Here is a 70262-nt window from a genome sequence, read left to right as displayed (position 1 = left end):
CTTCCTGGGCCGTATGGTACACACCGTGGCATACCTGGGGAAACTGCGGGCGCCCACCCGCTCCCTGGCCTACACCCTGGCCCAGCTCCCCTGCGCCTCCATGGCCCTGCAGATTGTCTGGGAGGCAGCCCGCCACCTGTGACCAGCCGTGGACGCCACCTCGGCCGCCAGACCGCTGGCCACGAGCCAGCGGGGCTGAACCTGGGGGACCGATGGCCCTTTGAGATTGTGACAGGCCCTGGGGCTGGGTTCCTGGCAACTGGCTGAGCACGTGATCTTGGGCCCAGGGGGCCTGTGTGTGTTTCCCCGTGTGTCCCTTGGATTCCTGGGTGAAGCGGCTGATTTGGAACTGTTTAGAGACGGACCGTCACGATTGATAGAAAATTCTTCCACTGTAAAAAACTCTCTCCCTCCCTCCCTCCCTCCTCCTCCCCAATGCTGGGAAAAGCAAACAGAGACTCAGTTCTGGTTTTGGAACCTAACGACCTTCTGAATCCAGGGATGTAATAAATGAGGACTTCTCACCTCCACTGCAGAGATTCTGGTTCAGCTGGTCGAGAGGGGAGCCTGGGCATCTGCATTTTTGGAAAGCTCCCTTGAGAGTCCCAGTGATGGTGGGGTCTGGGCACCATTGCCAGTTCTCTCTCCCAAAGGGCCCAGGACAGGCAGGGTGTGAATTTCCCTCAGGATGGGAGTTGAGTGGTTGGGGGTGGGGCAAAGAGTCGGACACGACTGATCTGATCTGATCTGTGTGCCTTCGTGCCGCGCTGACACTTCCCTGTGTTCCGGCCACATTCCTTGGCTGTACGTTTCTCTCCTTGGCATAGGTGCTGATTGGGAGGGCCCACCAGGAAGGCTGGCCTTCTCTTCCTGAGGCTTTAGTTGCTCCAAAGCGCTGTCAATCAAGAATGATGGGCTTTGAAGGACCAACGTCTAGAAGAAATGTTCTGGCTCCTTCCGTATTTGTGAGGTTTGAAAACCACTGATGTGCCCCTGGACTTTTGGTCTAAGACTGTGTGGGTTCAGTCATTGAAGTGTCTGACCAGCTCAGCTCCTTGGCTGCTGCTTCCTGGCCGTCCACTGCTGTCCAGGCTGGCCAAGGATCTGGCTCCCTGGACACTTTTGTGGGTTTGTGTCTGGGGCAAACACACAAACACGCCCAGACTAGGGCGTTACACCACGAAGAATGCAAGCAGACTCCTGGGAGACACCCTCTCCACCTCCTGCCACGGGCAAGGAGGAGGGTCACTCAGCCAGCATTTTGGCAGAGGAGGAAACCAAAGCTCAGAGTGGACTCCCTGCAGTGTGGGATCAGCTCTGAACCCAGCTTGTGTCTGGCTCCCAAATCGGCTCTAACCATTGCACCCTCCAGCCTCACTTTCCACAACCACCCCCACCCCCACTCCCAGCACTGCTCCTTTCTTTTAGGATCTGGGGACGCCCCCTCTCACCACCCTGCAGCCCCTGAACTTCTGCCCCGGAGGCTTGCCTAGTAGGGTGCGGCAGGGAGGCGGGCCTCCCTGGGGATCCCAGGCCTCACAAGAATTCTGAGTTAGGCCCGCTTCCGGCCGCGCTGGGAGCTGCCAGTGGGTAACACTGCCCCTTGGTGGTGAGATGAGCCTCTTCAGGAAAAGGGAAAAAGTGAAAGTCGCTCAGTGGAGTCCGACTCTTGCCACCCCATGGACTATACAGTCCATGGAATTCTCTAGGCCAGAATACTGGAGTGGGTAGCCTATCCCTTCTCCAGCGGATCTTCCCGACCCAGGAATCGAACCGGGGGTCTCCTGCATTGCAGGCAGATCCTTTACCAACTGAGCTATCAGGGAAGCCCCCAAATATTTATATTATTATTATTATTATTATCAGCTGCGTGGCGTCTTCGTTAAAGTGCATGGGCTTAGCTGTACCACAGCATGTGGGATCTTAGGTCCCGACTAGGGATTAAACCTGTGTTCCCTGCATTGAAAGCATGGAATCTGAATCACTGGACCGTCCCTTCAAGGGCTGCCACTGTACATCTGGGAAACAGGAAGGCACGGTCCCATATGCAGTGCCTGCTGTCTGCTAAGCAGGGGCTGGGAGTGGTGTTCATAACTTTTTTTTCCCACTTGAAGCTTAAACGCATCCCAGGAGGGAGGTATTTCTGCTTTTTGATGAGGAAAGCCTCTGAAAGGAACCGCGACTTGTCCAGCATCCCTGATCTGGGGTAGAACAGAGGCGTGGACCCGGTGTGTGCGCTTGTATTGTTATATTTTCCCTTCTGGGGAAAGGGGCTGAGAAGGCAAAGTACCCAGATGAGGCCCGAGGGAGGAGGGCATCCGACACTCACGAGGAGCGTGTGACCCTGGAAATAGGTGAGGGGGGCTGCCCCTCGGAGCTGCGGGGGCTGCAGCCCCTCGTGGCCTGGCCCCTCAGTCACTGAGCCGCGACAGTGGGGCTGAGGGGACAGCAGGACATCAGACAGTGACAACTCCGAGCGCTCAGTGCCCTAGTGGGGGGCTGAGCAGTGGGAGCCCCAGGAGGGCCTCTAATCCCTGCTGGGGAGGGGCTTCCTGGAGGAGGTGGCAACTCACCTGTGATGGGGGTAAGTCAGGCTGGGGTTTTTTTTTTTGGGGGTGGGGGGGGGGGGTTGTCCAATCAGGCGGAGGAGATTGAGATACAAAGACGGGCAGAGCTCAGCCCTCTGAGGTCAGTGTCTGGGAAGTGGAGAGGAGGTGTGGAAGGGAGGGTGGGAGGGAAGGGAGGATGATGGGGTTTTGATAAACAGTAGGGCTTGGAGGGGAGGAGCTGTGGATGAGGAGGGGAAGGAGGTTAAAGGCGTGAGCGGCAGCGGGGCTCCTTCGAAGCTTTGGAGCCTTGTTGTGGGGTTCCGGGTCAAGCTGGGGACAGGCCGGCGTGGGCTTGGGGATCTGGGTTTGTGTCCTAAGAGGGTCTCGGAGAAGGCGTATAGAGAGAGAGGGCAGTGAAATGAGGTTGACAGCTGGGCAGTGGCCCTTGATCCCCAGCTGGCACAAATGGTGCCCTACCGCTCCTCCAGGAGCTGGGGTGGGGGGGCCAGAAAAGAGGCGCATGCAGCCCAGCAGCATGGAGGGGCCGCCCCAGGGTGCTGTCCAGGGGCAGCTGGCAGGAGCCAGGTGATTTTTCCAGAACAGACCCAACCCTCCAGGACTGGGGAAGGGCTGCGGGCAACCTCCCGACAGCAGCTGCCCCTGTGCCCGCACACCCAAGTGCACGAAAGCCTGTGTCCATCTCCTGGGCAGCAGCGGGTGAGACAGGTGAAGCAGGTGGGGGTCTGCTGACCAGTGCTCAGCCCCACCCCCACCCTGCCCCAGGCCATTCTGGGCACCAGCGCCAGTTGCCCTCAGGCCCCACCTGAGTTCCTCTGACTTCCCTCTCACCCTCCCGTACTCCACCTGCATGTGAGACCCCCACCTTCCTCCTGACCCTGGGAGGGGGGCGGGGCTGGTGGAGCAAAGCAGAAGCCTTGAGGAAGGTGGGGCTGTGTGGAGCCTGGGGGCTCTGGAACCACGGCCCAGGGTGCAGGCAAGGACTTTAGGGCACAGTCCGCGCCTGGAGAAACAGGGCTGCCCCTGGTTGGGGCTTGGTGTCTGGGGGGGAATCCTCTCTTCGACTCTGAATCAGGTGAAGGCCCCGAGCAGGGCCAGGATGTCACACAGACCCCAGGATCACAGGGCCCTTGGGCTGCGAGTTGAGGCCGTTGCCTCAAAATGTTGCCAATATGGTTTAATGTGGTAGAACCTTTCCCCCACCCCCCAGTCCCAGGACACACCCATTCTGAGAAAGCCCACGCCAGGTAATGGCTGGTGGGCCCCAACTGGACTCCCCAGTCTTCTAGGAGGCCCCTTGGGGGAACCGCTGGGGCTCCCTCATTTAATGGATTTCGTGGCTCTAGCCTTCAAGAGTATGTGGTATTTGATACGTGGTACTCTAGTCAAGGCTATGGTTTTTCCAGAGGTCATGTATGGATGTGAGAGTTGGACTGTGAAGAAAGCTGAGCGCTGAAGAATTGATGCTTCTGAACTGTGGTGTTGGAGAAGACTCTTGAGAGTCCCTTGGACTGCAAGGAGATCCAACCAGTCCATTCTGAAGGAGATCAGCCCTGGGTGTTCATTGGAAGGACTGATGCTAAAGCTGAAACTCCAGTACTTTGGCCACTTCGTGCGAAGAGTTGACTCATTGGAAAAGACCCTGATGCTGGGAGAGATCGGGGGCAGGAGGAGAAGGGGACGACAGAGGATGAGATGGCTGGATGGCATCACTGACTCGATGGACATGAGTCTGAGTGAACTCCGGGAGTTGGTGATGGACAGGGAGGCCTGGGGTGCTGCAATTCATGGGGTCACAAAGAGTCGGACATGACTGAGCGACTGAACTGAACCCTGGTATGTGAGGGACTTGGAGGAACAGGCCAGGATGAGAGGACAAAGGGGCTGGTTTTCAGCCCTGGAGGCAGGAACAGACCCTGGGGTCCCCCTTGGGAGGTGGAGCCCAATCCCCACAGCATTAAGGGCTCCCGGGACTTCTGTGCGTGTCCCAGGAGGCCACTGGCTTCTGGGGCCAGAAGCTTGTGTGTGCCTCTGATGGCTTCTTCCCACTCAGAGGGGGCTGGCAAGCCCCCGCAGCACCTTCCTCCTTCCCTGTCCACCTCTCCCTCTAGAATGTGCACTTTGGGGGAACATAAATTTGGATCTGCGTCGTTCCCTGTGCGCCTGTGTCCCCAGTTTTTGTAAGAGCACCTGGCTTCTAGGGCGTGTCTGTTAATGAATGATGTGTAAAATGAATGTGTGTGTGTGTGTGTGTGTACACACAGTATAGACACAGGGATTCAGAACTGGCTTTATCCCAGATGGAATTCCACAACAGAAACATGTGGATTGAGGGTGTTTGGCACAGGAGAGATGTCATCGATGTGTCACAGATGTGATGACATCTGTGCTCAGGGGCTCAAAACCTGAACCTTTGGTCATCGTTTGAGATTTTCCTTAATAATACATCTGCACTTCCTCCCAGGGCTTTCGATGGTCCATACCATGAATTTTAACAGCTCCCTGGCCTTCCATCATCCCGGATACCCTCATCATTTATTTATCTGCCCTTATTGTTGGATAATTGATTTTCTAAGCTGCATCAGCATAAGCAGTGCTTTCGTGGGCACCTTCGAACATAAATCTCTGGGCCAATCTATTGTTTTCAGGTATGTCACTAGAAGTAAAATTACTGGGCCAAAAGGCATGCCTGTTTTTAAGGCGTGTATATATCGTTCTCCAAAAAGATGGTTCCAATTTGAATAGGGTTCTAAAAAGAGTTTTGTCAGTTTTTAGTACCCAAGTAGGGAAATGCACAAGTGTGCATAGAGACCACCCACAATCCACCTCCCTGAGAAAACAACGGTTCACGCTATGACTTTCCAGATTTTTAAACTATGCTTATTAAATAAACATACAAACTGTATGTAAAATATGTAATATGCATATATTTTATGCATATTAAACACATAATATTTATACTTTATATATTACCTCCCTTTCCCGGAGATCCTGCTGCGGCCACCCAAGAGACAGTGGTTGCTCCTCTTGATCTCTGTGCCCACCAAGAAGATGTTGAGTGGCTTCATTTTTTTAAAGTTTGAATTATGAAAATAATAAGGCTGTCCTTTCCATTTTCTGAATATAAAATTACAACATTGGATTATTCTGTTTCATACTACACACATCTCCCCAGACATGCGGATGGGCGTGCCGTCTAGAGTTTAACTTGCTTTTTAAAAAAAAAATTATTTATTTTTGGCTGTGCTGGGTCTTCATTGCTGGGTGGACTTTTCTCTAGTTGTGGCAAGCGAGAGTCACTCTCCAGTTGGAGTGAATGGGCTTCTCGTTGCAGTGGCTTCTCTCGTTGCGGAGCCCGAGTCTAGGGCACTCGGGCTCAGCAGTTGTGGGCCCCCGGCTCTGGAGCGCAGGCTCAGTGGTTGTGGCACATGGGCTTGGTTGCTCTGCAGCATGTGGGATCTTCCCCGACCAGGGGTCAAACCTGTGTCTCCTGCATTGGCTGGTGGACTCTCCACCACTGAGCCTCCAGGGAAGTCCCTTAACTTGCTTTTTTAAAAAAAAATTGCACTATATTGTAACCCTCCAGGGAATACATTTTCACTGGAGGAGGAGGACTGGGTGGGCAGGATGTTGCTGCAGGGGGAGTGTGGGAGGAGGGGGGCACTGTGGGGAGAAGGGCTGAGTTGTCGGGATTGTCTGAAGAATCTGGAGTAGGAACAAGAGGGGTTTAAGGCTGGACATGGAGAGTAGGGCTGGATGCCAGGACCTCAACACCTGATCTGGGTAATGGGACCTTGTTGGGAGGGTCCTGGGGGGCCCCAGGAGGCTTTAGGCAGGAGAGGGACATGCTCAAGGCTGTCTTTTAGGGCAGTTAATCTGTCAGTTTATGCAGAATGGCTCAGAAGGTGCTAAGATGGCAGATAATTTGAGCAGAGGCTTCAGGTCTGTGTCCTGGGTCTGGGGTCCTTTGGGTGTGCCACGGGTAGAGAGAGAAGCTGAGCTCAAGTGGACTTCCAGACTCTGTCTCCATCTGCTTTAGCTTTTGATGTTGGGTAACGAGTTGTCACAAACACAGCAGCTGAAAACAACATCCAGAGACTTCCCTGGAGTTCTAGTGGTTAGGATTCTGCTCCCAGTGCAGGGGGCACAGGTTCAATCCCTGGTCTCCTGGTTGGGGAACTGAGATCCCACAAGCTGTGTGGCACAGCAAAAAGAAAAAAAGAAAAAAAAAAAAAAGAAAGCAACAGCCATTTATGATCTTACAGTTTCTATAGGTCAGGAGCCTGGGCACAGCTTAACTGGGTCATCTGCTCAGGGTCTCACAGGCTGCAGTCAAGGAGTCCCCAGCTGAGGTCTCATCTGGAGTTCAGTGTCCTCTTCTGAGCTCGTTCAGATGTCAGCAGGATTGGTTTCTTGTTTGTTTCTCAAGGCTAGAGGGAGCCTCCCTCTCTGCTCTGAATCTCTTCTTCCAGGGAAGACCTGAACTGTCTTTTAAAGGGCTTACCTGATTAAGCCAAGCCCACCCAGGACAATCTCTCTTTTGATCAAAGTCAACTGAGTAGGGACCTTAATCACATAAAGTCAGAGATTCTACCCCTACCCAAGGAGAGGGCATGACAAAAAGTGTGTCTGCCTGCGGTGGGAATCATGGGGCCATCCTAGAATTATGCCATCCACACTACTTTTTCAAGGGCACCTTCTGAGTTCAAGGTGCCCACTCCTGACCCCTCATATCCCAAGTTCAATCCATTGCCACTTCTAAGATGTGAGCTAAATGTTAAGAAGCTCTCAATACACTCTTCCCAGCACTTTCAATAGAGAAGGGAATTCTTGATAATCACAAGCTTCAAGACCTGGAGGACTCCCAGTGGGCTAACAGGAGTGGTGTAGCTTCAGATGGGGGCTACTCATCAATAGTTGCTGAAAAGACAAGTCCATCTCTGAACTGAAGCACCATGAAAGGGACACAAAAGGGAAGAAAGCACTTTTTTCCTCCTACTTCAAAGAGCTACTTATATAGCTGGGACGATCACATTGGTCTGCTTGTTTTGTTTCCCTGTGAGGTTATTAATCTCATTACAGAAAACATGGAGATAAGTGGATTGTGAGCCATTATAAAGTATTTACATTCCGGTTTGGGTCTTCCTAGACTTTTTACATTGCATGTTCGAAAATGTATGACAAACATCTTGGCACACGTTGCTACCCCCTCCCCTCCTCGCGCCCCCTCCCCCTTATTTTGGATTACTTTTTGAAGTAGGGCTTAGAGAAGGAATTACTGGGTCAAAGTATGCAAGCGTTTTTGAGGCTGTTGGTACATTTTCCAAAATGCTTGTGTTGATGTTTATACAGGGGCCCCGGCTGGTGATCTGGGACTTGCCTGTTACTTTATCTTCGGGTCAGGAGCCTGGGCCAGCTCTGGCGATCTGTGTGGGAGAGAGCCCTGCTTCTCCCAGCTCTGTGTCTGGCAGAACAGACACAGCGCTCCCCACAGCGCCCTCCAGGGGCCAGCGGCAAAAGTGCAGAAGCGGGGGTGGGGGAGGGGGTGGGGTACCGTGTTGCTTGGGTACAGGCACCGCCCCGCCCCAGCTGTGCCCACGAAGTGTGTGCTTGGAAGGGGCAAAGGGGAGAGCCAGACTCTCTGGGCAGGGAAAGCCAATTTTACTGCAGAACGGGGAGTATGTTGACTTTCTCAAACTCCACCCCTCGCTCTGTATTTTTCCACCAAAAACACCGAAGCACTTGATGGAAGGTAACCGTGCCAACAACCCTGTGAGGTGGCTTCTGTCGTCACCCCCCATTTTACAGAGGGGGAAACTGAGGCCTGGAGAGGTGCCTCGCCTAAGGGAAAACTCCGGTCTTTATTTCTCAGGTTTTGGGTTTGGCAAGAAGAGCCAGAGACTGCCTTTCCTTCCGTCTCTCCCTCTTTCTCTCAAGTTCCCTTCTTTCAAACAGAAACAGAAGCCCAGGCACGCCATGCCCTGTCCCAAGCCTGCTTGGCCAGATGGGCAAAGGGGAGGCGGAGGGAGGAGGATTCCAAAGTCTCCCAGCCTGGGACGGGGGCCTCGGGTACCTTATCCTCATGGAAAAATTATATCCCTGGATGGTGCCCAGGGGGCTGCCCACGCAAGCCCTGTAATTAGGGCCACAATAGCGACAGCAATGTTGGAGTGCATTTTCTTTCACAAGGAGGGCCCCGTGCTCCCTCCCTCAGCTCCCCAGAGCTGCATGTGTAAACGATTAAGCCGGTTTGTTTTTTCTAGAGTGCTGGGGAGGAAGTGACATTGACATCCTTGCGGCCTGAGGGCAGGGCCAGCACCTCTGTGGGAACCAGGCCCACGCCTCTCTCTGAACCTGGTCTCGGGACCTGCCTTTCCAGGCCCTAGCGGGAGCCCCCCACCCAGTGGGGGTCCATCTCTGCTGCAGGCAGCCCCAACCTGGCAACGCTTCACGGCCGCTCCCTTTGGACTGAAAATAGAAAGACCAGACGTGCCTCTGTCTGAACTCCGGAGCGCTGCCCGGGACCTGGGCAGGCTCATCCACTTGCTCATGGCCAGTCCAGTGCTTCTGGGAGGAACGAGGCCACTTTTCCTGGCTGTCCATGAGGGCACAGCTCTGGACCCTGTGCGCTGGCCCTTGGCTGGTGCAAATGCCCAGGGCGGGGGCAGGGGGTGGGGGTGCAGTAAGCTGCTTGTGAGGAGACCTCACTCAGACTAGGATGGCCCCAGTGCTCGTCGGATGGAAGGGCACCGACGAGCCCTTCAGTGGCCAGCAGGTGGCAGAAGAAGGCAGCTGGCTTCTTCCCGCCACCTCTACCAGGTGAGTCCTGCTTCCAGGGGCTCTTCCTCCTGGACACATCCATGTGTTTAAACCACATCCTGGCCCCCTGGCCTCCCCCTAGTCCAACAGCTAGTCATCAGCCTCTGTCTCTGCTGGGTCCAGGACGCCTCCTGAATTTCCCACTCTGTCCTCATCTGGTCCAGGCTGCTGCCCTCCTGCGTGGACAGCCTCTGCAGGGGTGTCTCTGCCTCCACACAGAGTCCAAGGTGGGGAGGGGGGGGTCCCTCTACCAAGCAACCCCCCTCCATGATGCCTCACTGCCAGGATCCACACTTCAGATCTGGCCACACAAACCCACGTAAACTGGTCCCTGCTTCTGTCCATCTTCATCCTGCATGAGATCCAGACCCAGAACTGTCCCCCTCTGGCCCAAAGAGACAGCTTCTGGCCTACCGCAGGGCCTTTACATATGCTGTTCCCCTAGCCAGAAACACTGTTCTCCCTCCCCTCTTCATCTTTCCAGGACACCTCCTCCAGGAAGCCTGCCTGGATGCCTTAGACGAGACTTGGGGCTCCCTGTGATTGAGATGGCCTCTGTAGCTAGAGACCCCATGTCAGTTCTCTGCTTTCTGCTCAGGGCCCTGCACATATCAAGAGTTTTACAATATTTGTTCAGTGAATGAATGGCAAATGGAGACCCAGAAATCACTTGCCTAAGGCAGAGGCCAAACTGAGCAAGAAGACACAGCTCTGACTGTCCCCCCTCACCCCCCATCCCTGTCCCCCATCACACACATATGATCAGGGCACTGGTCTCTACTTGTTCTGGCCCCTGTAGTCAGCTGGGCAGAGCCAGCTGCAGACATCAGCAGAATGGCCCTCCCCATGCCTTCAGCTGGAGCCAGTGCCTCCCTCCGTTTATTGGTGCCCCCTACCAACTGACCAGAGCCTGAACCTGCCATCACAGGTACACGGCGATGGTCCCGGGGGCCGTTGGCACATCTGAAGAGGGTGACACCCACCCCACAGGAACTGTGTTTTCATGGTGCAATTCCCAGTGGAAGATGGGGAAGAGTCTCTGGGGGTGACTTGGGAGATGGGGAAGGTCCTCACCTCACTCGGGGACGGTCACACCTCGTAAAACAAAAACAGAGACCGTTTCTTATGTTAGGATTGCCACGTGGCTTTGACCTGTTCAGGGTCACCTAGAAGATGCAGCCTGTGGCGAGGATGCTGGCCCTTTGGAGGTGTTTTGATACCATATGGGCAGGGAAGACTGGAGGAGTGGGGTCCATCCATGGAGTCCAGTGGTGTGATGAGAGGCTGAGCACCTCTGGGCCGTCTAGGGGTCGGGAAGTGTGTTCTTTGTTTTTCTATTTTTGGCCATGTCACATGGCTTGGTAGGATCTAGTTCCCCAATCAGGGACTGAACCTGGGAGACAGCAGTGAAAGCACTTAGTTCTAACCACTGGCGGGCATGCATGCTAAGTCGCTTCAGTCGTGTCCTACTCTTAGAACAGTGGAGTGGGTTGCTATGCCCGCTTCCAGGGGACCTTCCCCACCCAGGGATCGAACCCATGTCTCTTATGTCTCTTGCATTGCCAGGTGGGAACCTACCACTAGAGCCACCTGGGAAGCTCTAACCCCTGGACCCCCAGGGAATTCCCCTGGGAAGTGTTGTGTCTCACTTCCTGGGGGCTGGTTGCAGAAATGATCTCTTAACCTCTCTGGAGGCTATGCCCATCAGGAGGGGTGGCCTGGGGCCAGGTGGAAAGGGCTGGCTTCAGACCACTCCCCTCACTGCACAATTTTCTGCAGACTCCTGAGTGGCTGGTGGCACACAGGTCCTCTGTCACCCCCAGTGACCATCTGCAAAAGGGCAGGCTGGAGAACTTGGAAGAAGGGCTCTGGTGGTCTTGACTGTTAGACCACCAGAACCACTCTGTCCTGTAAGCCCACCTGGGGCCCCCTCTCTGCACCCCCACTGTCTGAGCCATTCGCCCAGGCCCCTCCACAGCCAAAGGCCCAGGGGCACCCACACCTCCTGCGTGTCCAGCAGCAAGGGCTTTAATTGCAGCCCCTGCCCCCAACACCTGTGCTTCCCCTGCCATAGGGTAGGGGAGACACCCCCTGCCCAGAGAGGGCTGGGATCCTGCCCAGAGTCACACAGCAGGGTTTCTCCCAAACACCTGGGTGTCAGGGGCTCCGGGGAAGGTCTCTGTCCTCCAACCCCACTCCCCGCCCCTGGGGTCTGCACGGTGATAAAGGACTTTTTCAGAACGAGGGACACAGACGAGGGCAGCTGGCCCCCCAGAACAGCCCCTCATTGGTTTGCTGTCCTGTCCGCAACCCCCCCACAACCTTTGGGGGCTTAAACAATTTCTTCTTTTTTTATTTCTTACAGACAACAGCTTTTTGGCTTTCATACACCAAGTAAGTGAGGTCCTCGGTGAGCTGCTATTCCACCTTCTGGCCCAACCCCTCCAAGGATCAGGGGCCGAAGTCTCCAGCGGCCGTGGATGAGGGGCTGAGCCAGGCTCCAGGCATCTCAGCAGCCTCTTGGGCCCAGGAGTCTGGGCTGCAGAGAAGGGCCAGCCAGGAGAGCCCACCCAGCCTGTCCTGGAGACAGGGGGCAGGAGAAGGTCACTTTCCTGCGTGTCTGCCCTCTTTTCTGTTGTCGTTAGACCAGGGAGGCACTGGGATCCTGGCGGAGCCGGCTGTCAGTTCACGGTGGGCACCTGGCTGTGATGCAGGCTGAACTCCTTGGCCTTGAGACGGAGACTGGCGATACTGTTGGCCATGCTGACCCCCGGGGTCGCGGGGCCTGAGCCTCCAGGGCTGTAGGGCGGCACCGTGCTGGGGGCGACAGAAGACACAAGGACATGTCGGTGCTGCCCGGAGCTGACCACCCTGGCTGTCCATCCAAGGACCCCAGCCTCTGGTCCTCCTGCCTCCCCTCCTCAGCTCGCAGGCAGCCTTCCCCTGGGGCTGGAGGTGACCTGCGGCCGCAAGATTTAGGGCAGAGGCAGAAGGGCCCACGGTCGGCACTGGGACCTGGAGCCGCCCCTGCAGGTTTGGGGTCATTCCTCGCTGGACCAGGAACTTCCTGCATCCTGTTCACCCCCCAGCGCCCACCGGGTGCCTAACACACAGCAGGGTGGGGGTGGGATGAACGCACACCTGTATGGAAGGACACCTCCTGATGGTTCTCCTGCCCCAGGTAAGGAGAGGGCAGGGAGGGGGTGGGAGGGCTGTGGGTCTAGCGTGGACATTTCCAGGACTCAGATCCCACAAGCTGACCCACTGGATCTCCTGATACCAGGGCTCCCACAGAGCTGCTCACACAGCCTAAGGGGTGGACAGCACCCCTGGGAGCTGTGGGGTGCAAAACCCCAACTCCCCAGCACCCCCTCCCTCTCCCGCCCTGCCCTGCCACCTTTTCCTGGCTTTGACCAGGACAAAACTGCCCTAGCCCTCGCCTCCAGGTCCCAGCCAGGTCCCCAGGACTGGGAACCATCCTCGGGGGCCCTCCCGGCCTCCCTCCAGGATGACCGACAAGAGGTGCGGAGGTGCTCGCGCCAGCCTAGAAAGCTGCAGGTTTTCTTTCTTTTTTATTAAAAAAAAAATTTATTTAGTCATTTATTTGGCTGCGCTGGGTCTTTGTTGTGGCATGTGGGCTCTTTTAGTTGTGGCTGTTAAAGTTCTGCTGAAGATCTAGTTCCCTGATCTAGATCCCTGTGGGATCTAGTTCCCTGACCAGGGATGGAACCCAGGCCCCCGGGATTGAGAGTGCAGAGACTTAGCCACTGGACCACCAGGGACGTCCCAGAAATTGGCAGCTGTTCAGCTCTCTCAGGGTGACAGGGGTTCTCCACTCCCTACTCTCATCTTCTTGCCAGTCCACACATTTACAAATATACGTGCGTGCACGCACGCGCACACACAAACATACACACACACATTCTTACAACCTCCCCCATGCACACAGTCACACGCCTGCCCACACACCCCCAGTCCACGGAGGGCCTGGGCCCCTTTCACAGTTCTCTCCAGAGCCTCGAAGGAATCTGGATCCTAAAACACCCCATGGGGGTCTCCAGACTGCTGCCCGCCCGCCAACCCTGACCGGAAGCAGTTCCCACTCTTACCTGTAGGGGGACGAGGCTGTCCAGGAGAGATAGTCCGGGCTCAGGGTGGTGGGCCGGGGAGCCACCGGCTGCTCGATGGCGGCCTCCTGACTGTAGGACTTGAGCAGCGAGGCCGAGCGGTTGGCCAGCATGGCCCGCTCGTTTCTGCGGAACTTGGCCCGGCGGTTCTGAAACCAGACCTGGGGGTGGGAAGGAGCCATGAGTGGGCTGCCAGGGGGACCCAAGTCCTTTTGGACCCACTGTGTACCTGCTCTGTCACCCACCCTACACTGGCGGCTTCATTTCCCTGAGCCTCAGTTTTCTCATCTGTAAAATGGGGGTGATATAGTGCCTGCCGCTGGGTCAGTGTGTGTTGGAGACTGTGCCAGTGGAGGAATGAAGGCATGAACCGATGAACATTTAGCTGCTGGAAGGTTGTAATGAAGAGAGCTGTACGCTGGGCACTCTGCTCAGAGCTGGCACGGAGAAAGCCCTGGACACTTTAAAACGACTTTTATTTATCAAAACCCTCTGTGCCAGACACTGAGCTAAGCCACAAAAATAATTCTTTTCTCATAAGAAGGCTATAAAATAGACCCACGCGATCCTCATTTTACAGGGAAGCCACCCTGTGGGCTTCCCTTATAGCTCATCTGCCTGCAGTGCAGGAGACCCCAGTTGGTTTTGATTCCTGGGTCGGGAAAATCCCCTGGAGAAGGAAATGGAAACCCACTCCAGTACTCTTGCCTGGAGAATCCCATGGACAGAGGAGCCTGGTGGGCTGCAGTGCATGTAGTCGCAAGAGTCAGACACGAGTTAGCGACTACACCACCACCACCACCTATGGCACAGAGGGGTTAAGTAACTTGCTGAAGCTCACACAGCTGGCCAGTGGCAGGGCTTGGATCGGACCCTCAGCCCTCCTGGCCTCAGACGCCCCCGCACACCTTGGCAATTCCTTAACCCTGAGTGCATGGTGGCTGTACACGCTCCTGCGAGGAGCCCACGGACTCGCAGCGCTCACCTGGACGCGCGCCTCGCTGAGGTTGACCCGCCGGGCCAGCTCCTCCCGCACGAAGGCGTCGGGGTAGTGCGTGCGCTCGAACACGCGCTCCAGAGCCTGCAGCTGGCTGCTGTTGAACGTGGTGCGGTTTCGCCGCTGCTTCTTCTTCCGCTTGGCGGCGCTGCTGCGCCCGGGGCTGGGACACTCACCTGCAGAGGGACCCAAGGGTCAGCTCAAGGCCAGGCCGGGCCGCCCCTGCGCCCGCAGGCGCCCACATGGTCACGACTCAGGCAACGTGCGCTGAGCGCTTTAACCTGTGTCTTCCCACTGCGGGTGGATGGTCCAGCCCTGAGATTAGGACCCTTTAATTCACTCCTTTGTTAATTTCTTTATCCATCCATCCATTTATTCTACAACACACTTACTGAGCACACGACGTGGCAGGCACAGGGCTAGGGCCCTGGGGATATAAAGGTGAACCAGAGCAGCCAGGTCCCCCTCCTGGGGAGCCAGGGGACAGGCACCTGCTGCCATGAGGAACAACAGACCTGATCAGGGAGGGCCAGAGGCATCTACGTGTCCTCAGAAGCTGGCTCAAACTCTGGGGTATGGTCAACCGCCATGGGTATTTGTTGTTGAATTACATTAATATATAAAAAGGCACAGTGAAAGTCACAGTTCTGAGGGTCCACTGCATGCAGGTAGGCTTTTTAACACCCACAGACCATTGGATGTTCACAAAAACCCAGGCAGGTGCTATTCACCTCCTCATGCCCCATCTACGGAGGAGGGGGGAGTTCAGTTACTGTTTCCACATTTCAATTTTACCCAGGGGTTAAACTGCTGACCCTTCATCCTGAAGGGCCCAGCTCACTGCTCACTCCTCCAGGAAGCCCTCCCTGATCTCCTGAGTGCACACGGAATGCTCTCTCCTCCATTGCATTCACTGGACACTTAGAACCAACCCTGTCTGGTTCAGTACTTGCTTATGTATCTTATTTTCTTATTAAAAATGTGTATGTTATGGATAAGCAACAAGGTTCTACTATATAGCACAGGGAACAATATTCAATATCCTATAATTAAGCATAATGGGAAAAGAATATGAAGAAGAATGTATACAGGTATAACTGAATCACCTTGCTGTACACCAGAAATTAACACATTGTAAATCAACTATACTTGAAAAAAAAAAAAGGATACTTCATCAAATTAAAGAATCTGGAGATTTCATGTTAAAAAAAGTATATTCTAATAACCAAGTAACATCAGTGTCACAGTAAAAGATTCAGACAACACAGAAAAGGACAAAGGAAAAGTAATGACGCCCTTCTCTTGACTCTACTCCCCAAGCTTTACAAAATTACAGATGTGCATTTAAAATAACTTACAAGCATGACTCTACAAATGACCCTACTTCACCCCTTTTCATGACTGAGTAATATCCCATTGTGTTCATGTGCATCTTCTTTCTCCATTCGTCATTGAGCATTTAGGTTCTTTCCATGTCCTGGCCATTGTAAATAGTGCTGCAATGAATATTAGGGTACACATGTCACAGAACGAAATAGGGTCATTTGTAGAGACGTGGGTGGACCTAGAGTCAGTCAGATAGGCTGTATAAGTCAGAAAGAGAAAAACAAATATATATTAATGCATATATGTGGAATCTAGAAAAGTGTTACAGATGAACATATTTCCAGGGCAGGAAGGAAGGCTGGGAGGGACGGGGAGATCAGGACGGACACATGTAGACTGTGCTGTGCTGTGTTTCGTTGCCCAGTCGTGTCCGACCCTTTGCGACCCCGTGGACTGTAGCTCACCAGGCTCCTCTGTTCCTGGGGATTCTCCAGGCAAGAATACTGGAGTGGGTTACCACGCTGTCCTCCAGGGGCCACTGCTGCTAAGTCACTTCAGTCGTATCTGACTCTGTGCGACCCCATAGACGGCAGCCCACCAGGCTCACCCATCCCTGGGATTCTCCAGGCAAGAATACTGGAGTGGGTTGCCATTTCCTTCTCCAATGCATGAAAGTGAAAAGTGAAAGTGAAGTCGCTCAGTCGTGTCTGACTCTTAGCGACCCCAGGGACTGCAGCCTACCAAGATCCTCTGTCCATGGGATTTTCCAAGCGAGAGTACTGGAGTGGGGTGCCATTGCCATCTCCGCATATATACACTACCATGCATAAAATAGATATCTAGTGGGAACCTGCTATAAAGCACAGGAAACTCAGCTCGGTGCTCTGTGGTGACCTAGAGGGGTGGAATAGGGGGTGGCTGGGGAGGAGGAGGTCCAAGAGGGAGGGGATATATGTATACTTATAGCTGATTCACTTCATTGTACAGCAGAAACTAATACAATTTTGCAAAGCAATTATACTCCAACAAAGTAAAATTTAAAAAGCTTACAAGTATGAGATCACGCTGAACACACTGGTGCTGCAACGTTCCTCTTCCTATTTACTATACTCCTGAGACCGCTCCAACCCGGGCCAGCAAACCAGCCTTCTTTATTTGCATCATATGAACTGATCTGTATTTTCCCTTTTATTCCCTTCTTCCCTGGTGGCTCAGCTGGTAAAGAATCTGCCTGCAATGCAGGAGACGTGGAGTCAATCCCTGGGTTGGGAAGATCCCCTGGAGAAGAGAACAGCTACCCACTCCAGTATTCTGGCCTGCAGAATCCCATGGACTATTTCATGGGATCGCAAAGAACCAAAACAGTTGTCACAGGAACAGTAACCATCACCTGTTGTCGCAGTAACAGATTCAAACAACACAGAAAGGGACAAAAAGTTTCCGACTCTGCTCCCCAAGCTTTACAAAATTACGTGTGATTTAAAAATAATTTATAAGCATGACTCTACAAATGACCCTATTTCATTCCTTTTAGTGGTTGACTTTGAGCGACTTTACCACGTTCCCTGTCCCACCTTCCACCTGTCAGAACCATTGTAAAATTCGTCTTTGCTTTATCCTTTCCACACTGCTTTTTGCAGTTTTTTTTCTTGTATTTTCTCCTGCTCTTCTATTGGAAGCTAGCAGACTGTGGACTGCTGTGCCCCTCTCTTTGATCCCACTGAGCAACACATCCCAGGGATTTTGCCACCCAGTACAGACAGCCCTGCATGTGGCTCTGTGCCACTCAGTTGTGCAAATGTACTAGGTTTTTAAAAATATTTATTTATTTATTTGGCTCTGCGGAATCTTTCCATTGTGGCACGAGGGATCTAGTTTCCTGACCGAGAATCGAACCCAGGCCCCCTCTGCATCAGGAGGGCAGAGTCTTCGCCACTCGACCACCAGGGAAATCCCTAAACTGTGGTTTATTTAACTAGAACCAGAGCCCTATCGATTGGCAGGTGGTGTGTTTCCCATCTTTTGCAACTCAGAAGAATACCACAGTGAATAACCTCATGCTAACATGATATTCTATTTTTTCCAGTGAATATTTGGGACAGATTCCTAGAATTGGGATTGTTGGGCCAATGAGTAAAAAGCTAGCTAGAGCCAAGGACCCCCTCCAGGGTTCCCAGCAGCAGTGGATGGGAAGGCCAGTTCTGCTCCCAGCTGGGTCAGCAGAGGGTGTGGATAACCTTTTGGATTTGGGGACACACCCTGTATTTTTGCTTCCCCAGTTACACATTCCCTTTATGTTGCTGCTCAATTGCTCATTCATGTCCGATTCTGCGACCCCATGGACTGCAGCACGCCAGGCTTCACCATCTCCAGGAGCTTGCTCAAATTCACGTCCATCAAGTCCGTGATGCCATCCAACCATCTGGCCCTCTGTCGTCCCCTTCTCCTCCTGCCCTCAATCTTTCTCACCATCAGGGTCTTTTCCAATGAGTCAGCTTTTCGCATCATGTGGCCGAGGTACTGGAACTTCAGCTTCAGTATCGGTCCCTCCAGTGAATATTCAGGATTGATTGCCTTTAGGATTGACTGGTTTGATCACATCCTACACTCTTCACACGATGCTGAGTTGCTCAGCTGAGCATCTAGAACATTCCAGGCCCGGCCACAGATACCATTCAATCCTGGCTTTTGAACGCTCCCACGTTCGCAGAGTTTACTGACTCTTGAGCCACCAGCTGATTGGATTGGAGGGCAAACTGTTCCATGAGTCCAGTAATGGTTGCATGGGTCGGAGGTGGGGGCAGGGGAGTCGTCAAGCAGGAATCAGGCAGGGTTTCCCGGGAAAAGATGGCCTTACTGGGTTTGGACCGGTGGTTCTCAATTGAGGGCAATTTAGCCTCCAGGGGACATCTGGCAATGTCTGGAGACAATTTTGAAGGTCAGGACTGAGAGGCGGATGGAGCTCCTGGGACGGAGGTAGAGACCAGGGCTGCTGCTAAGTATGCTTCAGTGCCCAGAACAGACCCTGGATCAGGGAATTCTTTGGCTCACCGTGTGCACAGCGCTGAGGGACAGAGGCCCTGGTTTGGAGGGAGGACCAGGAATTGAAGTCCAGTACTTTCCCCTTTGGAAAGTACTAAAAACACAGGACACATGTGGGAATGGGGTAGGCGGTGGCAGGGAACACGGAGCGAGCTGGCTTCGACTCCTGGACCCGCTTCAATCTTCACTCCTCACCCCTTTCCTCCAAGAAAAGGTGAAGATGGATGAGAATGTCTGGTGGCTGTGAATGTCTCTCCACCCCCGCCCCTCACCCCCTCAAGCAGGAAGAAACCTTACACCGAAATATCGAGGGTCGAGCGCTGAAAACCTGTGTGATCAAGACCCCAGAGAGTGGATGGAAGCTTCTGGAACACCAGCCATCGCGAGCCGATTTCCGCCCCCCCGCCTTTAGGCAATGCTGCTTGGGCACAAACCCAACGCAGGAGGCCTTTCAGCCAAAAAAGGAGACTTTTTCGGGAAATTTCTGAGCAATTCAAAACGGAGGGTGTTGAAATGAAAACCATTTTGCAGCCTTGGCCCCTGCCAAGGGGGTGCCGGAAGAAACAACTCTGCTCTTTGGCTAAACTGCTGGAGCCTTGGAGCCGAAACTCTCAGGCAAGGGATTTACACCCCCAGCTCCAGCAACCCGACTCTCACACCCCTCACCCCAGCTGGGCTGGAGTCACTTCTCTCCGTCAGGGCAGCTGTGATGGAATGCGCTCAACCAAAGTGGGTCTGGGCACGAACAGCGTCCAGTGTTGCACACACTCCCATCCACTGGATCCCAGCATCTGCCCTACGAGGTGTTATCCCATTTCACACCCTGGGAAACTGAGGCTCTGAAAGGTTGACCCAAGATCACGCAGCTGGGACGTGCCTGTGGGGAGACTCAGGCAGCCTGGAGTATGAGTTTGTCTCTGCTGGGTCGTCTTCCCTCATTCTGCTGGTTCCCAGGGAAGGTGATGCCAGGTGTGGGGCGGGGCAGCGGGGGATCACACTCTCAGTCCCAGCTCTGGGAGACCTCATGGATCGTGTCATCTCACTGCTGTGTAAATGTCCCCAAGACTCCATCCTTGGGGGGACATCCTTGAGGGGGGAAGACCTCACCTCTGGGAGTCCTGCAGGACCGTGGCTTGCCCAGGGTCACACAAAGTTCCTGCAGAAGCTGAGTTTAACTGAATGCCAAGAGCACAGTCATTGCTCCATAAATGCTCGCTGCATTTAACATTTTTTTTGGGCTGTGCTGCACGACATGTGGGATCTTCATTCTCAGACCAGGTATCGAACCTGCGCCCCCTGCATTGGAAGCGCAGAGTCTTAATCGCTGGGCCTCCAGGGAAGTTCCTGCCCTTAACATTCTTGACTGTATGCAACCCGCTTCCACCCCCTACCCCCCAAAAAAAACAAGGATCTTTCTTCTTCAGCCCAGCCCCTAGCAGAAAGCTGCTTCCAGTCCCAACTGCGGGCAGAGGCTGAGAAGAGGCCATTGAGGATGTGGAAGATTTAGGAGGTGTCTTGGAGGTGACCCAGGACTTGAACCCACAGCTTTGGCCTCAGCCAGGGCTCACTCTCAGGCTGCACTTTGCTTCCCAGTGGATGCGCCGGATGTTCGTTACCACGAGTTCCTGAATCGCCCCCTGAGAAGTGGATGTGGTGGGCGTGTGTCCTCTGGGGGTTCCACGCTTGAGCTTCAAGCATTTGGAAAATAAATAAATACTCTTGAAGCCTCGGGCCAGCGAGCACTGGGGCCAGGTCTGTCCCAAAAAGGCTGTGCCCAAAGTTTCCTTTTGTTCAGTAAAAGTTCTGGGATTGAAAATAAAGCCTGAAACCACCTCCATTTACCTGGGCTCTTTAGGGGCTACCGTGAGGGGCTGAGTCCGGGGAAAGATAAACGGACTCAGATAGCAGAGGCAGCCACGCTCTCGCTCTTACTACATTACAGTGAGAAAAAGTGACTGCTGCCCTGTTCTCTGCCATTAAATTATTTCACACATACCATTTACTTGGCTGACTTCAGGCCAAAGACATTTAAAAACTCTGCTCTCGGCCAAATGATCAAGTGTTCCTGGCTCCTTCCCCTGCACCCATGGTTTTTCTTATTCCATTTAATTTAAGGGTCTAAATAGTCTGGAGGGAATTAACTGCAAATTCTTCCTAAGACAAATAAACCCGGCCTCTTCGTTTCTGCCTTCCTCAAGCTGTTGAGAGACACTCTCTGTTTGTTTTTGCTTCAAATAGTCAGTTTGTGCCTGACCCTGGGGCCACGGCGAGCTCCAACCCAAATAAATAACTTTTATTAATTAGCATTTATTCCGACCGAATAAGCGGTCTCCCCCACCCCAAATGTGATCTCTGCCAACACGTTCACAAAAATAAACAACGGGTCCCCAGGACCTCGATGTGGATTTAACAAATTAACACTGGGCCTTGGTCAAAGGAGTTTTGAGGCTGCAGAAATACTTACAGCCAGAAGAGGCTGGGGAAGGAAGTGGAGGTGGGGGGGTGCATGGAGGCTGTGCCCCCTAACACCCAGGTTTCTTGGGAGAGAGCTGGGTTCCTTTGAAAGACCCCCTAGGAGTGGGGCTCAGACAGGAATTCTGGAATCTGTAGGCTTATGTGCCTTCCAGGCAGCATCCCTGACTCCAGGGCCAGCAGGAGAGCCTTGGGAGAGAATCACGCCTCATCAGATAAGAAGTAACAGGGAGCAGAGGTGGTTAAGGAGGCCCGGGTCCTGGTTTAGGGCCGCAGGTTGGCGCTGGCTTATCAGCACAGTGGCCACAGGCGAAGCCTTTATTCCACCCCAGCCTCAGGAATCCCCCTGAGAAATGGAGGTAACATGAACCACTTCACTGAACCCTCATGAGTATCCGACCTGGGTGCTCTTAGCCTGATTTTTACAGAAGGGGAAACTGAGGCACGGGGTTAAACAACCTGTCAAAGCCACATGGCCAGTAAAGGCTGGGGCAGGGACTTAAATCTGAACATTGGTCCAGAGCCCAGGCTTCTTACCACCTTGGCATAGGCAGCCGGCCCAATGAGTACCCCCAGGTCCTCTTGTAGAGGGATCCTGGGAGGGGGGGGAGTCTGTCCAGGGGCTTAGCGTGAATGGTCAGCCAAGAAGAGGGGGCTGAAGGCAACCGGAGCATCTCTAAAGCTGGGGTCTGTGCTGGAGTCCCCGGCACACAGGCCAGGGGTAGCTGGGAGGGGCATGTAGGGCAGGGTAGCTTTGAGAAGGGCCAGGGGGGTGCCAGCTTATGATGCCTGAGAGGGCAGAGCCAGGGTCGGGCCTGGCACTGTATGCAGCACTCATATTGGAAGGAAGAAAGGAAGGATGGGCAGGAGGGAGGAGAAGAAGCGTGGACCCTGGAGCCCTCTGGAGAAGGGCACCTGGGCTTCCGGGGGCTTCCCCAGGAGGCCAGCCCCACCCCACCCCCAGAATCTCAAGCAAGGAGCCAAGAGCCACTTTCACGCTTGGACCGGTCAGCCTCTGTCCAGGACACGCAGGGACCAAAGCTAAGGCACAAATGGGAGCAGGTGGTGAGATCACTGAGGCGAACTTTCCAGCATCACTCCCTGGAGGCCCCCAGCAACCTCGAGAGTTGGGGGGGGATGTCACTGCTTCACAGAGAAGACGGAAGGGGGGCCCAGAGAGGGGCTGGGACCTACCCAGGGTCACATAGCAAGTGAGGGCTTTCCCTCTGCAAATCCCAGACCCATTCTTTTTCTTACTACACCCCTGGTAGCTGCTTGGCAGAGAGAAGGGAGGGAGGAGGTAGCCCCAGTTCCCAGCCCAGCCCTGGGCAAACTGACCATGAACTTGACAGAGGTATGGGGCCATCCTCTTGAGAGCTTTCTGGTTCTATCTACTGGATGGGACCCCCAGGTCCCCCAGGTGGGCAGCGCCAGGACAGGGCGCCTCAGTGGTTTCAGAGATGTTGTCCCAGGTTAGTGGTCTCCCGGAGGCCAGCATTTACATTGGACAGGCACATCCTCTCCCTTGTGGACTCCTGCCCATTCCGTACCTGGACTTGCCACTTCTCTCTGCCTCCCTGCTCACCTTCAGTTCTCAGCAGAATGCCGCCTCCTCCAGGAAGCCATCCCAGACACACACACAGCCCCCCATCACAGCTCTGTCACGCTGTAGGGTAAATGTAGGGTCGTTTGTCTGGCAGGGACTGGAACTTAACTGTTTTCTGACTCCCTGGGACCCATCACAGGGCCTGGTCCAAGGTAGGAAGTGTTAATCGCTCAGTTGTGTGACTTTTTGTGACCCCCGTCGACTGTAGCCCCCCAGGCTACTCTGTCCACGGAATTCTCCAGTCAAGAATACTAGAGTGGGTAGCCATTTCCTTCTCCAGAGGATCTTGCTGACCCAGGGATTGAACCTGGGTCTCTCGCATTGCAGATTTTTTACCGTCTGAGCCAGCAGGGAAGTCCAAGGCAAACTCTGCACAAATATTTGTTGAGTGTTAAGTGAATGAATGAATGAATGAAGAGATAAACGAATGAATGAGGAGGCACTGAAAATGTGTGGGAAAACTTCAGAGTCTGCTCCTGTCCTGGGCTGTCTCCAGGGTCCAGGATCCTCCTCGCGGAGCTACAGAGGCCTGGCCAGGGCTGAGTCATGACAGCACGTGTCACAGGGCAGGGGGCAGGGGCTTGGGGCGGTGGGCTGGGGAGTCAGCCACCAACAACCACTGCCCAGCCACCCCTCCGAGGATGTTTCATCTCAATAATTCTGAACAAAAACCCAAGCAGCTGATCCACTTTTATACCTACCAGTCTGGAGAAGGAGAAAGTATCACAGGAAGGAAGGTGAGGAAGGAAGACACACTGGCACCCAAGAGGGCAGAGAGGTGCCCTGGAGACCTATCCATGTCCCCATGGCCTCACAGGCCTCAGACAGCATATAAGAAGCCAGGGGTCATGGGCCACCCCCGTCCAGGACTGCTGCACCCCTAGGCCTTCCCAGCCTGCACAGTAACCAGTGTGTCTACGAGGAGGGCTCAGCCAGGCTTGGGCTGACCCTGGAGGAGGCTGGGGAGGCCCGCATGTCCTCCTGAAACATCAGCAGAGTTCTGGAGGCAGGTGCAATGCATCTGGGTCTCCCTAGAGTCTAGAACCTCTTCTGCACAGGCACTCAGGACATGGCATGCTGCACACACTTCCATCAGGCCACTGGATGCCCCAAGAAGCCCTAGTGGCAGGGCCGGTGTGCCGGGGGAACTTGCCTTACTGGACAGCATGAACTTCTGTCACCTCAGGCCCTTTGCACATGCTGTTCCCTCTGTCTGGAGCCCTGCACCCCTTTTGCCTGGCGAATGCATCCCTGCCTTTAATCTCAGACTAGATGCCCTGTCGTTGGGGTCTTTTTCAGCCCCCAGACCAGACACATCTCCTTGGTACAGGCTTCTGGGCCCTCTCTCTCTCCTGCACATCTGTAATTAAGTCATTCTTCCTTTGGTTACCTGCTTCATGCCTGTCTCTTTCATTTCATTGTAAGCTCTAGGAAGACAGGGGGTGGTTTGCCTTGTCACTGCTGTATCTCCAGCACCAGGCAAGTAGTTTGGTTTCAGAAATATTTCTGAATGATTATATAAATGAGGGAAGGACTCGTTCCAAAAAAGGATAAGAAGTGTCAAGTTCCAAAGCCACTTCCCTTCACCCTCAAAAGGGTCAGACAATGGTTTCTTAGATATGACACCAAAAGCACAAGGAATTAAAGGACAAGAGAGAAATCAGACCTCTTCAAATCAAAAATTTTGTGAACATCATCAAGAGTTAAAAGGCAACTCACAGGATAGGAAAATTACTTACAAGTCATATATTTGGCAAGAGACCTATATTTAGAAGATGTTAAAAACTCTTGTAACTCAACAACAAAAAGACAAACAATTCAATTTAAAAATGAGCAAATAGGGACTTCCCTGGTGGTCCAGTGGCTAAGACTTCACGCTCCCAATTCAGGGGGCCCAGGCTCCACCCCCGGCCAAGGAACTAGATCCCACACGCTGCAACCAAGAGTCCTCATGCCACACCTAAGACCTGGTGCAGCCAAAAAAATACAGAAATATTTTACAAAAATAAATAAAAATGAACTAATGATCTGAATAGCCATTTCTTCAAGTAAGATATACAAATGACCAATAAGCACATGAAAACCTGCTCAACATCATTAACCATCAGGGAAACAGATGGAGAAGCAAAGCAAAATTCACAATGAGATAGCACTTCATGCCCACTAGGACGGCTAGAATCAAAAGACACAGTAACAAGGGGTGGCAAGAAGGCAGTGAAATCAGAACTTCCAGCCACTGCTGATAGGAATGCAAAGTGATGCAGTCGCTGTGGAAAACAGCCTGGCAGTTCCTCAAAATGTTAAAAATAGAGTTAGCATATGACCCAGTGATTCCACTCTCAGTTATATACGCAAGAGAAATGAAAACATATGTCCACACAAAAACTTGGATATGAATGAATGTTCATAGCAGTATTACTCATTATAGCCCCAAAAGTGGGAACAACCCCAAATGCCCATCAACTGACGTGTACACCAATATCAATACAATGGAATGTTATTCGACTGTCAAAAGGGATGAAGCACTGACCCATGCCACAAACGAATAACCGTTGAAAACATTCTCTGTGTGCGCTCAGTAGCTCATCATGTCCCACTCTTTGCAAACCCATGGACTGTAGCCCGCCAGGCTCCTCTCTCCATGGGATTTTCCAGGCAAGAATACTGGAGCAGGTTGCCATTTCCTACTCCAGGGGATCTTCTTGACCCAGGGATCGAACTTGTATCTCTTGCATCTCCTGTATTGGCAGGTGGATTCTTTACCACTAGCCCCATTATGTTGAATGGAAGAAGATGGTGACATTGACAGAAAGGCATATAATGTAAGATTCCACTCATATGAACTGCTCCAAATAGGCAAATCTATAGAGACAGGAAGTAGATTAGTGTTTGCCAGGGTGTTGGGGGAGGCTGGTGGAGATGGGGATTGGGGTGGGGTGAGAACTAAAGTGTGCAGGGTTGCTTGCTGGGTGATGAAAATGTTCTCAATCGATTGTGGTGATGGCTGCACAACTGAATAGATTAAAAATCACTGGATTGTATGCTTTAAATGGGTGAGTTGTATGGTATGTGAATTATGTTTCAAAAAGTTGTTCAACAAGAACACAGAAAAAGGGAAGGAGGCAGAGAGAAATACTGGGATTGGCTGAGGATAGCAAGGAAAGAAGACCCCTGTATGCTTGGGGGGTGGGGAGCCAGGGAAGAAAAGTGACAGCAAGTGGGGCGGGGGCTCAATCCTGCCTGGGAAGCCCCAAAGCCACGGGTCAGAAATGCTTAGAGAGATGGCAGCCACAAGCTGGGGTTCTCCGGATAGAATGTCTTTGTGTGGGGGCTGCTGGAGGCAGACAGGTGGGACCAAAACATCTTCAGAGTCCCAGGGCACTTTGACAAATGGGATCACTGGACCCAAGTGGGGAGAAGGGATGAAGCTACCAGACAGAGAGCATTTGCATCCTATTCTCAGGCACAGAGAAGGGTGGGAGGTCAGAAGCCAGACATAGCTGGCAATCTCAAAGGCTCTGGGTCCCCAGAGCTTCCCCTGGTGTCCCTAAAACCTCTGGGTCTGGGGCCTGATCACCTCCCATCGCAGGGCCCCAGGAACCAGAAATTCACATCTGTGGTCAGCCCAGCCTTCTCTGCTTTCGAGATCCCCAAACAGAGCTCCATAAATTGGGGGCACACAGTTGGAATGGGGGTGCATAGGGGATTGAGGGTTAGGGAGTCCATCACGAGGAAGAGCAGCCCTTTGCTCAAAATTTGATCTGAGAAGGAGGTTAGCGTCTGTTCCGTCTGGTTTTAATCTAAGGTTGGTGGCTAAATGCCAGATTTATTGTAAAACCTACATTTTAATAAGGGGCTGGTATCTGGAGGAAAGCTCATTAACCATTTCCAGACCAGGGTGAGGTTGCTGCTCGGGGCTCAGTGTGGGGTTTTCTCTCCCAGCTCTAGTTCCCGGGCCTCTTGAAGCCCAGGGCCAGCACCTGCTGGGAGTCAGGGCGAAGGCTGGGGGCCAGGCGCAGAGGCAGTCCGACTCTGTGTAACTTGATTCCGAAACAAAGCTGCAAACAGTTCTGGGATCTCAAGTCTGTAACGTTTGTCTTCTCAGGACTCAGACTTGAAGGAACCTTACAGATTATCTGTCAAAGTCCCTCACGTTGCCCATGGGGAAACTGAGGCACATGGCGGGGGGCACGGTGACTTAGCCAAAGGGCTTTCAGCAAGGCGGTAACACCCCAAGTCCTGTCCACTGATGTCCACCCCTGAGGATATGCATTTTCCTCCTTGCTCCTCTCTGCTTCTGGGTTCCCTGGGGAGCGGGTGCAGATGCGCATCCTTGACCCAGCAACAGGGCGTGGTTGGCAGGGGGCGGGGCAAACCAGCAGCCCCGCCAGAGAGCCAATGGCTACCTCCGCCGCCGAGCACTGGAGACGGAGGAAAACATAACCCTGTGGGTTCTTAGTCAAGAGAGCTCCCCTCTTGGGTGCTCCGTCTCACCATCTGTGCAGTGGGACAGGAAGAGATATACCTCCCTCTCAAGGTGGCACAGAGAACGTGGAATAGTCCAGGGCTTTCCCGAGAACATGCTCAATGCAGTGGGCTACACACATGCCCACCACCTTCACTAGTACTTTTTCAAAATGAAACCGAGACCCTGACTCACTGGTTCTTCCCCTAGGTCAATCATGAACCCTTGGAGGAATCGAAGGAATTCTATGGACCCTTCCCTGCTGGCTCAGATGGTAAAGAATCTGCCTGCAATGCAGATTCAATCCCTGGGTTGGGAAGATCCTCTGGAGAAGGGAATGGCTACCCACTCCAGTATTCGTGCCTGGAGGACTTCATGGACAGATGAGCCTGGCGGGGTACAGTCCATGGGGTCGCAAAGAGTCAGACATGATTGAGCGACTAACACTTCCACTTTCCCCAGAAAAACACAGGTGCACACAGAAGTTTTGCACATACGTGTGGGGAGGGGGCATGGTTCATAGACTTTCTGAATTGTGTTCACAGACCCTACGCTAAAGAGTCGGCTTGAGGACTTCGCTGGTGGCGCAGTGGGTAAGATTCTGCCTGCCAATGCAGGGGGCACGAGTTTGATCCCTCGTCTAGGAAGATCCCACATGCCTCAGGGCAACTAAGTCACAACTGCTGAGCCCACATGCTCTAGAGCCTGTACTCCACGAGAGAAGCCACCGCAACGAGCAAGCCAAGAGCAACAATGAGGAGTAGCCCCTTCTTGCCTCAACTAGTTGCGTGTTGTGTGTTAGTCACCCAGTCGTGTCTGACTCTTTGTGACCCTATGGACTGTAGCCCACCAGACTCCTCTGTCCGTGGAATTCTCCAGGCAAGCATACTGGAGTGGATAGCCATTCCTGTCTCCAGGAGATCTTCCCCACCCAGGGATGGAACCTGGGTCTCCCACATTGCGGGCAGATTACCGTCTGAGCCACCAGGGAAGTCCAACTAGAGAAAGCCCGCATAGCAATGCAGAACCAGGGCAACCAAAAATAATAAGTTAATTAATTTAAAACATTAAAAAAAAATAAAGTCAGCTTAATGGAAAATCAGCTTCTGTGCTCTAGAAGGGAGAAGGCAATGGCAACCCTCTCCAGTCCTCTTGCCTGGAAAATCCCATGGGCGGAGGAGCCTGGTAGGCTGCAGTCCATGGGGTCGCTAAGAGATGGACACAACTGAGCGACTTCACTTTCACTTTTCACTTTCATGCATTGGAGAAGGCAATGGCAACCCACTCCAGTGGTCTTGCCTGGAGAATCCCAGGGACAGGGGAGCCTGGTGGGCTGCCGTCTTTGGGGTCGCATAGAGTCGGGCACGACTGAAGCGACTTAGCAGCAGCAGCAGCAGTGCTCTAGAAGAAACTGACCCTTTGTCCCTGTTTCACCTTGGGGTCCCCTGCACAGACCACCACCCCCCCAACAGAGATAGCAGCTGAGACAAAGGCAGTGCCCATCTGCCCCTCTTCCAAGGTTGGCGGGACCTCCTCTGACCCCAGCTCTGGGGCAATGTTGTACTCCCAGAGAGGCTGACCTTTAAAGCATCGCTGCAGGTTTTTATGACCCATCTGTGAGTTCCAGGCATGCTGGAAAATGTGAGTTTGAGGCTCGGCTCAGAGAAGCTCCAGGCTGTCTCGAGTGTTTCTGCTGGTGGCGAGGACAGGGCCGCCTCTCCCCTCCACTTTCTTTTTTGGCTTCCACTTACTGAACTTTTATTGTGTGCCTGGCACTGTGTTACAAAGCCCTGCCTTCGCCAGTGCAGACGGCGCTGTTAGTAAGCCTTGTTCTCCATCACAGACGTGAGGGTCAGGCGGGAGAGGTAGCCGACCCAGGTCACACAGCCAAGCAGTGATGAAGCGGAGGCTTACGTCTGGTCTGTTTGTCCCCAGAGGGGCTGGCACCTGGCAGTGGAAGCTGCCCTCATAGCCATTTCCAGACCAGGCTGAAGTTGCTGCCCAGGACCCAGTGTGGGTTTCTTCTGCCACTTAAGAGCTCCCAGCCTCTTGAAGCTTGCAACCTGCTGGGAGTCACAGCGAGGGGGCCGGGTGCAGAGACCACTCCAATTTCCTGTGGCTTAGCTCTACTCGAGCAAATCTGTGTGTTCTGCCCACACCCACACACCAGGCTCATGGGCCCTGGTGCCCTCAGAGCTGATGACCCTGCTATGCGTCCTGGCTCCCACCAGCCTCATCGGCAAGGTGGACTCAGAGCCTGAGGACAGGGCCATCTGTGACATCCTTTCTTTTTTTTTAAAAAAATATTTATTTGGCTACGCTGAGTCTTAGCTGCAGCATGTGGGATCTGGTTCTCCGACCAGGGATTGAACCCAGGCCCCCTGCATTGGGATTGTGGGGTCTTAGCCACTGGGCCACCAGGGAAGTCCCTGTGACATCTGTAACTGGTCCTAGTCACACCCTGGGATGACAGTCAACACCGACTCTGGAAATTTCTCTATGGTAGTGAGCCATAGTCCCTCTCTCTGTGGGTCCCCGAGTTTACGCTTCGAGCGAGGGACAGCGCACCTGACCCTTCCTCAGGGCCACCTTGCTAACATTTGAAGGCAGCTTTTCCAAAGCCTCCGCCATGATGCTTGGAGGCTGCCCTGCCCCCTGTCCACCCTGGTGGCCCCCAGGGGAGGGGCTGATACCAGATCTTCCAGATTTCTCATGAAGTGTCCACTGACGTTCCGCTTCGAGACTCCCTGGGAAGCTCATTAAAAAGGGACATTCCCATCCATCCCCAGGGAAGTCCCAAGTTACCCTTTTCCTGTTGCTTCTGTTTTCCCATCTAGAAAAATGGAGATAATGTATTCCAATAAGGCTTCCTGGCACTAGGGGTAAAGAATCCGCCTGCCAATACAGAAGATGCAAGAGATGTGGGTTCAACCCTTGGGTCAGGAAAATCCCCTGGAGTGAGGAAATACCCCACTCCGGTATTCTGGCCTGGAAAATTCTACCGGCAGAGGAGTCTGGCAGGCTATGGTCCAGGGGCCTGCAAAGAATTGGACACAACTGAACACATATCCCTAACAAGAGTTTTTGTGGGGATTAAAAGAGTTACCATATGTAAAGTTCTTAAGACAGTGTCTGGGACATAGTAAGTGCTGAATCACATTAACCATTGGTGTATTTATTTGGAGTCAGCTGGGTCTAGGTTTGATTCCCAGACTTGCCATATGTTAGCCATGCCACCTGCTGGCAAATTCCTTAGCCTCTCCAAACCTCATGTTTGCATCTGTCAAGTGGAGACTTTCAGAGGATTAGGGGTGGGAGCCCTAAGTCTTGCTCCTAAACAACAGCATGTCGGACACTTACTTTCCTCCCAAGAGCTAGTGCCCTCCCACTGGGAGGCTGCCCTGAATGCGCCTGAGGAGTCTTTATCATCAGCGCCTGGCACATAGTAGGTGTTCAATAAATATGGAGCAAACACATGTCTGATCTAATGAACGGAACTTGGGTCCCAATGGGGAGGTAGTCCCAGTTCTCTGTCCACCCAAACACTTGATGACTTCTGTGCACTGTAGATCGGGTAAACCGTGTCAGGCTTCCTGACTCCCCCGACCCTCCTATGTGTGTGCACGCCCAGTTGTGTCCAACTCTTTTTCGACCCCATGGACTGTAGCCCCCCAGGCTCCTCTGTCCTCGGGATTTTTCAGGCAACAATACTGGAGTGGGTTGCCATTTCCTTCTCCAGGGGATCTTCCTGACCCCAGGGATTGAGCCCCCATCTCCCGTGTGTCCTGCATTGGCAGGTGGATTTTTTTTTTTTTTTAACCACTGAGACCCTCCTATCTGCAGAAACAAATTTATTTATTTTAATTTTTTTTTACGTTTTGGCCACACTGCATAGCATGTGGGATCTTCGTTCCCCAACCAGGGATTGAACCTGCTCCCCCTTTGCAGTGGAAGCACAGTATCTTAACTGCCAGAGAAGTCCCACTTTTTTTTTTTTTTTTTAATTAAGGGCCAGAATATGTGCCAGAGAAATCCCCTCCCAAAGAGAAAGCTTAAGTATGGCGCTCAAGGCCAGAGGACCATGGGCATCATCTGCCTGTAGGAGAGGCAGTAAAGAGGTGCTTGGGTTGGAGCCCCATCTGCTGAGCCTGCTTGGACGGGAAGGGGTGGCTGGACTGGACTGAAGGGGCCGGGGGCTGGTGATTCCAATCCCCTCTCCAACTGGGGCCACCACCCTCCCTCTCCCTTGGGCCCCCAAATGCAGAGGAGACTTGATCTCAGTCCCAAAGTTTCCAAAGCCCAGCAGCCTGGATTGGGATCCCAACTCTTACACTTCACAGCCCTGTGACCTTGAGCTTGTCGCTGTGCATCTCTGGGCCTGTTTCCTCCTGAAGAGGGCACATGCTGGTTCCCACAGCAATGTGACAAATGGCCAGAGAGCTCTGACTGCCCGGGGCTCTGCCTGCTCCACCCTGAGCCCCTGGGGACCACGCAGGCGAGTCCTCTTTCAGTGTTTTAATGTTAAGGGGACTGACACCCCCTTCCCCCAACTCAGCATCCTAGCTCCTCACTTCCAGAACAAGGAAGCCTGGCATGGCTGGGAAAACCCAGTCTTTCCACATATCTTCAAAGGTTTTCTATGAGACACTCTTCTAGGAAGCACGGGGGGTGGGGGTGTAAACCGAGGGGACCGCCACCCCCCCGCCCCCAGCCAAAGGCCCTGCGTGAGGCCCCCTCCTCTGCGGCAAGGCTGGGCTGGCCCAGCCTGACAGCACCGCCCTGCCCTTTTGCCTTCTCTCTGCTCTCCATTCCGCCTCCATCTAGCGGTACCAAACCATCTCCCCGCTGCCTCCATGTTCCTAACCTCCCCTGCTGGGAACGGTCGCTGCGGGTGGGTGGGGGGCCTGGGAGCCCAAGCACCGACAACTGGGAGCTCTGATGGCTCAGCTCTGTGGCTCACTTCACAGGACCCCCGAGAAGGCCCGGAGGGCACAGCAGAGCACCCCGAGGCTGCGGCGGCCTGGGGGTGGGGCAAGCGGCTGACCAGCCACCGGGCCAAACTGGGAGAGGCCTCAGTGAAATCCTTGTATTTCACAACCCTCACCCGCCCCGTGGGTTAAGAGCCCCCCGTCCAAATCCATGCGTCAAAAAGCCTCCAATCCCTACATTTCCTTTGCCCTATTTCCTGCCCGCCTCCCCCTATTTTGGCATTTCTCGGCACGGCCCAAACTCCTCGTCTTAGGGGAAGCTCTGACTCAGAACTTTAAAAAAATCTTACGCACAAACTTAAGAAAACAAACTTCGGGAGGGGGGCGAGGCGGGAAGAGTCCCCTGGCCCTCGTAGGGGGCGTGGAAGGGCTGGGCCTTCCGAGTGGGAGCCTTCCCTCGGGGGACCCCACCCGCGGGAGCCCAGCATCCCGGGGCCACTGGCCCATCCGGGCGGGGCGCTGGCCGGCAGGCGGGGACCGGGGTGGGGCAGGGTGGGGAGGGAAGGTCGCTTTTCCGCCCCCGCGGGTCTGGGGTCGGCCCCTGAACCCAGGGGGTGCCCGCCCGGGCGCGCCCGCCGCCGCCCGTCCCTCCCCGCCATGTGCGCGCCAGCCCGTGCGTGCGAGCCCGCCGCGCCGGTGGCGGCCAGAGCGGCGCCGGGGCACATCTGGTTCCAGGCGAGCCCCTGGCGCCTGCCTCGCCGCAGACCCGCGGCCCAGACACACAGACGTTAATAGATCGGCGCGCCCAGCCCCGCGCGGCCCGCGCCCGCCGCCGCCAAGCCGCTCAGCGCGAGAGCGAGGCGGCCGCCCGCGCGGGAGGGTGGGCGCGGTCGGAGGGGTGGGCGCGCGGCGGGCGCGGCCGGGGGCGGGGGGCGCAGCGCCCACCCTCCCTTCCCCCTTCCGGCAGCCTGTCTTCCCCGCTGCTCCGACGCCTCCGTCCCCACCCACCCTTCCCCCAGCCTCCGCTGGGTCCCGCGTCGGAGCTAGCATTGGCCTTCCCCATCCTGGGAAAACAAATTCAGTTAGCAACAGAGGTAGTTCCTGCTTGTCCGGGGGCGTGTCGCGGGCTCCGGGGTGGACCGGGCCCGGCATATCTCCTCATAATAATCTTATGCGACAGGTACGCTGCTACCAACGCCGCTTCCCATTTCACAGGCCGGGAAACTGAGGCTCAGAGGTCACTGGCCCAAGATCACGCAGGGAGAAGGCAATCGCAGAGCTGGACTGTTGGACTCCAGCCCCCAGGCAGATCCACATCCCTGGGACCGGAGGTCTCCCGAAGTTGGCAGCAACACGTGCCTTCATCTGGGGCGCCCCTCCCCTGCCTTTCTCGGGTGAGAAGAGGTTCTCACCCGCATCCCTGGTCCCTTATCTGACAGGTCCTCTGACCCAAGCACCTGGGGGCAGTGAGGCTCCCAGGGGACTCCCAGGAATTCGGGTGGCTGCTTATTCCCCATCGCACCGCACATCAAACCCTGCACTTGGAGGGCACACTCCAAGGCCTCACTTGCTAAGAGAACTGCTCAGTTGTAGAAGCTCCTTTAAAAAAAAAAAAAAAATCATTCATGGTTATAAGAGGTGTTCTGCTTCTAAAGGGGGCTATGATCTTTACAAACAGTCCCCCTAACAGTCCCCTCAGGGTTATAGGTCTGAGTGGGCTAAAGTGGGTGGGTGAGTGGAGGTGGGTTTTTGTCTTTCTCTTGTTTTCTTTCTTTCTTTGCTTATTTTAACTATGGCCTTTAGCCCTAAGGGCTAAGCATGTGTGCTTTCAAATTGCATTGGCAAGTACTGTGTTGTGTCCAGGTTAAGTTTAATATCCCCCTTCTCCAAGGGGACTTTATAAGAAAAGGAGGCCATGGCAAAGTGCCACACTCAGCCTTAAACTGGAAGAAGAGCCTTTTTCTGAAATGCTTATACAACAGCAAAAGGGTTATGCTCAAAACTTTCCCATTCATACCCTCTGAATTCACTCGGGGTGGGGGTGGGGGGGTGCTTATTAACTCTGGCTGTCAGAAATTCTAGGGTTTCGAACAAAACCACACTTTAAAAGTTCCCAGGCTGAGGGAGGGTAATCAGCTCTGTAATGGTCTCTGTGGACATGCCCGGGCACTGAAAACCAACGGGGAAAGGAGTCTTTTTTTATTTTTCAGCCAAGTCCCACAGTAGAGGTTCCTGGCTCGTGGGACACCCCCTTGCCCTCCCCCTCAAAAGAGGTGGGGGTCTGGGGAAGACCAGCATGGTACAGGAAGGGGAAGGTCAAGCAAACTAGGGGCCCTGAACGGGCTCTCAGCTCTGATTCCCTCCCCTCCATCGTGGTGAGACGGGCCCCTTCCCTGGCAGGCTTGGGGGACAGGGGGTGAAGGCCAGGCACTGGCCAGGACTAACGGACACTGGCTCTGATGTGTGAAAAGCAAACCAATGAAGCACACTGCTCAAGTGGGACCTGGGGCAAGTGACTGAATCCGGAGGAAGCGGATTCTACAAGGCCTCCGTTGCTTCTGCATCCTTTCTCCCTGCAAAGGCAGCTTCTTTTGCTCCTCGAGAGGGCTTGTGGCAATTCCTGGTCACAGAACTTGATCTCCTAGCCTTCCTTTACCCCTCACTCCCCCAGAGTCAGAAACTTCTGGAATGGGTGCTGACTGCAGGCACTCCGTCCACACTCCAGGGCTGGCGGTGAGGGAGGGAGTCCTGGGAACTTGCAGAGCAGCCCTAATCTCCACGAGGGCTTCCCTGGTGGCTCAGATGGCCAAGAACCAGCCTGCAATGCAGGAGACCTAGGTTCGATCCCTGGGTTGGGAAGATACCCCTGGAGAAGCAAAAGGCTACCCACTCCAGTATTCCAGCCTGGAGAATTCCAGGGACTGTATAGTCCATGTGGTCACAAAAAGTCAGACGTACCTGAGTGATTTTCACTTATCATCTCCACGAGGCCCACGAGACACTGAACTTCCAGGCAAAGGCTTGACCCGGCCACAAGGCCTTTGCTCGGTCACGTGCTGACACCATATGATCTAAAAGGGGCTGCCTTCCGTGGAGCCCTCTGGGCACTTTCTTTACATGGTGACTTTGTGGGACCCTCACACCTGCAACCTTAGGAAGCAGGTAGCATCAACCCATCTTACAGAGGAAGACACAGGATCTGAGAGGTCTAGTAACTTCTTTAAGGTCACACAGTCTATTAGCGGAAGAACTGGGACTCACTCACACCCTGATGTACCAGACTCCAGCTCATGTGCTCCTAACGACTGAGACATACTGCCCCCTGTTGGGAAGGTTTTAGCTGAGCACAGGTGAGTTTGTGCTCACCTCCTCCCAGGAAGCATCCGGTACAGAGAGTCAGAATTGCAAAGGGCCTCAGGGAGCACTCAGACCAGGGCTGGATCTCGGTGTTATCCTCCCCGGACCACCCACACCCCGGTCACTCAGAGTAACAGTCTGGTAACAGCTGGTTGGAACTCTGTGTTAAGGAGGATTCTGAGGAGCAATGATTGATTAGTTTTGTTTGGAGGAGCAATGATTGATTAGTTTTGTTCGCCACGTGCTCAGGAAGGGGATTCTGGTTTTTTCCTAAGATTTATTTATTTATTTGGCTGCACCGGGTCTTACTTGTGGTTTTCAGAATCTTTAATTGAGACATACACACTCTTAGTTGTGGCATGTGGGACCTAGTTCCCTGACCAGGGCTCGAACCCAAGCCCACTGCATTGGGAGCATGGAGTCTTATCCAGTGGATCACCAGCGAAGTCCTGGGAAGGGGATTCTGACAAGGAGGCAAATAATTGCCAGTCCTGACCCTGGGTTTGAAGAGAGAGTTCTGGACAGGGCCAGGGAGGGGATATGGGTTTTGCTCCCTGCTCAGGGCTCTTTCCACCTCAAGGGATACAGCGAGCATGGTCAGGTGTGCCACCATCTCACCACCCTTGCCCCTGACACGTTCACCCTGGGAAGTTGCACACAGGTCACGAAAGTCCATTTGAGAGAGCTATGTTAGTTCTGGGGCTTCCCCGGTGGCTCAGCAGTAAAGAATCCGCCTGCAATGCAGGAGGCACAGGTTCAATCCCTGGGTCGGGAAGATCTCCTGGAGAAGGAAATGGCAACCCGCTCCAGTATTCTTGCCTGGAAAATCCCATAGATAGAGCAGCCTGGCGGGCTGCAGTCCATGGGATCGCAAAGAGTTGACTATGACAGATTAACTAACACACACTTGAAGCGACTGAGCACACACATTAGTTCTGCCTTTTTAAGGAAATTAATGCATAGCACTCCAGTGTTGCCAGGAGACAAACCCTCATCCAGGGCCCTGGTGGTGCAGGAAGAATTATCTAAACTTCTAAACACTTAAAAAGTAGGAGCAAGAGGGGATGTAATGTACAACAGGATAAACATACTTAACAATCCGCCTACAACGCAGAAGACCCCTGTTCAATTCCTGGGTCGGGAAGATCTGCTTGAGAAGGGATAGGCTACCCTCTACACTATTCTTGGGCTTCCCTTGTGGCTCCCCTGGTAAAGAATCCACCTACAATGCGGAAGACCTGGATTTCTGGGTCAGGAAGCTCCCCTGGAGAAGGGAAAGGCTACCCACTCCAGTGTTCTGGCCTAGAGAATTCCATGGACTATATAGTCCATGGGGTCACAAAGAGTCAGACACAACTGAGCGACTTTCACTCACTCACTCACTGTGTGTTATATACGAAAACCGAGAGAGTAAATTCTGAGTTCTCATCCCCCCAAAGATATTTTTCCATTTCTCTAATTTTTCATCTATATGAGATGATTAGTGTTCATTAAACTTATTGCATTAATCATTTCATGATGTAGGTAAGTCAAATCATTATGCTGTACACCTTAAACTTATACAGGGCCGTATGTCAACTATATCTCAATAAAAACAGAAGAAAAAAAATAGGGACAATATCCTACCTCCTGCATAGAAATACTACTAGATTTTGCCCCAAGAACACGTGTTTTTGTTTTTTTTTTAAGATTATCTACTGTGAGAAATTTTTTTAATAAAATTAAATTATAAACAGCCCAATTAAAAAAATGGCCAGAGATCTTAATGGACACCTCACCAAAGTAGATACACAGATGGCAAATAAGCATATGAAAAGATGTTCTACATCATGTCATAGGGAAAATGCAAGTGAGACCAGCAGTGAGACACCATCACACATCCACTAACACAGCCCAGATCAAGAACACTGGCAATATTCAGCGCTGCCGAGGATGCAGACAAACGGGAGCTCGTGTTCGTTGCTGGTGGGAATGCAAAATGATACGTTCACTGGAGAAAAGAGTTTGGCGGTTTCTTACAAAACGAAACCAACTGTTCCCATACAACCCAGAAAGCATACTTCTTGGTATTTACCTAAAGGAGCCGAAAACTTATATCCACACAAGAAGCTACACATAGGTGTTTACAGCGGCTTCATTCATAATTGCCCAAACTTGGAAGCAGCTACTTGGCCTCAATATGTGAATGGATAAGTAAGCAGTGGTCCATCCAGATGACAGAATAATATCCAACAATTAAAAAAAAAAAGAACTATAAAGCTAAGAGAAGACATGAGAGAAGTTTAAATGCATGAATGAAAGTGTTAGTTACTCAGTCCTGTTTGCAACCCCATGGACTGTAGCCTGCCAGGCTCCTCTGTCCATGGAATTCTCCAGGCAAGAAATTCTTCAGGTAAGAATACTGGAGTGGGTTACCACCGCCTTCTCCAGGGGATCTTCCCAACCCAGGGATCAAACCCCGGTCTCCTGCATTGTAGGCAGACGCTTTTACCCTCTGAGCCACCAGGGAAGCCAATTTCTCTGAGTCACCAGGAAGTTTAAATGTATATTACTAAGTAAAAGAAGCCAGTCTCCAAAGGCTCTATATTGTATGATTCTGGAAACTACACGACATTCTGGAAAAAGCAAAACTATGCAGAGAGTGAAATGATAAGAGGTTGCCAGGAGTTGGGGGCAGGGGAAAGGGGAGGGATGAATAGGCAGAGCATAGTGGATTTTTAGGGCAATGAAACTATTTTGCGTGATACTATAACGGTGACTATCTGTCATTATATATTTGTCCAAGACCAATGGACTTCCTTGCCCCCTATACGTGTCAATTTAGGCTCATGGACTATAACAAACATACCACTCTGGCTGGGGGCAGGGGAGGGGGAGTGGAGGGCTTCCCTGATAGCTCGGTTGGTAAAGAATCCACTTGCAATGCAGGAGACCCTGGTTTGATTCCTGGATGGGGAAGATCTTGGGCTTTCCTTGTGGCTCAGCTGGTAAAGAATCCGCCTGCAATGTGGGAGACCTGGGTTCGATCCCTATGTTGGGAAGATCCCCTGGAGAAGAGAAAGGCTACCCACCAGTATTCTGGCGTAGGGAACTGCAGGCCATGGAGCGACAAATAGTCGGACACAACTGAGCAACTTTCACTTTCTGGTGGGGGATGTTGATAGTGGGCAGGGTGTGTACATATGATGGGGGCAAAGGCTATGTGGGGGCTCTCTGTACTTCCTGCTCAATTTTTCTGTGAACTTGAAATTCCTCTTAAAAATTAAAATCTACTTAAAAGGGAAAATAAAAAATTAAAATATAGCCTATGGTATGCTGGTAAATATTTTAACAACTGGCTCTCTGGGAAAGGGGACCCTTAATTTATAGTGTTTTCCAATTTCTGGAGGATAGATACTTCTACAACAGCCAATTTCTAGCTATAATGTGACATCAATTAGGGTAAAATTGTGTGGAGACACACCAGTATATAGTATTTCCACTAACTAGATATAAATAATCCCAAGAACATACCTAGATAACAGTAAAATGTAGTAAAATTACTAGAGGTAAGTTTTGAGTATATATTGCCTTTATTTTAAATATGTGCTGTGCTGTGCTTAGTCGCTCAGTCGTGTCTGACCCTTTGTGACCCCATGGACTGTAGCCCATCAGGCTCCTCTGTCCATGGGGATTCTCCAGGCAGGAATACTGGAGTGGGTGGCCATGCCCTCCTCCAGGGGATCTTCCCAACCCAGGGATCCAACCCAGGTCTCCCGCATTGCAGGCAGATTCTCTACCATCTGAGTCACCAGGAAAGCCCAGTTTTAAAAGTAACGTGTATAATTGTAAGTTTATATAATTTAACTTTCGTGAGCATCTGTATTTGACAACCAGCTTCCAAAATTCTGGAAATTTAACAGTTGGTTCTCGGGAGCCAGCTCTAGCTACACCACTGGGATTTCCAGCCCATCTAAGGGAAGTGGTCTCGGCTTTGCCTATTTCCTCCCATCTTTATCCACGTGCAGGCGTCTTTTGTCAGAGCTGGCAGCATGCTGCACAACCTGTTTTTGATCTGCAAACCAGGCGTCGTAGTGACTAGCAGCCCCCCCAGAAAATGGGGAGTAATTATGGAGGCAGAAAGGGGGAACTGGGGTCCTTAGTCCAAGCTGGGCTGGGGGGTGGCAGAGGTGGAGTGTTCTGAAAAAAGAATGGGACTTCCCTGGTGGTCCAGTGGCTAAGACTCGTACTCCCAATGCAGGGAGCCCTGGTCAGGAAACTGGATTCTGCATGCTGCACCTAAAATAATCCTGAAGACTGCAATGAAAGACTGAAGATCTTGCATGCTGAAACTAAGACCTGGGGCAGTCAAATAAATAAGTAAATATTTTTAAAAAATACTAAAGGAAATCAGTCCTGAATATTCATTGAAAGAACTGATGCTGAAGCTGAAGCTCCAGTATTCTGGCCACCTGATACAAGGGACTGACTCATTGAGAAAGATCCTGATGCTGTAAAAGATTAAGGGCAGGAGGAGAAGGGGATGACAGAGGATGAGATGGTTGGATGGCATCACCAACTCGATGGCCATGAGTTTGAGCAAGTTCTGGGAGTTGGTGATGGACAGGGAAGCCTGGCGTGCTACAGTCCATGGGGTCACAAAGAGTAACTAAACTGAACTGAACTGGAAAAAAAAAAAAGAATGCCAAGCCCCACCCCTCCAGACTGGAGAGTCTGACTCAACAGGTTTTGGGTGGGGTCTGGACATGGAACTCACTGACAGCTCTCTAGGTCATGCAGCTGTGTAGTCAGGGTTGGAACCACTGACAATGCCAAGTGCATGATCACTGGCTATTAGACTGGCCTAGAGTCAAGTCCCAGCTGCAAGCCACTTACCCAAAATGAGTTTCTTCATGTGCCAAATGGACATCTCCCTCCAGGATTGTCATAGGTGATATCTCAGGTAACCAAGCACAGTACAGGTACAGGGAGGGAGAACGGGAAATAACCATGGATCCTGTGCACATGCGAGGAGAGATTCCTGTGTGCAGGGCACCATGCCAAATGCACCACCCTGGGAGATAAGCATTTACTCCTCTTTTACAGATGAGGATCCAAGGCTCAGGGAAAAGGAGGACTTGCCTAAGGTCGTCCAGTGAGCTGGAGCAGTGTCAGGATTCAGACCAGCGCCGGCAGCTTATGACTTAGGAAGTGAGTGCTTTGGGGGCTCAGAGAAGAGCTGGGGGTGGAGATGGCAGGAAAGCTTCAAAGAGGAGGTCTTTGGAGAGGAGATGGGAGTGTGCAAAGGGGTACAGGAGTGTCTCCTTGTGCCATGGGACCAGTACCACTAAGCCAGGGGCCTCTTAAAAACCAACAGTATGGAGCATTCCTGGCCTCATGTATACTTCAGCTCTTTTCTCTGAGACCCTCCTTATTCATAATTTATGGGAAGTCTCAGCAGAGTGGGGGCTTGCCATTTCATTCTATAAATGAGATAGGGATGCTAGGCTCAAAGTCACACAGGTGGTATGGCAAGAACTGGTTAACAGTGGGCTCCTACTCATCCTACAAGACCCCACTTGAAAAACCCTGCTCCACAGAACCCCTTGTGCACATGTCTGCTTCAGCCTCCTCATACTAGCTTCTGTATTTGGTCCTCTATCTCACCCCCTACTAGGCTATGAGCTCCAGGTGCCTCTTTGGATGTAGTATAACTGAAGGGTTAGTTGCTCAGTCCTGTCTGACTCTTTGTGATCCCATGGACTGTGCCTGCCAGGCTCCTCTGTCCATGGAATTCTCCTGGCAAGAATACTGGAGTAGGTTGCCATTCCCTTCTCCAGAGCATCTTCCCGACTGAGGGGTTGAACCCGGGTCTCCTGCATTGCAGGCTGATTCTTAACCATCTTCAGCCACCAGGGACTGAAGAGAAGTAGAAAGAGCAGAAGAAATGTGAGCCTAGGGAGCCTTCCTGGCCTTTCTCCTTCAGCATCAAATAGACCTTGTCCTGACATTGATGTGCTTCTTGGAGGAAAGGTGAGATGGATGTGTATTGCACATGTTTAGGGAGTGGGGAGGAAGCTCCAGACAGAGGGACAGATGCTGAGATGGACAGCTCATGCTCAGTGACCACACCACGGAGCCTGGGTCAGACAACCTCCTTTCACACCATGAGACCCTTCCAGTCCTCAGGTGTTAGTTGCTCAGTCATGTCAGACTCTCTGCGACCCCATGAACTGTAGCCCACCAGGCTCCTCTCTCCATGGGATTCTACAGGCAAGAATATGGAGTGGGTTGCCATGCCCTCCTACGGGGGATCTTCCTGACCCAGGGATAGAACTTGCATCTCTTACGTCTCCTGCATTGGCAGGGAGGTTCTTTACCACTAGTGCCACCTGGGAAGCCCTCAAAGCCTTTTTCATCCACACTCAGTAACAGTGCACAGCAGGTGCTAGCACTACCTTGCTTTACAGGAGAAACAGGCACAGAGGGTTGGTGTTCCTGCCTGAGCTTGCCCAACTGGGATCTGAGCTAGAGTGTGTCTACTCGCTCTTACTCCCTGGGCCTGCTACCTTTCTGCTCCCCACATCTCAGGTGGATAAATAGGAGTAGCCATCCCCTGTGGGGTCTTATCATGACTGCATGGACTCAGGGACAGTGACCAAAGTGGGCTGCAAGGGACTTTCTCAGTGGTCAAGTGGTTAAGACACCATGTTTCCACTGCAGAGGGCGGGGGCTCGATCCTTGCTTGGGGAAATAAGATCCCGCATGCCACAAGGCTATGGTTTTTCCAGTAGTCATGTACGGATGTGAGAGTTGGACATAAAGAAAGCTGAGCATGGAAGAATTGATCCTTTTGAACTGCAGTGTTGGAGAAGACTCTTGAGAGTCCCTTGGACTGCAAGGAGATCCAACCAGTCCATCCTAAAGGACATCAGTCCTGAATGTTCATGGGAAGGACTGATGTTGAAGCTGAAACTCCAATACTTTGGCCACCTGATGCGAAGAGCTGACTCATTTGAAAAGACCCTGATGCTGGGAAAGATTGAGGGCAGGAGGAGAAGGGGATGACAGAGGGTGAGATGGTTGGATAGCATCACCGACTCAATGGACATGAGTCTGAGTAAACTCCGGGAGTTGGTGATGGACAGGGAGGCCTGACGTGCTGCAGTCCATGAGGTTGCAAAGAGTCAGACACGACTGAGCGACTGAACTAAACTGATGCCACAAGGTGTGGCCAAAAACTAGGGAAAAAGAAAGGGTAGGGGAGCGAGTCAGGCTGCTGGTTCTGTGACCCTGGCAGGTCACTGCACTGCTCTGTGCTCAGTTTCCCTGTCTGTATAGCATGTCACTGGGCTTCCCCAGTGGCTCAGTGGTAAAGAATCCACCTGCATTGCAGGAGCCACAGGAGACACAGGTTCGATCCCTGGATCAGGAAGATCCCCTGGAGGAGGGCATGGCAACCCACTCCAGTATTCTTGCCTGGAGAATCCCCATGGGCAGAGGAGCCTGGCAGGCTACAGTCCATGGGGTCACAGAGTAGGACACAACTGAAGCAACTTGGCATAGCATGCCACTCATGATTGTGGTGAGGATTCCATGGGATGATGCCTGGAAAGTGGTCAAGACACAGGACCCACAAGTGTCTCTGTGGCTGACAAGCACTTGGTCAGCCCTCTGTATGGGTCACCTATCCAGAGGGGTGGGTTGTATAGGCCAAGCTCCCAGCCAAACCAGGGGCCCCTCTTTGCCCCTTCCCTTCCATGAAGCATCTCTGAAGGCTGAATGCAGCCCACGTCTCAGGCTCCAGGACTGAAGAAGCAACCTGCCCCCGTCATTCTACCCCACCCGCCTCCCTCTATCCCCCTCTGCAGGGGGCTGCACGGCAGGGGGCTGTCCCTCAGTCAGCACCAATCAAATATGGAAAAGAGCCTGCAGCAGGCTGGGTGTATGTGTTTGATTCTTCCCTAACCAGGGCCTGGCCCCCACCTGGGCACCTCTGATTTCATTAGCATTCTGCCCAGCTTCCCCCCTCCTCCCACCAGACCCACCAAGGCCCCCTACTCAAAAAATCAGTACGGTGGAGGTTTTTTTTTTTTTTTTCAGAGAGGAGGGGAGGGAGCCCCAGGTGGAGGAAGGGTAGCTGATTGTGAAGATGAATTCCAAACCTCCTGATGAGCAGGGACCTCTTTCTAAGCTGGCCCTACCAGGGAGGGAACCAAAGGGAGGGAGGTGCCATCTCAGATACATCCTACCCCCAAGCCCCTGGAACTTACACGAGCCCAATAGCACCTCCTTACAGTCTGCACCCTCTATACCTCACTCCCCTCACCCTAGTCCTGACCTGGAGAAGAGCCAACGCACAGGACCAGAGTCTAGAATCCATACTTAGGAGCCCCTGTCCCACCACAAACATCCCACCAGCCTCACTGTGTCACTTCCTGTCTTCGCGTATGCTGTTCTCTCTGGCTGGAATACTTTCCCCACGAAGCCCGATCTAGTCTTCACCTCTCAGCTTAGGCACCACTTCCTGTAGGAATTCTCCTGTCACTACTCAGAAAGGCTCGTCTGCCTCCCCAGATGCTTCAGTAGCACGGCCTAAACTCGCTTGGACTACACCAGTGTTTCCATCTGTCCCTCTCCAGGGTTCTCTGTGTTGATAGCGGTGCCCACAAGGTAGGTGCTCAGGAAACACTGGATGGATAAATGAATGAATGGGTCACAGCCCATCTCAGTTTAGCCTTTAGGCTCACAATGCCTGAGGTCCAGGTGCTTTTCAAAGTCTGATCTTTGGGACACCTGAAATACAGTTTCTTATTGGAGGCAATACGAGCAGAAGGGCAAGTAACAAATGGTTAATGACATGTGGACCGCGCAATGACTGCATGTCAGCTGGACACCCAAAGTCCACCTCACCCTTGGCTGTGTGTGGATGAAGTCTATTTGACCCGGAGTGATTGATGGTATGGGAGGGGGACACTGATACGTAAGGGGGCCCAGCAAGACTCTCGTGGGTAATACATGTGAAGCCCATGAAGCAGGGCTAGCGCTGTTTCGTGAACTCTACCTTGTGAATGTGCGCTCTGCTGTGTCCAGAAGCATCGCTTTGGAGGCAAGCTCCCTGCATTCCCGGTCCAAGGGGTTCGGTTGAAGTCCCACCCCCCACAGTCCAGCTTTGGCCAATCAGCACGCAGCTCCTCTGCGGCCGCTGTGATTGGCTCAGAGTTGGGCAGGGACCCGATGTGGCAGCAAGATTCAGACAGACTCTGGCTGCTCCATTGTTTAAGCTCGGGATCGAGTCGTGCCTGAAGTTCCACCCTGGATGTTTCAGTTTTGCACATTATCTTAGCTTTTCAAAGCCACTTGGGGCCAGTTTTCTATCCGTTGTAGGTGCCAATCCCGACTAGCATGCTGCCCAAACCCCACCTGGACACTGGCAGAACTAGTAGAGTGCCCCTCACACACATACTGGGGGAACCCCCACCCCCAAGTCTGCAGTGAGTACTGCACCGAGGGACTTGTGGGCCTGCGTTTAGAATACTCTCTCCTCTGCTCCCAGTCCCTCTCCTGCCTTGTTGGCTGTTCGTGGTTCCCTCTCCCGATTAATTTGGGATGTGTTCAGAGGGGCTCCCGTTAGCCACAGCCTTGGGCAGTGGGGACGCGAGAATGAGAGGGCTCTGGGCTGGCTGTGCAGTCGGGATGGTGACTTGTTTCTGAGCCCCAGATGCTCTGTGCTTCTCAACTTAGTCGCATTACCGACCTAGCAATTAATGATCTGTAGAATCCATCCGCCTGCCAACGCAGGAGACTTAGGTTCGATCCCTGGGTCAAGAAGATCCCCTGGAGAAGGTAATGGCAACCCACTCCAGTATTCTTGATGGGAAAGCCCACAGACAGAGAAGCTTGGTGGGCTAGAGTCCATGGGATCACAAAATCGGACACGATTGAAGCGACTGAGCGCGCGCGCGCGCACACACACACACACACACACACACACACACAGAGGCACACTGTGCCATTATCAGTTAATTGACTGTCTCCTGTTACCTAGAAGCTCCTAGGGGCGATGGGCGATCTCTACGGTGCCCGCACAAAATACAGGCTCAAGAAATACATGCTGAGTAGAGGAGCCTCTGATAGCTTCTCTAAAGATGAGGGGTGAGCTTGTACCCTCTGGGGTTAGTGCGGGCCCCTTTAGGGAGATGATGCGTTAACTGCTATGAAGGGGGTCCCGGCAAAGGCTCCCGGTGGAGTGACTTCGGCCAAAGAAGGGACATTAAAGATGGTGCGGCAGGCATGGGCCCAACTGGAGGAGAAGGGGAACAATGCAGGCCATACTCAGAGGTCTCCATGCCAGAGATGGAAGCCCCTCCCCAGAGCTGCTCCTGCCCCGGCCCCTGTGTGCCCAAGATGGGGGAGGGAGGGGAGTGCTGAGTTCCCCAGGATGGACACAGCCGCTGCTGAGAGAAGGGTGGTCACACTGCCTGCACGCTCCCCACTCCATCTCACCCCAAACTTGCCAGAAGATGAGGGGAATAAACAAGCCCCACCCACACTGTCCACCCCAGGGTGGGGCTAGGGGTGGAGCAGCAAGGGAGCCATCGCCTTATATGGAGCTAGTTTGGGTTAGACAATTCCCATGCTCATGCTGGGGAGACGAGGGACCCTGGGGACCAGCAGCTGCCCGGGGTGTGGCTGGGTCCCCACACCCACGCTGTCTCCGGGACCGCCTGCGAGTTGCTAATAATAGCAATGGCGGCAAAGGTGACAGCAGCAGCTGGCCATGTGCCAGGACTACGTGCAAGGCTTCCTGTCTCTGGACCCTCACCATTCACTCGCCCTTATTCCCACTTGACAGATGAAGAAACTGAGGCTAGGAAAGGGTAAGCCCCAGGCCCAGGAAGTCAACTGGGGTCAGTCGGACTCGCTGGCCCCACTCTGGCCCTCCTCTCCCTAGGGCCCTTGGGTGCATTAGGAGGCCTCTGGCGTACTGCTGACCCCCTGGAGCTGCTGCCCTCCTGCCAGAACCCAGGAGAAGGTGGGAAGAAGAAAGTGTGCATTGCAGAGGGCAGCCCCCTTTCCCAAGCTCTGCTGTTCCAGTTGGAAGTAAGCAGCAAAAACATTCGCCACAGTCCCCAAGAAGTTTCCTTGAACTGAACTCTCCAGAGGCCCACATTCTTCCGCGGGGGGCTCCAATCTGGCCCCTGGGTGCCACAGGGGACACGTCCCACCCGTGGCCTCAATGGAATGGGGCTCTTCCGGCTTGTCTCCCTCCCCGCTGATCAGGGCTCCATCCCACGCTGTCTGCCCTGTCCGCAGACCCACTGTTCACTTAGATTTCCATCTGGTTTTGGTTTTAGGGGGTGGAGGAAGGGGAGGGTTTAGGGAGAAGCTAAGAGCTGGCACCCGATGGAGGTTAACCCGCTGCATTTGCTTCTCTTCTTGGCGCCCCAAGCTCTGTGCGTTTCCCCCCTGCCATCCGCCTCCGCAAATCTCAGGGCTGCTTGATCATCACATAACCTGTTTCTGATGGACGGTTAGACATCAGAGCCCTGGGCAGAAAAAGGAGCCAGCATCAAGATCAGCTTTCTCAGCATTCCAAACACCATGTCTAAACCAGCTTAGCTCAAGCCAGAGATCAGCTGAGTGCAAGTGTGTGTGTGTGGGTGGGTGTGGGTGTGTGCACGCACACATGCAAGTTCTAGATGTGTGGTGAGAACCCATCTGTAATTCCCGAAGGAGCGTATCTGAGTATCTCAGTTTTCCTCCCCAAGCCATCTTATCCAGCGACCCTCTAGAAGTTGCAATTAATCTCTAATTTGCATTTTTAACCTCAAATGCCACATTATAAAAATAGTTGTGTTTTATAGACGGTATTTGTCATGAAATTATACATGGTTACAATTTATACCATGGAAAAGAAAGCAAGCTGCTCTTTCTGCACGGGGGAATGCCAGCCTGGGTCTGCAGCAAAGCCCCATCCTCCTAGAGAGGGGACCCCAGGTCACTGGGCAGAGCTGGGCAGAGGCAGAGGGCTCATGGTCCTGGGTGTGCATTGGATAACTTGACTCCTTTTTAGAAAGCATCATTAAAGAGCCAGCAGCTCCTGGGACCCAGAACTCTATTCCTGATCTCGACTCCTCTTCCTGCGGGGTCTTGGGAAACTTCTCCCGCCTTGGTTTTTCCATCTTTAAAAGGGGGTTTGACAGTCCTAAACTGGGCATCTGCTTCTTCCCAAGTGTCAGGGAGCATGAGAAAGAAAACATATAGATGTTTACTGCACGCCTCCTGGAGACCAGAGGTGAACCCCTGCCTGCTTGACTTCATCAACTCCACTGAACAGCCCAGGCCCCAGGTACCGGCATTGTGCCCATTTTGCAGATGAGGAATTTGAGGCTCAGAGAAATGAGGCCCTTTCCCAAGATCATCCGGGAAACGGGGGCGAGGTTGGAGCTGGAGTCCCACAGCTAAGCCAGGCAGCATGCCCTGCTTGAGAAGGTGGGGGACTCCCTGGGATATCGGGGCCAGCTCTCTGCTTCTATGCCTGGGTCATTGTCAAGCTGCATATGAACAACAGGAGCAGGCAGTCCCTGTCCCAGGATCCTGGCCGCCTGCCTGCCTGGGTCAAGGAGCAGTTCTGATTTCTGTCTGGCAATCCTCTGCCCGGCGCTCTCACCACTCTCATCCATCCCTTTTTAAACAAGCCAAGAAAGGCTGGGTGAGGTCGGAGTCAGCACAGCCCAGGGGCTCCAGGCCAGCAGGGGTGGGGAACACCACGAAGACAAGGGTCCAAGGCCTGGAGCCCCCATGGCCTCCATACACAGCCCATCTTTCTGGGTCTCCGCTTCCTCCTCTGGGAAATGGAGCCATAAGACTGCCTACCTCCTGGAGGATCTGGGAGAAATTAATGAGATTTACACAGAGGGCTGAGCACAGAGCAGGTGTGCAATAAACGGTCCTGACTGTCGGGGTCTCGGTGATGATGAAGGGGAACACACTCCAAGGCCACTCAGCGCACCCCAGTCATCCAGCCCCCGACTCAGCCACAAGCACCCCATACTCCCTCCACTCCTCCTGGGAGGCAGGGTTTGCAGTCAGCCTGGGCCTACCTTCCTCATCTTGTCAAGGAAACTGCCATCCCTGAAGCCCTGGTGTTGGGTCTGTGACAGGTGCAGTTGCCCCACTGATGGGAGTGGCGAGCCCCACTCTGGGCAGGGGGACACCCTGCCTCGGGTTCTGCATGGCTCCTGGACCCACCCTTTCCTGACACGGGTTCTTGGATCTCAGAGAGAAGGTGTGCTGGGGCAGACAGACAGCGCTTGTGGTCTGCTCCTTTGGAGATGGGGTGCCCACGAGGCTCTGGGCAGCCAGGACACAAGAGGTGTTCCCAAGTTAGCCATTCACTTCCCAGATGACAGGAGACATACCAGGGTGCTCTGCGCACCCCCAGTACCCACAAGGGGCACAGAAAGCATTCCCACCCCTCCTAACACAAAAACTGCCAATCTTGAAGCAGGCCTTGCTCATTGGTCCTCTCAGTGGGACTCCCTCCCACTTCCTCTGCTCCTGGAAAAGCCCCTCTCTCTCTCTTCTGGTGTGCTGAACAACATGTGGAATCTTAGTTCCCCGACCAGGGACCGAACTTGTGAACCCTGCATTGGAAACATGGAGTCCTCTGTATCTGCTGTTCCTTCCATGTGGAGCACCCTTCCCAACTTCTTCTGGTTAACTTCACTCATCCTGTAGAGCCCTTCTGAGAATCCACTTCCTCCAGAACGCCTTCCCTGAACCTCCAGACCAGGTAGGTGACCCCACTATCTGTTCTCATCTCCTTTATAGTAGAGATCACACGTCTTTGTTTCTTGATGGGACCCCAGGATCCAACCCTCAGACTAGCACGGAGTAGTAGATGCTCAAGAAATATTTCTGGAAGGGAGGCTGGAGGGAAGCCTTCCCCATTTCCTCCCCTTGGAGCTCTGATCTGCCCCCAGCTTGAATCCACTGCAACGGCAATAGATTCCTTTAAACGACGACCCCACTTTCAGCCGCATTAGATCTTGGCCTTTTCTTTTTTCCCTCCCCGTGAAACCAGAGTAGTTCATTTTTACTTCTTGTCTCCAGCAATTTCCCACTTTGAGCTCTGACACTCTCCTCGCTTGGGGGTTTGGTGGCAGGGCAGCCGGCTCGGCAGGAGAGGCTGGCCTTCCAATTAGAACATGATGTCTCTCAGAAACTCGAGATTCCCAAAGGCTGGGGGCCCTCCCAAGCCGCCCCCAACTCCCACATCACAGCATAGCCCAGAAGCCCTCTGTCCTGGCAGTATGGGTCAGACTCTGCACAGGGATGTGTCCCCGGAAAAGCAGTATCTCAGCCACTGTGGAGCTTTGGGGTAAGAACCGAGGGAACCAGAGGGACAGTCCCTCCCTGGCAGGGGCTGTGCTGATTCTAGCAAGAGGACACTACAGGGCTTCCCTGGGGGCTCAGCGGTAAAGAATCCGCCTGCCAAGAAAGGAGACACAGGTTCGATCCCTGAGTTGGGAAGATCCCACATGCTGCAGAGCAATGAAGACCTGAACACCGCAACTATCGAGACTGTGCTCTAGAGCCCGCAAAACTCAACTACTGAGCCCATGTGCTGCAACCACTGAAACCTGGCAGCCCTAGAGCCTGTGCTCTGCACAGAGAGAAGTCACCGCAATGAGAAGCCCGAGCACCGCAACTCGAGAAAAGCCCGAGCAGCAACGAAGACCCAGTGCAGCCAAAAACAAATATTTAAAAAGAGGACACTGTGGCTCTTGGGCCATCTGAGGGCTCAGCACAGAGTGGTCAGCGTTGAACCTGGGCTCTGGGGACCACAGTGTATTTCCTGAGTGACCTTGGGCAAGTCACTTGGCCCTTCTGAGCCTCAGTTTCCTCATCTATAGTGAAAGTCGCTCAGACTCTTTGTGACGCCATGGACTGTAGCCCACCAGGCTCCTGTGTCCACGGGATTCTCCAGGCAAGAATACTGGAGTAGGTAGCTGTTCCCATCTCCAGGGGATCTTCCCAACTCAGGGATTGAACCTAGGCCTCCCGTATGGCAGGCAGATTCTTTAAGGTCTGAGCCACCAGGGATAATACCACACCTGCCTCATAAGGCTGCTGAGAGAACTCAGCATGAGGCAGCTTGTGAAGTCCTGAGCTCGGGCCCAGACAGAGGTAAAGAACTGGGCATCAGGGTGCTCCTGCCTCTGCTCCACTCGCTGGTTAGGGACAAGCATGATCAACCTAGACAGTGAGTTAAAAAGCAGAGACAGCACTTTGCTGACAAAGGTCCGCATAGTGAAAGCTATGGTTCTCCCAGTACGGATGTGAGAGCTGGACCATAAAGAAGGCTGAGCATCAGAATTGATGCTTTTGAACTGTGGTGTTGGAGAAGGCTCTTGACAGTCCCTTGGACTGCAAGGAGATCCAACCAGTCCATCTTAAAGGAGATCATTCCTGAATATTCATTGGAAGGACAGATGCTGAAGCTGAAATTCCAATACTTTTGCCTCCTGATGTGAAGAACTGACTCATTGGAAAAGATCCTGATGCTGGGGAAAGATTGAGGGCAGGAGGAGAAGGGGACGCCAGAGGATGAGATGGTTGGATGGCATCACTGACTCGATGGACATGAGTTTGAGCAAGTTCTGGGACTTGGTGATGGACAGGGAAGCCTGGTGTGCTGAGGTACATGGGGTTGCAAAGAATCGGACACGACTGAGTGACTGAACGACTCATCTGTCCAGTGATGCCTCAAACAACAGGTGTGTGCATGCAATGAATGAATGAATCAGTTCAGTTCAGTCGAATGAGTAAGTGAATTAATGAATTACATCCAGTGTTCTGGGAACCAAATAGCAAGGCATCGCTTGGAAGGGGACTGGGAGGGATGGAGTTTCATATATAGTCTTTTAGGGGAAGGTTGGAGAAAGCAATGGCACCCCACTCCAGTACTCTTGCCTGGAAAACTCCATGGATGGAGGAGCCTGGTGGGCCGCAGTCCATGGGGTCGCTCAGAGTCGGACACGACTGAGGGACTTCACTTTCACTTTTCACTTTCATGCATTGGAGAAGGAAATGGCAACCCACTCCAGTGTTCTTGCCTGGAGAATCCCAGGGATGGGGGAGCCTGGTGGGCTGCCGTCTCTGGGCTCGCACAGAGTTGGACACAACTGAAGCGACTTAGCAGCAGCAGCAGCAGCAGCAGGGGAAGGTGGAAAGACCTGTTTTCTGTAGCCTCATCACGAGGGAAATAGGGAACAAAGGGCCAATTTCTCTTTTCTCCCATTTCTGGGACGTTTTCCTGGCCTTTCCTCCCTCGTCTGAGATGCACACCCCCGCCACCTGATTTGAGTTGTGAGAACCGTGCTTCAGGTCCTGGGGGAGGCAGCCACGTGTCCAGCCACGCGGGGAGGACCTTGCATCTTGAGGCATCTCTTGCTTCAAAGCCCACGGGGTTAGAGGTGGGGGGCGTGGAGGGGTGCTGGCCTCAGGGAGGGCAGGGCTGGGCTGTACTCTCTCAAAGGTGAGTCCATCCTCTGCCATCCGCACAGACCAGGCATTCCCGAGGGCAAGGGGCACGGCAGATCCAGGTCTGAACATCCCCCTCACTTACTACATCCTCAGTTCATGCTTCATGGGGTCATGAAAAAGATGCAGACTCTGAGGCTCCAAACCTCGGCTCCTCCGCCCACTGTGGGCCCTTGGGTGAGTCACGCAACTGCTCAGAGCCTCAATTTCCCCAGCCGTCTTGAGAACGGCAGACCCCCCATATGACCTTCTCACGTGATCAGCTACTCTACTTCCATCACTTCCCTAAACCCTTAAGACCACCCCGCAAGGGGCACGATTCTCCTCCCCTTGACAAACACGCTCAGAGAGAAGATGACACTTGCCAAGGTCACACAGCTGGCCAAGCCCCAGCCCCGGCCCTTGAGTGGACGGCTGAGATGCCCTGTCCAGAAACTATCCCCTTGCAAAGAGACCCCTGGATTACTGGTTCTCTTCTGCAAGAGGAGAGGCCTGAAGACTGGGTTGGAGGAGGATGAGAAGGCAGAGAAGGAGGACCCCAGGTCCACAGGGTCCTGGAGGGGAGGCCCAGGAGGGAAGGGGAGGGGTGCCAGGGACTCCCAAGGGCCCTTGCCCACCTGGGGTGGGGGGCGGCCAGGGCCTGAGCCCTGGACGATGCCGGCTGCCCGCTGGCTGGACCGGCCGCCTGAGGCACCATCTTGAGAGCATTAGGGGCTGCTGTTCACAGATGTTTTCTGTTACATGTTATTTGTTAGTCTAATGAAAGGAGGTGCACGGGCTTTCAAGACCTCGGAGTTCTGCGGGGGTTTTATATGGGAGGCCCGCGCAGAGCTCTGGCGGCAAGAGGAGGCCGCGAGGCCCCTGCCAGGCGCGCCCGGCGGCTCCTGCTTTGATTCCGAGGTTTGCAGCCATCCGCGTGGTAATTCTAGCTCTGGTTAAATGTCATTTTTAATAACGCCATCTCTGGCATGTAAACGGCTGCGCCCGCGGCAACAGGGGCAGCTGGGAGGGGGAGGCTGGTGTCGGGGGGTGGGGGGGGTGGTGGAAGGACAGGCAGGGAGGGAGGCGGGATTGGGGACCAGTGGACAAAACCCCCAGGGGTGGTGGTCACCGTCCTGGGGGCATGGATGCCCTACCCTGTGGACCCTGCTGAGGAAAGCCTGCAGCGTTGTGAGGGGCAGAGAGGGTGGGGGGACAGGGAGGAGCAGGCCAGACAGGCCAGACAATGGGAGGGGGCTTTTCCAGTGACAAGTGATAGAGACCCCCCAGCTGAGGCTTCTGACCCCCACCCCCGACCCCGTCACCCTGGCAGCGAGAGGGAGTCAGGATGCTCGAGGGGAAGAGACAAAATCTTCCGCATGGGAACGCCCCCTTCAGTCCAGCTCTTTGGGAGCCTTGGGCTGGCACCCAGTGGGTGCCCGCTGAGTGCTGGGAGGTGCTCAACAGTGATTGTGCTCCCCTAGACCCAGCTGTGAGGCTTCCAGTGCAGTCAGGTCTCTGGGGAGGCGGAGGCTGGGCTGGGCCTTAGAGCAGCAAACACCGCCCCCCACACACATACTGGCCCCTTCTAGATGCTTCCAAACGATGCCAGTCTTCCCTGGCGGCTCCAGTGGGCCTCTCCATCCTCTCACGAGAGGACCATTATCCCTGCAGGCAAACAGGAGGACGACAGAGGGGCAGAGTTAACCCTGGAAGGAGCTTCCGAGAGCACAGCGGTGCACACGCTGTGATGCCTATAAAAATGACTAGCCGTTGTTTAGTCGCTCAGTCGTGTCCGACTCTTTGCGACTCCATGGACTATAGCCCTGCCGGGCTCCTCTGTCCGTGGGATTCCCGAGGCAAGAATCCTGCAGTGGGTTGCCATGCCCTCCTCCAGGGGCTCTTCCTGACCCAGGAACAGAACCCAAGTCTCCTGCATTGGCAGGCAGATTCTTTATCACCGAGCCACCTGGGTAGCCCCCAAAATGACTGGGACTGTGCCAAACGCAGAGGCCCAGGTCCAGGCTCCAGAGGGTTTCCTTCCATAGGCCGGGACATGGGAACATGCATTTCACCTGCTCCCAGGGTGATTCGAATGCAGTGATTCCTGGGCCCAGGTGTTGACAAACAGAAGGTCCGACTCCCTCACCAGGGGACACTGAGGCACACAGAGTCAGGGAGTGTCCCGAGCTGTAAGGCTGGGCAGGTCCTGGTTCCTGACTCTTAGTCCTCCTCCTCCCGCCTCCAGGGCAGCCACAGCACAGGTGACACGCCCTTGCCTCGTCATCTCAGCTCTGGGTGGAAAAGCCTTTGGGGAAGCTTCCAGGTCTTGTAGCCCCTGGGCATCCCGCTCTCACTGCCCTGACCTCCCCCCAACCCGGAACCTTCTCCAAAGACCACAATGCCCCCAGCATCCCCCACCACCCATCCTCAGGCCGCCAGGTCCCAGCTTCTCGACTCCTCTGCAACTCATCGCCCCAGCATCCTTCCAAGGTCCCCACTGCCCATGCCCTGGCTGCACCTCCCAAGCACAAGAAAGCGGAAAGGATCACAAAGAGGGACCCAAAGTAATGTCTTCCAGAGCCGGCTTCACTTTTAGGACGCAATAAAAAATATCATGAGCCGTAAAGGGCCCCAGGTGGACGGCGTCCTGTCATCACGGGGGGCCCCTCGGAGCCGGGCTGGGAGCAAGCGGCTTCCCACATGTGGAAGGGACACGGGGCGAGGGGCCTGGCTGGCAGGGTGGGGCGGCCCAGCCCGAGCATCAGGGTCACGTATTCAGTGACCTTCATTCCCAGGACACCTGGAGATTCCCTGGCTCCCGGGGAGGCATGGCCTCTCGCTAGCAGCAGCTCGGCTCCCTCTGGGCGGGGAACACCCTGCCCCCTTGCCCCTGGGGGCTGCCGGGCACCCCCATCTCCCTGCGTCTGCTCAGCATGGGCGCCTGCCGAGACCACTTTTCCCAACTCTGTCTAAACAGGAAGCTCCCACGGTGCCTTTCTACTCACCACCTCGCAAAAGGCACTTAACCCCTGGCCCTGTCCAGGCGCGATCTGGCTGCAATCTGGCTGCTGGTCTGTCCACCAGCGGCCTGCGGCCACCCTGGCCGTCAAGAGCCTGGACCTGATCATCTGGGCCAGGCTGGAGCCTTCGGGACAGGGGTGTGAGGGTGGGTGTGGGTGCAAGTGTGTGTGTGTGTGTGTGTGTGTGTGTGTGTGTGAGAGAGAGAGAGAGAGAGCGTATGTGTGTGGGAGTGAGTGAGCAGGTGTGTGTGTGGTGGTCGTGTGTGTTGGGGCGGATGGTGTGTGTCCCTGTGTCCGTGTCTGGGAAAGCCACCATGTGGCTCCCAAACGCCAGCCAGAGTTATCACCGACCCACCGCAAAATGAGGAAAACAGGGGCAACTTGCAAGCTTTCTGGTTAAGTAAGTCTGTTTTAAGGACCATTCTCGACTCTGAGATGAAGATGCTGAGAGGTCTCGCTTGGATAAAAGGATGGGGGCAACAAGATGACAGTTGTTGTCAGTAAATGGCTTTTCTTGGCCACTTAAAAATGCATTTCAGTTTATCTTTAATTTTTTGGCCATGCCACCTGGCATCCCATCTGGGGACTGAACTCGCGCTCCCTGCTGTGGAAGCATGGAGTCGTAACCCCTGGATGGCCAGGGAAGCCCCTCTTGGCAACTTCTAAAACTGCCCCACTCTATGCCAGTTCTTTGAAGTGCCTGGAAATTCTCACCAGGGCTTGAGATCTGAAAGTCTAAGCAGCTGGTAGGAGCTCAAGGCGAAACACATAGTGGGTGATCGGAAAATAATTGCTGAATGCAGTGAGTGAGTGAGTGAATGAGTGAGTATGGGAGCAGAGGGTAGACAGGAAAAGAAGTCCTACTGATGGTCCTCAGTCAGGGACCCTCCACAGCTCTCCCCTGTCCATGAGGCCATTCTGGATGTTTCCGGGCAGGACTTCCACTCACTCTTACATCTTCCAAGCCACCCCTCCCCGCTACAAGCCAGACAGTCCCCATGCTGCCAGGCCTGACCCACCTCACCCCCACCCCCAACCCCGGGACCCAGGTCACACTGCTGAGAATGTGGAGAAGACCCCTCCCCTGGCTGCCTCGCGGTCCCCTGAACACAGCCTACGCCAGCCTGGGAGTGGACACCCCTGGTCAGAGCACCCAGCATTCTGGGGGCTCCAGGAGTAGCTTTGGCCAGCAGTGGAGGGCGGGGGTTTGGGGACAGGCCTGGGCTGGAATCCCATATTCATTTGTGTGACCTTGGCAACCACTCAGCTTCTCTGAGCCTGTTTCTCTCTCCATAAAATGGGTATAATAAAAGGACCCACTTCTGGTTGGTGTGAAGACAATGAAGGGTGAAGCACGGGGGTGCCCTGGCCAGCAAACAGTAACTGGTCACCCTCACCACGTACCATCAAAGGCACCTGCCTTCCCCTCCACTCCCACGGCCTCTGGCCCCAGGGTGCCACCCTGGTCAGGTTCCAACGCCGAAGCTCCATTTGTAGGATGTGTTCAGGGCAGCACTGGCTCCTTAAATCACTCCCAAGCTTCACTCCCACCTGAGATTAGCCCCTGCCCTTTGGATCTGGCACACCAGGAAGGCCTCCCAAGTTTTGCCTTGTTCAGGCCGACCTCACATCCCTGCCCAGGACAAGACACTGGGAACCCTTCCTCCCTGCCTCTATCCACTTAGAAACCTAACACGGCTGAGGGTCATCCCAGTGCCCCACTCCGTGCCAGACCTCAGGACCTCCCTGACCGCTTTGATCCCCAAACAAACCTCAGTCTCCCCAGCAACCAGGTAGGGCTTCCCCTGCCCCACCCCTCCAGCCCAAACACTCGCTGTGCAGGAGAGAGAGGCCTGGACAAAACAAAGCCCCCCCCACCTCCCCAGCCAGGAGACCTCAGGCAGGTTACTTTGCCTCTCTGGGTTGCCCCCATAATAGGAATGGCAACCACTAGCCCGGCCTGACTCATAGTAAGCATCGCCATGAGCTGTAAAGGAGGCCCTTTATTGAGCACCTACTATGCTCCGGGCATGGTCTTCCACACCCTATAAGGGACATCACTGTCCATCATCCCCATTTCACAGATAGCAACACTGAGCCTCAGGGAGCTTCCTGGGCTTCAAGGGGGCCAGCAGGGATTATCACTACTGCTGCAAAGTCACTTTTCTGGAGTCTTCTGGAAGGGAACAGTGGAAGCTCCTGCCCTGTTGAGCTTCTGTTCACAGGGAAGGACCCTTGTGGGAGTGTCCAGTGGTCCCAGGCCCCCATGCCAGGCTTGCAAGCTCCACTCAGATGATCTATTAAATAGAGCAGCAAGACCACCCTGGAACCATGGGCAGTGCACGAACTAGCCAGAGTCCTCCCTGCTGACAAAAAGCCCGAGATGCAGATCACTGGCCCCTCCTACCAGGTGTCCAGCCATTCTCAGACTGAATGCCCTGGGCTCTCAGCTCTACGCCTGGTTCCTACACCTGGTTCCTCAGCTCTCATCACTCCTGTCTCCCTGCTCCTGGGCATGTGCTGAGGGAGGCTCTCACCTGTCTGGGGAGTCCAGGCTCAGCCAGGACCCAGGCCTCAGAGACGCCACCTCCCTGGGGAGATAGGCCCATCCCAGGGCAATTTCTCAGCCCAGATCGAATCATGGAGGAGAGACAGGAGGTGCCCCACAGACACCTGCGTGCTGCTTCCCATCCTTCAGGTTGGGGCCCGGAGGTCACACACGGAGAGGCGAGCCAAAGCCAGGAGCTGGACCCGGGTGTCCCGACCGCCCTCTTCCCGGGCTCATTCACAGTGGATCGCTGTCTCCCCACCCGTGCCCCCCAGAGGAAATGGATGGAGGGAAAGGAAGGAAGGGGAGGAAGCAAAGCAGGCTTGTCTTTAAAAGGTCGGTTCTGAAGAAACACTTTTGTCTTTATCGCCTACCAGCCCTGCCCCTGTCTCGCAAGCTGGCACCTGGTACCACCCCCATCTCCCTTCTCCACGGCCCCAGAGGCTGCCGCTGCCACCTTTCAGAGCCAGTTAGAGGGAGGCTGGCTAAAAAGTCAGATGTGGAAAACAGTACGGCGGTTCTCAAAAAACTCAACATAGAATTCCACTCCTGGCCCCTCAAAGAACTGAAAGCAGGGGCCACACCGGTGTTCCCAGAAGGATCATTCACAATCGCCCGACGGCAGAAGCAACCCGAGTGTCCACCAACGGGGATACGGGGAAATCAAATGTGAACTATTTGCAACACGGTGGGATACTGCTCAACCTTAAAAAGGAAGGAAATTCTAACACCTGCTACGTGACGTACACATCGTGAGAACGTCATGCTAAGTGCAATAAGCCAGGCAACGGAAGGACAGGCACTGTACGATTCCACATCTATGAGGTCCCGAGGGTTGTCTAATTCATAGACAGAACTTAGTGGTTGCCAAGGGCTGGGGGAGGGGGGATGGGGAGTTAGTGCTCAATGGGGGGCAAAGTTTCAGCTGGGGAAGACGGAAAACGTTTAGGAGCTAGGCGGTGGGGATGATGGTACAAGGATGCGAATGAACTTCACGCCGTCCAACTTGACGCTTCAAAACGACTGAAACGGTAAACGATGGTAGATGGTTTACTAGAAAAATCCAAAAATGAAAGGCCAGCTGGCCCATCTCTCAAACTCAGTGGTCCCTTCAGGCCTCCCGCTTAGATACTTGGCCTTGCCTGCCACCACTGGCAAAGGGGAGAGGGACGTGCCACCCAAGCCGGCCGTGCCCGTGGCTTCCTTCTGCCCATCAACAGAGGTGACTCAGAGAACAGCTCCGTGGGGGTAGCCCAAACCCCCGGCCCAGGGCCCCAGCCCACCCCAGCTCAGCCTGTGCCCTCAGGCTCCAAGGGCCCCACTTGAATCTCTGAGAAGGGAACCCACTGGGTTCGGGCATTTTTCCTAAACAGGTCGCGGCCCCAGTGGGGCCAGGCAGCCTCGCTGGGTTGCAGGCTTCATCCCTGCCTGGCTCCAGGGGTTTCGTTTATTTTCAGTGCATCCGCATTCCTGATTCCGCCCTGCCCACAGGAGGGAATGTTTTAAGGAAAATCTCAGTTATTAATGTGGTTTCTTTTGTTGTAAGTCACTGCGAAGGCAGCAAACGAGAGTTTATTTTCCTAACGTGCTTGGCATAGCTTGGCGCCCCGGCCCAGACCTCAGCGTTTGACTTGGGAGGAACCCGAGACCCTGGTTTGCTCTGAGTCACCGGCGAAGCCACAGCCTTCCTGGTCAGTTCCAGGGGGGAGCCTGGTCCAGGGAAATCATTGGCAAGAATAGGCTAGATGTACTGATGACTTTGTGAAACGAAAGACTGAAAAATCTATTCAAAAATTTTTGAGACTGCTAACCAGACAGGTTGAAAATACATCAATTTTCTAACTCATTGGTTTCCCCATTAACCTTTATTTTTCTAATAAGGGTCACCCCATCTCTTTACGGGCTTCCCAGGCGGCACAGTGGTGAAGAATTCGCCTGACAATGTAGGAGATGCAGGTTCGATCCCTGGGTGGGGAAGATCCCCTGGAAGAGGAAATGGCAACCTGCTCCAGTATCCTTGTCTGGAGAATCCTGTGGACAGAGGAGCCTGGCGGGCTATAGTCCATGGGTCTGAAGAGAGTCAGACCCAACTAAGCGACTGAGCATGCACGCACCTCTATTCGGTTTCAGTCGCTGCCTTTGGATCTGGAAACAGCTCCAGAAGCCACAAGAAAAACCTACTTCCAAGCGTGTCCAAATCCTCAGCGAGGGGCCAGAACTGGAGGATGAAACCTCAGCCTAGGGCCCACAGATGCTGGCCTGGGGACCAGAGTCCCAGCACCCTGAGGTTTGGCTGCCCGCTTATTAAAGGGGCCCAGTGACGCAGGCTGGGCTCATGAGGATGGGGACGAAAGGTCCCTTCTCCTCCACCTTTGGAGACTCCATGAGTTGGGAATCCAGCCGCAGTAGGAGGGGGCACCTGCTAGAAAGAGGAAGTAGGGGAGCAGGGCAGGGTGCCAGTCTCTCTATCCACCTTCCTGCTCGGGGGCCCGGACCCCTGAGCAAGCCAAGGGATTCTCTCTCCCAGGCCTGGGGGCTGCCCCAGAACACCCCCAGCTCTGCCCCCCTGCCGCCTGGCAGCGGGCACCACTGGAATGCACCCAATTGGCCTTGGGGAGCTGCTTGACTCGACATAAAACATTTGGGTTTCATGGCCTAGAGATTTGTTTTCAGTCTAAGGAATGAGTATAGGGTTACCTCCTTTTAATTTTGCCAAGTAAGGACATTAAAATAAACCCATCTCCGGACATTATCCCTGTTTCATAAAAGAAAGTGCCTTTTAACACCAAAAGTGAGCTAGGAAAGACGCAATCTCAAACAGAGAATTCTTTAAGCTAGGTTTTTGAGCTTCAGGAACTCTCTGTAGTGTCCACATTGGGCTTCCATTTGTCTGTTGAGGTCTGGAGAAAATGTCCCCAAGGGCCGAGGGCCGGGAGGATGGAGCTGAGGTCTAGAGGGTGGGGGCTTCTTGAGCCTGGCCCTGATTCTGCCTGGGGCCCCCAGTCCCTCACAGTGATGGAAGGAGATGTCCACCTCTGGGGGGCAGACTGGCCACTGCCCTCGGCCCTGTCCCACCAGAGCCCACACACGGGGGTCCTCTGTCCCCAGTGCCTGGGAATTCCCCATGTGCAGAAGAGAAAGGGCTCCCGGGCCCTCAGTGGGGGAGACGCGATCCCGGGGGGTTGCTGGGAAGGCCTGGGGGCTTGGGGGCTGCCAGAGGCCCTGGCCGAGCACTTGTGACCCCAGCTATTCTGGGACTCCCCCAGAAAAGCCCCCCACTTGGAGCCCTTTTAGGCTGTGAGCAGGAGAAGCAGGGCCATCTCCTGTCCATCCCCACGGCCACGGCCAGGACTTGAGGACAAAGCCCGCCTGGCCTCCTTCCTTCTCTCTCCACCCCACCTGTACTCCTTCCTTTTCCTTTCCTGCCTTTCTTCAATTTGCTCCTCTTTCTGTCCCCAGCCCCCAGGGGTCCCCCATGCCTCAGGGGAAACTCGGAGACCTCCCCTCTGCCCTGCTGGGAAGCTGGCTCAGAGCCAGCAGGAGACCCGACGGCCACAAACAACCAGCCGGCAGGACCCACCAGACACCAGGAAAGGGCACTCCACTTTTCTCTTGGCCCAAACCAGACACCATCCATCCTTCCACCAGGGAAACCCCAGCTCCCAGGAGGGGGTCAGCCTGATTCCTGATCCCCTGGGTGGGTGAACAGAGGCCAGAGGGGCTGGCGAGAGGTGGATGGACACCACTGGGAAGGACTTGGAGGCCATGGCATGCGGCTGGCGCCAGGCGGGCATGGCATGACATGTCTGAGACGCACCATGACAGTCAGATGTGTGTCGGCCGTACCTCTCGGGTACACCCAGGCTCCTGGACAAGGCTTCCGACAAGGCTGATGACACCTCACCTTTTCCTGCACCTTCTCTCATCTGATAAGTGGGGTACGCAGCCACCCTGGGCTCCTTGCAGACCCCGGAGGCTGGTGCAGGAAGTTGGGGACCCCAGGGACAGGTGGGAATGCTTCTGGAGTCAAGTGGGTGACTCTTAATGGGCCTAGAGTCTCCAGCAGGTCTGCCGGCTCCCCAGAGCTAGGAGAGCCAGGAGTGGTCTCAGAGGACCCCCACACTCCTTTCCAGGGCCAGGGGTGAGCTATGTGGACTCCAGCCCTCCCCCTCTCTCCAGCAAACTCTCCCCGGCCAGGATCTTTGCTTTATCTTCATCTTCTCCTCTTCCAGCCACTCCCAGCTTCTTACCAAGGGCTCAAGACCCTGCAGTCCTCTGTGACTTTTTGACAAAAAAAAAAAAAAAAAAGCCACTTGGGTGGGTTGTTTGTTTTTAAAGCCCCTTCCTGATGACCTTTAACCTCGGCAGGGTAAGAGAGGCCTAGCTGGCTTTTCAGGGCTGGGCCGCTCCCCCTAGGGAGCTGCTAGAAGCGGGGGCAAACTGGAGGGGGAGGGCAGCATCGATACCCTAGCCAGGGCACCCTTCTTAGAAAAGCCTAGCAGGGTGTCCTGGAAGAGAGCGGGGCAGAGTTGGAGACCCAGCTGTGCGACTAGGTCTCTTCGCCCCACTCGGAAGCCTCAGTTTCCCCAGCAATAATCGCACCCACTTCTCCCAGGCTGTTTGGGAGTGGAGGGATCAAGGGGTACCAGCCGGGGCAGGGCACAGGGCAGCACAGCGCCCTGTTCTCCCAACGACTGGAGGTGGATCTGGCCTCCCCCAGCCGACAGCTCCCGTCCCGTCCATCGCGGACATACAACCTCAGCGAGGGCGGCGGCGGCGGCGGCGGCGGGGGCCACGCCAGCCGCTCGGGAGGCGGCGCCCAGCGCCCGCACCCCCGGAGGTCCCGCCGCGACTTCTCCTTCCCAGGCCGGGCTCCGGCAGAGCCAGAGTCCCCGCTTCCGTCGCCGGTCCCGCGCTCGCCCCTTCGGGCCCACGAGCCTCTGGCCCCGCATCCCCGGCCCCGGCCCCGCGCACTCACCGTCCTGCGGCGCCGCCTCGCTGCCGCTGCTGCCCCCGGACGGCTCGCGCGCCGCGCCCTCCCGCGCCTCGGCCCTGGGCGCGGGGCGCGCCGCCAGCCGCCCGGCCGCCGCCACCTCCTCCAGGTCCAGGAGGTGGCTGACCGTGAAGTTCTTGCGCGCCTGGGCGCAGTCGCCCGGCCCCAGCGCGGGCGGCGGCGGCGGCGGCCCCGGGCCTAGCGCCGGCTTGTCCGGGGCGAAGGCGGGGCCGGCCGCGCTGTCCATGCCCGCGGGCCGCCCCGGGGTCGCCGGCGGCGGTGGTGGGCGCGGGTCCGAGGCGCGGGTGGCAGGCGCGGGTCGGAGCGAGCGCGCCCCGGCCGCCCCGCGCTCGGCCCCGCTCCCGGCCGCCTCTTGGCTCCGCGGCCCGCCCGGCGCTGACGTCGGGGGAAACCAACTTTCTTCCCTCCCCTTCTCTGCCGCCTCGCTCGCTCCCAAGTTGCTCCGACGCGAGCTCCTCCGGCCACACGCCCCTTCTTGAAGCAGACCTCGCCCCCTGCCTCTCCTCCTCCCCCTTCTCCTCGCCTCGCCCGCCCCCACCGCTCCGACTGCGGGAGGGAGGGGGTCCCGCGCCAGGCCGGCTGGAGGCTGGGGGCGGGGAGGGGGGAGAAGATAGTGGTGTCCTTCTTTCAGCGTCCCCACCCGCATTTGGAGGAATGGCAAAGTTCAGTGTTTGGGTATGTGTCTGTCTTTTTTTTTTTTTTTTTTTAATCCCCCAACAAGTGTCTGGAGAGGTGACAGTGGAGGGATTAGCAGCCCCGCTTCCATTTACAAATTCCTCCGCAGGGGACTGGGGGAGCGACTCTGGGGGAGACGGATTCCACGGAAGATCTGAAACCTCCCAACCCACCTTTACCCCCATGCGCCCTAATGCTGCCGTCCCTGCCCAGACGGAGGAGAGTCCTGGGTCCGCCTGGTTCATACCACCTCGCGCCAGGGTCTCTGCCCCAGAAGGCAGTACATCATCAAGCCTCTGGGGGTGTACCATCCCCCTAGCCCACCTCGGGGATAGTCCAGGCCCTCCCCAAGGAAAACCAAAGCAAGAGGAAGGAGGTTCCTCCCCTGCCCCCCTCCCCAGAATTCCTAGTTTACACACGGAAGATGGATAGATAGCCAGACGACAGCCAGACTGACAGATGGGTGACAGAGAGTGAGAGAGAGGCCTGCCTGGGTCTCTGCTCTTGTTTTTGTTTTGCAAGGAAAGCACAGAGAAGATGCCCCCGGTGGTGAAGCGAGACTGTAAGCCATCCAGATGCTGCTGGTCTTTCCCCAAAACTGCTCTTGGAGGCCTGGCCTTCCATTGTCCCCTCCACCACTGCAGAGCCATAACGTTTGAGCAAGAAAAATAAGCCCCCAGAAGAAGACCTTCAGAAAATCCTTTCTGGGCTGCTGCAAAGGAAACCCAGCCTGCACACACCCCTGAAAACCTGTAGACGGGCAGCCAGGTTCTGCATGAGCCAGGATTTTTCCCAGAAAGGCATCACCCCCAAGATGAGGCCAGGTGTCCCCCACATGACCCACAGCCACCCATAAGAGCACATGCAAGGGTAGGTTGAGGACCTGGAAATGATGAGAGATGAGGTTCTTCTTTTTTTTAACTTGTTTTATTTTATCGGTCATGCCGCAAAGCACGTGGGATCTTGGTTCCCTTCCCAGGGGTAGAACCCCCACCCCCAGCACTGAAAGTACAGAGTCTTAACCATTGGACAGCAAATTCTTCTTTGGAAAGTTGCCCAACGAGTGTCCAATGAGAAAGAGATCCAGGGGCTCCAGGGGTCCCCAGCGCTGCCCACATGTGAGTGGTTGAACGACTTTCTGAGGGACTGAGCAGGGTGGGGCAGTGACTGGATTCTAGGAACTGCCTGGAAGAACCTCCCCCCGCTTCACCCCCGGCCCCTGCTGGAGCACCCAGCAACCGAAGGGTAAGGAGCACTTATCCCGGGAAAAGCACAGCGTTCAGAGCAGCATTGGTGTAGGAGACCAGGTGCCAGGCCCAGTCCACCATGCACTGCTGTGTGACCTCAGACATGTCCCTCCCCTCTCTGAGCCCTCCCCGCCTTGTGAAGTGAAGTGAAGTGAAGTCACTCAGTCGTGTCTGACTCTTTGTGATCCTGTGGACTGTAGCCTACCAGGCTCCTCCATCCATGGGATTTTCCAAGCAAGAGTACGGGAGTGGGTTGCCATTTCCTTCTCCAGGGGATCTTCCTGACCCAGGGATCGAACCCAGGTCTCCCACACTGTAGGCAGACGCTTTACCTGTCTGAGCCACTAGGGAAGTCCTCCCTTGTACAAGGGGCTTAATGCTGCACCAACTGCTTGGGCTCTATGGGCATTCCATCAGACTGCAATCCTGGGCGTATGGCCTAGAACACAGGACACTGTCAGCGTCAGCCTGCAGAGCTGGAAAGGGCCTGAGCATCATCCGGGTTCAAATGCAGACCTTGCATCTCCCCGCTGTGAGCCTTGCTGCTGCTGCCAAGTTGCTTCAGTCGTGTCTGACTCTGTGCGACCCCATGGACTGCAGCCTACCAGGCTTCTCTGTCCATGGGATTCTCCAGGCAAGAACACTGGAGTGGGTTGGCAGTCTATTAATACTTGCCTCTCAGTTGCCGCATCTGTAAAATGGACTCTTAGGGGGATTCAGTAGGTTGATATGTGTGGGGCACCTGATACCTGGGGAGCAATCAATCAGTGTTAACAGTTACCATTTTTAGGGGACAACCCTGGAAGTCCACTGGTTAAGATTCCACTTGCCAATACAAGCGACACAGGTTCCATCCCTGGTCCTGGAAGATGCCACATGCCACGCGGCCACTAAGCTCACGTACCACCACCGCAAGGAGAAGCCAGCGCACTCAGTGAAGAGCGGCCCCTGCTCGCCGCAAGGAGAGAAAACGCGCAGCAGAAAAGACCCAGCGCAGCCGAAAAGATAAATAAATAATACTTTTTTAAAAGATAAAAAAATAAAAACATTTATTCCAAGAAGTCATGGAAGGCAGTGATGGCAAACTCAAGCTTTAGGGCTAAGGGGACACCAGTCTGAATCTGTGCACTGCCATTTACTAGCTGTGTGGCCTTGCAGAGGTCACTTGCTGGTCCTCCCTGAATGTGATCTGTCATCTGTATGATAAAGGGACCGATTTGAAGGGATTCTTGTGAATTTGGCATTCTTCATGTTGTTGCTAATTCCCCTGGCCAGTCCTAGGGCTGGTGGCTGGGGCAGTACAAGGATGGCAGAGTAGGGCAAGTGGCATTGACTGCTATTCTATAGCTCAGCACTTGAGCAAGAGCTCCAGGCCTGAGGCAGTCTGGAATGCACCCCAGGAAACTCCAGTTAACCTGGGAAGGATGGAACTCATTACCCGAAAGGGATACAGCTAAAAGATAAATGACTTCCATGGTGATTTAGATAAATCCTGTGATGCTAACCCAGAGTGGGCAATGAAGGGAGAATAAGATCCCAGTTTGGAACGTCTCTGTTCAGCGAGTGGTTATTGAAGCAGGCCCTGATCTAAGCAGTGTGGAAGGGGAGGAAGAGGAGGGAGCAGAGAGAGCCCCTGCTCTGCGGTGAGAAGCTGATCCTCGGTTGGCACCTCTGTTCGAGACTGGCTTCTGAGTCTGAGCATGAGTAAAAATGCATATTTGCCCCAGTCTTGAAAGCTTGCATGCTTTAAAAAAAGTTAACTTCTCTTATTACAGAAGTGACATGCTTATTGCAGATTTTAGAATACACGAATAAAATTAAGACAATCAGTTCAGTTCAGTTCAGTTGCTCAGTTGTGTCCGACTCTTTGTGACCCCATGAATTGCAGCACGCCAGGCCTCCCTGTCCATCACCAACTCCCGGAGTTCACTCAGACTCACGTCCATCGGTGATGCTAAAAGCACATATATCCCACTCCTAGAGATTTCTGAGACACGATAGATTTTATATACATATATATATACATATATATATGTATATATATATAAAGTTGGTTTAATGAAAGAGATTGATGATAATCTTCCTATTTATTCAGTATTGAATAAGCTATAGAAGAATATAGAAATATAGAAGCTATAGAAATATAGAAGAAGCTATAAGACAAGAAAAAGGCATGAGCTGAAAATAAAGAGTATATCCTTCTAGCTTTTATCTATATTCTAGATCGATGGAGAGAATAGTTAAATACATTATAAAAGTCAAATTATGTTGTGCTTTTTAATAGCTTGTACATTATGTCATTAGTCTTGTCCACTATTATTTTTATTGAAAACCTAGTGATATATTATTCCCTATTGCTGTACATCAGTCCCTATTACTATACATCCATAGTTACTTTCTTGATCGTAAATACCTAGAAACAGGATATCTGGATGTGGTAGGCAGATAATAACCTCCCAAAGATATTGACATGATAATCCCTGGAAACTGTGGATATGGCAAGGCAAAATTAAAATAGCAGATGGAATTAAGTTTTCCTATCAAGTGACCTTAAAACAGGGAGAATGTTTTAGATCATCTGAATGGGTCCTTTAAAGTGGAAGAGAGAGGCAGGAGAGTCATTGCTGGAGTGATGCAATGCGAGAAACTTGGCTGGGAAGTGCTGGCTTTGAAGGTGGAAGAAGGCAGCCACTGACTAAGAAACACAGACAGCCTCTAGACATTGGGAAAGGCAAGAAAATAGATTCTGCCCTGGAGCCTCCAGAAGGAAATGCAGCCCTGCAGGACGTTGGTTTTAGCCCAGCACTTCTGTTCTCTGAGAAAGATTGAAGGCAAAAGGAGAAGGGAGTGGCAGAGGATGTGACGGTTAGATGGCATCACTGACTTAATGGACGTGGATTTGAGCAAACTCCTGAAGATGCTGGAGGACAGAGGAGTCTGGCGTGCTGCAGCCCATGAGGTCATAAAGAGTCCGATGCAGAGAGTAGCAACTGAACAACAACAACACCTATTCTCTGAAAAGTTTAACATAATGCCTTTTTATTCTTTTAAAACACTAGGTTTGTGATCATTTGTTACAGCAGCAAATGGACAGCTAAGGCGCTGAGTCACAGATACTGGCCAAAGATTTCAGACTTTTGGTAATATTGCTTCATAGCCTCCAAAAAGCTTGTATCAGTTTCTACCCCTGAAGAGCATACACCACTTTAGTTATTTTCTCTACTGATGGCACAACTCTTTACGGTTTTATTTAATGTGAATAAAATGTGTCCAAGAGCTGTCTATTCACTTTCTTTGCCGCACAGCCTCTTCTTGGGATGGGTGACTCTGATGGCCGGCTGCTCTTCCAAGACAGCTTTGTAGCTGTTAAGGAAACACTGTGGACACTCTCAGCAGACTTAGATCTGGTGCACATCAGCAATGTTGTTACTTCCAGCTTCTTGATGCTGCAGATCAGGAACTTCAGGAAGCCACTGGACAGCCTGTACTCGTTTCCTTGTTGCTCCCGTGACCTCTGCTGGGCATGGAGAGCAGGCCCTTGAATCTTCTCTGGATCCCATCGTGAATGCCTGTGAGTTCCTGCCCAACTCCTCCTCTCATCATACCGCTGACAGACCAGGAAGAAGGATGATAATAATAATAATAACTTGGACTTGCCTGGTGGTCCAGTGGTTAAGAACCTGTCTGCCAGTTCAAGGGGCATGGGTTCCACCCCTGGTTCGAGAAGATTCCACGTGCTGTGGGGCAACGAAGCCCGTGGGCCACAACTACTGAAGCCCACACCCTAGAGCCCAGGCTCTGCAACAAGAGAAGCACCGCAATGAGAAGTCTGAGCACCGCAACTGTAGAGGAGCCCCTGCTCGCTGCATCTAGAGAAAGCCCGAGCACAGCCATACATGAATAAAATAATAGTAACAACTTACAGTTTAAAAGACATTTTCTTCTTTTAGTATGCATGTTGTTGTTGTTTTTCAGTCGCCCAGTCGTGTCTGACTCTTTGCGACCCCATCAATCGCAGCTCGCCAGGCCTCCCTGTCCATCACCAACTTCCAGAGTTCACCCAAACTCTGGTCCGTCGAGTGTGTGATGCCATCTAGCCATCTCATCCTCTGTCTTCCCCTTCTCCTCCTGCCCCCAGTCCCTCCCAGCATCAGAGTCTTTTCCAATGAGTCAACTCTTCGCGTGAGGTGGCCAAAGTATTGGAGTTTCAGCTGTAGCTTCATTCCTTCCAAAGAACACCCAGGACTGATCTCCTTCAGAATGGACTGGTTGGATCTCCTTGCAGTCCAAGGGACTCTCAAGAGTCTTCTCCAACACCACAGTTCAAAAGCATCAATTCTTCGGTACTCAGCTTTCTTCACAGTCCTACTTTCATATCCATACACGACCACTGGAAAACGATAGCCTTGACTAGACGGACTTTTGTTGGCAAAGTAATGTCTCTACTTTTGAATATTCTATCTAGGTTGGTCATAACTTTTCTTCCAAGGAGTAAGCGTCTTTTAATTTCATGGCTGCAATCACCGTCTGCATTGATTTTGGAGCCCCCCAAAATAAAGTCTGACACTGTTTCCACTGTTTCTCCATCTATTTCCCATGAAATGATGGGATCAGATTCCATGATCTTAGTTTTCTGAATGTTGAGTTTTAAGCCAACTTTTTCACTCTCCTCTCTCACTTTCATCAAGAGGCTTTTTAGTTCCTCTTCACTTTCTGCCATCAGGGTGGTGTCATCTGCATATCTGAGGTTATTGATATTTCTCCTGGCAATCTTGATTCCAGCTTGTGCTTCTTCCAGCCCAGCGTTTCTCATGATGTACTCTGCATATAAGTTAAATAAGCAGGGTGACAATATACAGCCTTGACATACTCCTTTTCCTATTTGGAACCAGTCTGTTGTTCCATGTCCAATTCTAACTGTTGCTTCCTGACCTGCATATAGGTTTTTCAAGAGGCAAATCAGGTGGTCTGGTATTCTCATCTCTTTCAGAATTTTCCACAGTTTATTGTAATCCATACAGTTTGCATCAGGTGACCAAAATACTGGAGCTTCAGCTTCAGCATCAGTCCTTCCAGTGAATAGTCAGGGTTGATCTCCCTTAAGGTTGGCAGGTTTGATCTCCTTGCTGCTGAAGGGAGTTTCGAAGTTCCACACAGTTCCACCACAGTTCGAAGGCATCAATTCTTTGGTGTTATGCATTCTTTAAGGTTCAGCTCTCACAACCGTACGTGACCACTGGGAAGACTATAGCCTTGACAATACGAACCTTTGTCAGCAGAGTAATGTCTCTGCTTGAATTAATCACTGAATGGGAATATTTAATGGCTACTCTATTTTTTAATTCAATTTTTATTTTATATTGGAGTATAATTCATTTACCTTGTTGTGTTAGTATCAGGTATGTAGAAAGTGATTCAGTTATACATATCAGTTCAGTTCATTCAGTTGTGTCTGACTCTTTGCAACTCCATAGACTGCAGCACGCAAGGCCTCCCTGTCTATCACCAACTCCCCCCGCTTGCTCACACTCATGTCTATT

General features: G+C 53.6%; 2 protein-coding genes across 2 annotated transcripts in view; one reads left to right on the top strand and one right to left on the bottom strand.

Moving 5' to 3' along the window:
* The window catches only part of PTGES (prostaglandin E synthase), an 11792-nt gene extending 11262 nt beyond the window's left edge, over nucleotides 1-530 (top strand). The window contains exon 3 of the mRNA XM_019971001.2: nucleotides 1-530. This exon is cut by the window's left edge and continues 108 nt beyond it. Coding sequence (XP_019826560.1) covers nucleotides 1-142 — 142 coding nt within the window. The 3' untranslated portion in view covers nucleotides 143-530.
* Nucleotides 531-11723: 11193 nt separating this feature from the next.
* PRRX2 (paired related homeobox 2) lies at nucleotides 11724-63233 on the bottom strand. Its single transcript, XM_019969566.2, has 4 exons — nucleotides 62765-63233; nucleotides 14499-14686; nucleotides 13496-13674; nucleotides 11724-12203 (listed from the first exon to the last, which is right to left on the bottom strand). Exons 1-4 carry the CDS (start codon nucleotides 63024-63026, stop codon nucleotides 12068-12070), a joined length of 765 nt encoding a protein of 254 aa, XP_019825125.2. The 5' UTR covers nucleotides 63027-63233; the 3' UTR covers nucleotides 11724-12067.
* Nucleotides 63234-70262: the final 7029 nt, after the last annotated feature.

The sequence above is a fragment of the Bos indicus genome, chromosome 11, assembly GCF_029378745.1.
Source record: "Bos indicus isolate NIAB-ARS_2022 breed Sahiwal x Tharparkar chromosome 11, NIAB-ARS_B.indTharparkar_mat_pri_1.0, whole genome shotgun sequence".
NCBI lineage: Eukaryota > Metazoa > Chordata > Mammalia > Artiodactyla > Bovidae > Bos > Bos indicus.
This window is presented reverse-complemented; position numbering and strand designations above follow the sequence as displayed.

What these genes read in the sequence shown, in the direction of transcription:
- PRRX2 (XM_019969566.2), bottom strand. Translation starts at nt 63,026, where the DNA reads ATGGACAGCGCGGCCGGCCCCGCCTTCGCCCCGGACAAGCCGGCGCTA. An exon ending in TCAGCGAGGCGCGCGTCCAG is followed by an intron (nt 13,675 to 14,498) that starts GTGAGCGCTGCG and finishes TCCCACCCCCAG; the next exon opens with GTCTGGTTTCAGAACCGCCG. An exon ending in ACAGCCTCGTCCCCCTACAG is followed by an intron (nt 12,204 to 13,495) that starts GTAAGAGTGGGA and finishes TGTCGCCCCCAG; the next exon opens with CACGGTGCCGCCCTACAGCC.